General features: G+C 43.1%; 4 protein-coding genes across 7 annotated transcripts; 1 reads left to right on the top strand and 3 right to left on the bottom strand.

The window, feature by feature from the left end:
- Nucleotides 1-31,198: 31,198 nt before the first annotated feature.
- Nucleotides 31,199-33,017, bottom strand: LOC121571023 (serine/threonine-protein kinase/endoribonuclease IRE1a-like). Its single transcript, XM_041882251.1, has 4 exons — nucleotides 32,976-33,017; nucleotides 32,634-32,854; nucleotides 31,392-31,521; nucleotides 31,199-31,300 (listed from the first exon to the last, which is right to left on the bottom strand). The coding sequence occupies exons 2-4, from the start codon at nucleotides 32,708-32,710 to the stop codon at nucleotides 31,199-31,201; spliced, it is 309 nt and encodes a 102-aa protein (XP_041738185.1). The 5' UTR covers nucleotides 32,711-32,854; nucleotides 32,976-33,017.
- A 2,301-nt stretch (nucleotides 33,018-35,318) lies between these two features.
- Nucleotides 35,319-42,889, bottom strand: LOC121571181. Of its 2 annotated transcripts, none has more exons than XM_041882532.1 (7): nucleotides 42,597-42,889; nucleotides 38,810-40,810; nucleotides 38,360-38,523; nucleotides 38,054-38,274; nucleotides 37,602-37,731; nucleotides 36,281-36,378; nucleotides 35,319-36,192 (listed from the first exon to the last, which is right to left on the bottom strand). In XM_041882532.1, the coding sequence occupies exons 2-7, from the start codon at nucleotides 40,779-40,781 to the stop codon at nucleotides 36,054-36,056; spliced, it is 2,724 nt and encodes a 907-aa protein (XP_041738466.1). In that variant the 5' UTR covers nucleotides 40,782-40,810; nucleotides 42,597-42,889; the 3' UTR covers nucleotides 35,319-36,053. The 2 variants fall into 2 exon arrangements, with proteins under 2 accessions (XP_041738466.1, XP_041738465.1); XM_041882531.1 differs by having other exon boundaries at nucleotides 42,601-42,889.
- Nucleotides 42,890-43,434: 545 nt separating this feature from the next.
- zgc:113176 (uncharacterized protein LOC554708 homolog) lies at nucleotides 43,435-55,103 on the top strand. Of its 3 annotated transcripts, none has more exons than XR_006001654.2 (8): nucleotides 43,435-44,391; nucleotides 48,014-48,165; nucleotides 48,378-48,433; nucleotides 49,714-49,878; nucleotides 52,230-52,903; nucleotides 54,008-54,052; nucleotides 54,562-54,666; nucleotides 54,930-55,103. XR_006001654.2 is itself a non-coding variant. In XM_041882529.2 (8 exons), the coding sequence occupies exons 2-5, from the start codon at nucleotides 48,036-48,038 to the stop codon at nucleotides 52,823-52,825; spliced, it is 951 nt and encodes a 316-aa protein (XP_041738463.1). In that variant the 5' UTR covers nucleotides 43,435-44,391; nucleotides 48,014-48,035; the 3' UTR covers nucleotides 52,826-52,903; nucleotides 54,008-54,052; nucleotides 54,562-54,666; nucleotides 54,930-55,103. The 3 variants fall into 3 exon arrangements, 1 of the variants encoding a protein (XP_041738463.1); XM_041882529.2 differs by having other exon boundaries at nucleotides 49,710-49,878; XR_006001653.2 differs by lacking the exon at nucleotides 49,714-49,878.
- A 7,192-nt stretch (nucleotides 55,104-62,295) lies between these two features.
- Nucleotides 62,296-67,810, bottom strand: LOC121572712. Its single transcript, XM_041884734.1, has 6 exons — nucleotides 65,814-67,810; nucleotides 65,487-65,647; nucleotides 65,177-65,409; nucleotides 64,677-64,806; nucleotides 62,806-62,903; nucleotides 62,296-62,717 (listed from the first exon to the last, which is right to left on the bottom strand). Exons 1-6 carry the CDS (start codon nucleotides 67,801-67,803, stop codon nucleotides 62,579-62,581), a joined length of 2,751 nt encoding a protein of 916 aa, XP_041740668.1. The 5' UTR covers nucleotides 67,804-67,810; the 3' UTR covers nucleotides 62,296-62,578.
- Nucleotides 67,811-71,169: the final 3,359 nt, after the last annotated feature.

The raw sequence follows: 71,169 nt of genomic DNA, 5'->3' as shown, positions 1-71,169 counted from the left end.
CGGAGCAGCAGGAGGCTGCCACAAGGCAGAGTCAGAGGGCTGCCAGGTTAAGGGGGCTGACGGAGGCAGAGAAGGGACGGATTCAGTGGGCTACCAGGTCAAGGGGGCTACTGGTGTCAAAGCAGGAAGGAAAGTGTTGAGGCACGGCGTGAGGTACTGGGGTGTGTAACCAGTTCGGTCCGGCCCGTTCCTAGTCCCGGGTGCAGCCAGTAGTGTGTGTCCCGTACGGTACGGCCTGTTCCGGTCCCTCGCACTAAGTGTACGGTGGGCGTCGCCAGCCCGGTTCGACCTGATCCTGCCACCCGCACCAGTACGTGCGCTGCGTCAGCCCAGCCCGGCCTGTTCCGCCACTGCACCGGGGGATACGTGCGCGCCGCCAGCCCGGCCCGGCCTGTTCCTCTCCACGCACCAGGATACGGTGCGCGCAGCCCGCCTGTTCCGCCTCTCGCACCAGAGATACGGTGCGCGCCGCCAGCCCAGCCCGGCCTGTTCCCGCTCTCCGCACTAGGCTTAATGTGAGTCCCCAGGGTCCAGCATGCCCTGTTCCGGCTCTCCGCACTAGCCCTTATGTGCGTTCCCAGGGTCCAGCATGCCCTGTTGCTTCTCCCCGCACTAGCCCTGAGATGCGTGTCCTCAGCCCGGTACCTCCTGTTCCGGCACCACGCACCAGGCCTACGATGCGCCTCAGACGGCCAGAGTCTGCCGCCTGCCCAACGGGCCTGAACTGTCCGTCTGCCCAACGCCGTCTGAACTGCCCGTCTGCCCAACGGCGCCTGAACTGCCCGTCTGCCCAACGCCGTCTGAACTGTCCGTCTGCCAAGCGCCGCAGGAACTGCCCGTCTGTATTGAGCCTTCCGGCCAGACAGGATCAGCCAGAGCCTTCTGCCAGACAGGATCAGCCAGAGCCTTCTGCCAGACAGGATCAGCCAGGAGCCTTCTGCCAGACAGGATCAGCCAGAGCCTTCTGCCAGACAGGATCAGCCAGAGCCTTCTGCCAGCCAGGATCCGTCGGCCAGCCATGAGCAGCCAGATCCGTCGGCCAGCCATGAGCAGCCCGATCCATCCAGCCAGCCATGAGCAGCCAGATCCGTCAGCCAGCCATGAGCAGCCAGATCCTTCAGCCTGCGCCATGAGCCGTCCAGCCAGGATCCACCAGAGCCAGCCAGCCAGGATCCGCCCTTAGTCAGGTACTGTCCCTTAGCCCGGTGCTGCCCTTAGCCCGGTGCTGCCCCCTAGCCCGGTGCTGCCCCTTAGCCCGGTGCTGCCCCTTATCGGTACTGTCCCTTAGTCCGGTGCTGCCCTTAGTCCGGTGCTGCCCCTTAGTCCGGTGCCGCCCCTTAATCCAGTGGGGTTTAATTGGGGGGTGGTCATGTGGAGGAGGCTAGGGAAGCGGGTGGTGACTAAGGTGGGGTGGGGACCACGACCAGGGCCAGAACCGCCACCGTGGACAGACGCCCACCCAGACCCTCCCCGAGACTGAGTGCTGGTGCGCCCGGAGTGCGCACCTTTAGGGGGGGGTACTGTAACACTCTGGCTCCGGGACTTTGGTATTTGAGCCAGGGTGTATTGTGTTTTGTTGGGTTTTGGGTGATTTTCTATGTTTGCATTTCTGTCACGTTTATTTCTAGGTTTGGTCATTGACTCCCAATCGGAGGTAACGAGTGTCAGCTGTCGGCTCGTTATCTCTGATTGGGAGCCATATTTATACTGCATGTTTTCCTGTGGGCATTGTGGGTTATTGTTCCCTGTTTAGTCTTTGTTACTATTTGGACTTCACTTTCGTCGCTTTGATTTGTTGTTTTGTCGTGCTTTAACTTAATAAAGTACCATGTGCGTTTCACACGCTGCGCCTTGGTCTCCTTCACTCCTCGACGATCGTGACATATACAGTGTGTGCAAATGTAGTAAGTTATGGAGGTAAGGCAATAAATAGGCCATAGTGCAAAATAATTACAATTATAATTTAGTATTAACACTGGAGTGATAGATATGCAGAAGATGATGTGCAAATAGAGATACTGGGGTGCAAATGAGCAAAATAAATAACAATGTAAATAACAATATGGGGATGAGGTAGTTGGGTGGGCTAATTACAGATGGGCTGTGTACAGGTGCAGTGATCGGTAAGCTGCTCTGACAACTGATGCTTATAGATAGTGAGGGAGATAAGTGTCTCCAGCTTCAGAGATTTTTGCAGTTCGTTCCAGTCATTTGCAGCAGAGAACTGGAAGGAATAGCGACCAAAGGAGGTGTTGGCTTTGGGGATGACCAGTGAGATATACCTGCTGGAACGCATACTACGGGTGGGTGTTGCTATGGTGACCAATGAGCTAAGATAAGGCGGGGATTTGCCTAGAAGTGATTTATAGATGACCTGGAGCCAGTGGGTTTGGCGACGAATATGTAGTGAGGGCCAGCCAACGAGAGCGTACAGGTCACAATGGTGGGTAGTATATGGGGCTTTGGTGACAAAACGGATGGCACTGCGATAGACTACATCCAATTTGCTGAGTAGAGTGTTGGAAGCTATTTTGTAAATGACATCGCCGAAGTCAAGGATCGGTAGGATAGTCAGTTTTACGAGGGCATGTTTAGCAGCATGAGTGAAGGAGGCTTTGTTGCGAAAGAGGGGGATGACCGTGGCAGCTTTCCAATCTCTGGGGATCTCAGACGATATGAAAGAGAGGTTGAACAGGCTGGTAATAGGGGTTGCAACAATTTCGGCGGCTAATTTTAGAAAGAAAGGGTCCCGATTGTCTAGCCCAGCTGATTTGTAGGGGTCCAGATTTTTCAGCTCTTTCAGAACATCAGCTATCTAAATTTGGGTGAAGGAGAAGCGGGGGGGGGGCATGGGCAAGTTGCAGCGGAGGGTGCAGAGCTGGTGGCCGGGGTAGGGGTAGCCAGGTGGAAAGCATGGCCAGCCGTAGCAAAATGCTTGTTGAAATTTTAGATTATCGTAGATTTATCGGTAGTGACAGTGTTTCCTAGCCTCAGTGCAGTGGGCAGCTGGGAGGAGGTGCTCTTATTCTCCATGGACTTTACAGTGTCCCAAAACTTTTTGGAGTTAGTGCTACAGGATGCAAATTTCTGTTAGAAAAAGTTAGCCTTTGCTTTCCTAACTGATTGTGTATATTGGTTCCTGACTTCCCTGAAAAGTTGAATATCGCGGGGGCTGTTCGATGCTAATGCAGTAAGCCACAGGATGTTTTTGTGCTGGTCAAGGGCAGTCAAGTCTGGGGTGAACCAGGGGCTTTATCTGTTCTTAGTTCTGAATTTTTTGAATGGAGCATGCTTATTTAAGATGGAGAGGAAAGCACTTTTAAAGAACAACCAGGCATCCTCTACTGACGGAATGAGGTCAATATCCATCCAGGATACCCGGGACAGGTCAATTAGAAAGGCCTGCTTGCTGAAGTATTTTAGGGAGCATTTGACAGTGATGAGGGGTGGTCGTTTGACCACGGACCCATTACTGATGCAGGCAATGAGGCAGTGATCGCTGAGATCCTGGTTGAAGACAGCGGAGGTGTATTTAGAGGGTAAATTAGTCAGGATGATATCTATGAGTGTGCCCATGTTAATGGATTTAGGGTTGTACCTGGTAGGTTCCTTGATAATTTGTGTGAGATTGAGGGCATCTAGTTTAGATTGTAGGACGGCCGGGGTGTTAAGCATATCCCAGTTTAGGTCACCAAGCAATACGAACTCTAAGGATAGATGGGGGGCAATCAATTCACATATGGTGTTCAGGGCACAGCTGGGGGCTGAGGGGGGTCTGTAGCAAGCGGCAACAGTGAGAGACTTATTTCTGGAAAGGTGGATTTTTAGAAGTAGAAGCTCAAACTCCACAGTAGATTGCAACTCTGCCCCCTTTGGCAGTTCTATCTAGACGGAAAATGTTGTAGTTGGGAATGGAAAGCCAGGATTCAGACACTGCTAGAACATCAGGGTTGGTGGAGTGTGCTAACACAGTGAATAACTGAAACTTGGGAGGAGGCTACTGATGTTAACATGCAAGAAACCAAGGCTTTTGCGGTTACAGAAGTCAAGAAATGATAGCGCCTGGGGAGCTGGAGTGATACTGGGGGCTACAGGGCCTGGGTTAACCTCTACATCACCAGGGGAACAGAGGAGGAGTAGAATAAGGATACGGCTAAAGACTTTAAGAACTGGTCTTCTAGTGCGTTGGCTACAGAGAAAAAAAGGGGCAGATTTCCGGGCATTGTAGAATAGATTCAGGGCATTATGTACAGACAAGGATATGGAAGGATATGAGTACAGCGGAGGTAAACCTAAGCGTTGGGTAAAGATGAAAGAGATAGCATCACCGGAGGCACCGATTGAGCCGGTCTCCGCGTGTGTGGGGGGTGGGACAAAGGAGCTATCTGAGACAGGTTGAGCAGGACTGGGGGCTCTACATTGAAAAAGTACAGTTAGAACTAACCGAAACAGCAATAGGCAAGGCATATTGACATGGGAGAGAGGCATAAAGCAGTCACAGGTGTTATTCGAGAGAGCTAAGACAACAGCTGGTAATGGCGACGAAAGATTGAGCTGAGGCTAAACAGATAAACAGGATGGGGTACCGTATAAAGGAACAGTCCAGCATGCATCAGCTGTGTAGCTGAGTGATCATAAGGTCCAGTGAACAGCAATAGGTGAGTCCGGGAGCAGTTCAGTGGCTGCTACGCTAAGCTGGAGGCACGGCTATTGATTGCGTGTGCTAGCGGGCCAGGGCTAGCAGATGGATCTTCGTGGTCGTCGCAACGGGAAGCCTGTTGAAACCACATCAGACGATTACGTTGGCAGACCAGTCGTGATTGTTCGGCGGGGCTCCGTGTCAACACTAGGAGGTCCTGTCCGGTTGACAGAGAGGTAGATAGCTGGGAGATGGGCCTGGCTTGAGGCTAGCTCAAGGCTAACTGAGGTTAGCTTCAGGTCAGTGGTGATTAGCCAACAACGACAACAGCCATTCGGTTGCAGTTAGCTAGTTGCGATGATCCGGTGTTAATTTCCAGTGATTCCGGCAGAAAATCCGATATGCTCTGGCTCGATAGTGCGATGTGCAGACTGTGCAGACTGGCCGATAATTGTCCAGGCTAGAGTTGGCTGGTAGGTAGTGCAGGCCACGGCCACGGACAATGGTGAAGACCGCTAACGGTGGCTAATAGCAAGTAGCTAGTTAGCTGGCTAGCTGGCAAGTTTCAGCCTGAGGCTCTGGATAGAAATGTATGAAGAAATAATAGAATCCGTTCCACATTGGGTGAGGCGGGTTGCAGGAAAGTATATTTAGTTAAAGGATGGAAAGTGAGATTGAGAAATATATACGAAAAAGACAAAAAAAAAAAAAAAACTGGCTATTTACATGAGAACACTACAGAAAACACGACCGCACTGCTATGCCATCTTGGATATGAATCCTTTGGTCACAGTGGTGACCATGGCCTCATTTTACAACATGCCGACTCACAGGGGGCAACATCAAGCTAGCCTGGTAGCTCTCTGCTCTGAGACCACCACCTGGCAACCACCTGACAACCAATGGGAGTCTCCCAGGTAATCCTGTCACAGGTAGAGGAGGAAGAGCAACAAGTCATTTTGGGCCCAGCAGGTTTTTGCTCTAACACACCTGATTTAGCTGCAGAACATTGATTAGCTAAATCAGGTGTGTAAAAGCAGGGCTGGAGCAAAAGCCTGCATACCCAGTAGCTCCAGAAAGAGGCGTATTTACAACAATGTATCTGTCAGAAGGGGGAAGGGGAGGGGGGGAACGAAATAAGTGTAATGTCAACTTCAATCCATGTCACAACTCGAGCAACCCCATGAGAGCTGCTGACATTGCTCACTTCTTCAATGCCCAGCCGACTGGGCACAGACGACACATAGAAAAAGTCAAAATAGGTGAGACACCTGAGGATGAGGAAAACCATAAATACACCCCCTTATCGTGGTGAACTGGCACGCTGGTCGGGCGTTTCGCTAAAGCCCAAGGCGCCACGTCCCTTCACAATTTCATTAGCGACAAATCCCATCTGCTTTATAAAGTCATCAGATTCCTCGAAACACCTCGCCAATATTCCAAATCAGCTGGCTGGCAGCGGGCCTACACTCTCATGTGTGTACGTGTACGTGTGTGTGTGTGTACGTGTGAGAGGGTGTGTGTGTGTACGTGTGAGAGTGTGTGTGTACGTGTGAGAGGGAGTGTGTGTGTGTGTGTGTACACGCCATTGCTTCCCGGGGTTCTAATTATAATTTTTTTCCTTCTATTTTGTGTCAAAGATTTAAAAATAGCAAGCAGCCTTCTGCAGAATCAGCACTTCATGTATTCTGGCTTTGATGGTATGTTTGCTTGGAGAGGCCAGCTGCCACCTGAATGAGGAGAGAACTGAATCAGAATACCGTAGCAGGGTCTGGACTTTGGCTGTAAGACAAGAGAGTGTGTGCGTGTGTGCGTGCGTGCGTGCGTGTGTGTGGTTATGCAGCCGGTATACAAAGCTTGTATAAGAATAGACAACTATGATAATCAGTTCATTGTGAAAACAAGGAAGTCTGTGTTCCTACACAACTAGTTGGACATGTGACATTGAAAGATATGACTTTTCAAAAACAAAAATAGTCATGCAAGTTCATTCAAACAACTTTCGATAAAAAAATATAGCATATCATATATTTCAGTGTATAAGGTACATGCAGTCACAGGGCATTTTATATTTGTCCATTCGAAAAATATGAAGTAAAGGGCACCATAACAGATTAGTGACTGTAACTATCATCTATATATATAGGGCGGCAGGTAGCTTAGTGGTTAAGAGCGTTGTGCCAGTAACCGAAAGGTCGCTGGTTCTAATCCCCGAGCCGACTAGGTGAAAAATCTGTCGATGTGCCCTTGAGCAAGGCACTTAACCCTAATTGCTCCTGTAAGTCGCTCTGGATAAGAGCGTCTTCTAAATGACCAATTATTATTTAATTATTATATACATACAGATATATCAATACAGAACAAATGCATTCTTTGGTGTTTACAAACTGGAACAATATCTTTCACAGATTTCCATGCAAATCTAATATATTCATCACACTGGGGCTCCTCTATATGGGGAACGGTAAAAACAACAGCTCTCATTTTACTAGCAACCCTTAGGAGTAAGTAGGACCCAAACAGCTGGGATGATCGTATCATGGAGGTGGTTTGGGGGGGACTTTGCTATCATTGCTATTTTCTGTAAGGCATTAGGCTTGCAACTGGATTGATTTCAAGATTGTCTGCTCTTTTCAGAGCAACAACACTATTTAGATGCAACGTACTCTCCAGGCACTGACTGTGAATGGGAGGCTGAGGGAGAGTTTTCTCCATCCGTTCTATAGACCCACGCAGAGAATGGCTGGGAGCACAAAAGGGGGATGTGGTCTACGTTGTGGAAACGTTGCTAGTGAGTACTAAAGCAACTACCAAGATAAACATCACTTTTCAATGATTTAATTGACTTTCAATGAATCTCCTGAATTGCAATGAATGTAGGTTCAACCCCTGTACCTGACTATGCCAAGCTGTCGCTATGGCCTGATTGACTGTGCAGGTCCCACCCCTCTGTGCCGCCCCAGTCTCGGGTCTTGAATATGGAAGTTGGCTTAGAGGCATCTTCTGTCTCAGGTCGAATTACCCGCCCCAAGGGTGTGGTCTATGGTAGCTGTGGGAGGTTAACCAAGTGTGACGACTCCTCTAAGGGCGGGGCGTCAAGTGCCAGGTCCTCCTCCACTGTGGAGCCCAGCTCCTCGTCCTCCTCCACTTCCATCTCATGCCCCTCCTTGGACAGCGTCACAATCCCCCCCCGCCTGTCACTCAGGCAGACGCAGTTAGTCTCCACCCCTTTGCTGAGCTCAGGGGCGGCCTCCCCGCTGCTGCCATCTGCGCCAAAATCGCCGCCAGCTGTGGCCCGTTCCCACGACGACGCTCCTGAACTTCCCGTTCTGTCATCTGGTCACATTGTGAGAGAGGTCATGGTGAGAGTGCACTTATAATTAAGTTGCAACTCCCTCTAAACCTCTGGAGTGGTCAACCGTCCTTCTGAAGAGTTACTTGGTGTGCAGGTTTTTACTCAAATACATTTGTATTCGTACTCCTGCTCTGCTCTAACACAGCTGATTCAGCTAATCAAGGTTCTGATGAGCAGCTGAGGAATAGTGGAATCATAAGAATAATAGAATCAGATGTGTTCGAGCAGGGCTGTAACACAAGTTCCCCAAAGCCCATTGGTAAACTAGGTTAAGCTGTTCCTACTACAGTGCCTATACCTGAACAGTCTGAGGCAGCTAGGGGTTAGTTTTGTACAGGGTAAATGTCCAACTGATATTTGTATGTTGCAGGCAGCCATGCTTGATAGTGGTCAAAGACTCTGGCTCTTTCTCAATTTGTCTTTCTGCAATCTCCTCGCCTCCTTTCAACCGTATTGGAGGAGAAAGTCCAAGGTCCCTCCCCACAGACCTTCTCATCCAATGTCTTTTGAGAAGTAGGCGAGGGTAAAGGAATCGAGGAAAGATGACTTGAGAAAGAGCCTCTGAGTCATGACCCAACCAAACTCCTGTTGGTCCTTAAGCCACATGCTACATCCAAAACATGCATGTAGCGCTGTGTAAACGGATAACGTGTCAGTGTAAGCTTTGAAAATCATTCAAGAGAAGTGAGTGAGTCTATGTGAACGTTACGGACATTCAAAACACAACATCTTATCACTCTCTCTGAGCATCTGTAAAAGTTCATTGCTAAATCCTCACTTTCAATTGACAGAATGAAGATGACATTACAACTTTGCGTAACTAACAACCCTAACTTCTCTTTGGAGTTGGGGGGCGGTGTCAATCGACAAAGTTACTTCGATTACTTATGTGACTGAAGCCCTTCCATGGCCACAGGCTGAAAAAAGCGCGGCGGCGATGAGCCCCCCCATCCCAGCGATGGCAACAGCTTAGTTCTGCCCCCTCTCCAAAATATGCTCCCATTCCGCGGATTACTGACCCATATTTGTGGATGTTCAGTCAAAAAGGTTAAAGACAGAGTACACTTGCCCCACCCAAAATAGGAAAATAAAATTTACGCTGGCGTCCATATTTATGGGGCCCCTCCTTCCAAAAACACGCCCCAACTTTTTGAATGTCATCAGGCGAGAATCGTGCTCGCATTTCCAAAATGCCATGGCATTTGAGGAGCATCGGGTTCCTATTTGTCAGCACCAATGAGAGGCCAGTGCCGAGGGAGAGGCGGGAAAGGGGAAAGGGGTAAAGTGTAGAGGGGGAGGGGGAGGGGGGAAAGCTAATTACAGTGTTTTAGCCGCTGGCCGAGGGCGTCGTTTAACGAACAGCGAAACCCAGTTAAACAATTACATACTCCCCTTTGGGTGGCTGCGTTGTGGCGTGAGCGTGGGGCTGAGGCGGGCACGATGTGGCGGTGGGCGAAAGGAGCTCGGGTCGCTGGCTCTCACTCAGCATAATGGTGTCTCTTTCCTCTTAACCAACATCCCTATAGGGAAGAAGAAACCTTCCAGTAAGTTTTCCCCACAAAGTCACAAAATACAAATACCCAACAGACACAGAGGCTAAAAACAGAATGACATGAGGGTTTTTTTCATGTGTAAGCAGGTAAGGATGGAGTGTTCTCCTACACACAGATAAAGTCATATTCATCCAAATGCACACACACACACACGCAGAACTGTGCTCACAGGAAGTGGCTGCAGTTCCCTGTCATCCGTCTTCATTAGTGATGGCTGCACGCCTCCTGGGCTGACGCCATATGCTACTCATAGGGGACCGTGCACCGTATACCAGACATCACACACGCACACGCACACACATTTATGCGCAGACACACACACACAATCACTGGACGCAAGACAAAACCACTTCTAGGGGCACTGAAGTGTGAAACACAAACAAAAACAGAAGAATGCTAAAAATGGATGATGGCACGTTTCAATATCATGTTTCAATGGCACGTTTCAATATCATGTTTCAATGGCACGTTTCAATATCATGTTTCAGTATCATGTTTCAATATCATGTTTCAATGGCACGTTTCAATATCATGTTTCAATATCATGTTTCAATGGCACGTTTCAATGGCATGTTTCAATATCATGTTTCAATGGCAAGTTTCAATGGCACGTTTCAATATCATGTTTCAATATCATGAATGGCAACCAAACAGCTTTGTTTGATGATTCAGGGCACTGCTCATATTTTCAGGGATTGGGGTCAATTCCACTTCAAATCAATCAGTCCCTTGATTTTCTTATACAGTTAACCCTTTTTCTTTCCTCAAAAGTTGTTTATGGACAAAGACTCACCGCAACCTAAATTCTGTACACTAATTCCTCATGTTAGCATATTTGTCTTAAATAAATGCCCATTGGGATCCATGCAATGGCAAGGCATATCCTACATTTTACATAAAAAAAAAAAAAGTTATGTCATTTAGCAGACACTCTTATCCAGAGCGACTTGGCCACTTAGAGTAGAGTACATACAATCGAACCCACAACCCTGGTGTTGCAAGTGCCATGCTCTACAAACTGAACCACATGCTAAAAACACCTCACCATTACTTCAAATGTATCCCTTATACAGGCTGAGAGCCTTGCTCTCTCTGAGTTGAGGCCTTTGATGACTTGTGAGTTGTTCAGGCTGCTTTTAAATCAGTAATAAGGTGGTGGTGGTGATTATGTATGCAGAGCAGGGCCCGGACTGAGCACAGCAGGTCTTCAGCACACACCGTGCTCAGGAGGAGGTATGGAGGACTGGCTTTATACCCTCCTGACAGCTGCCCATCCATCCGTCCATTCCTTCTCACACACACACACACACACACACACACACACACACACACACACACACACACACACACACACACACACACACACACACACACACACACACACACACACACACACACACACACACACACACACACACATGCATACACACATGCAGGCAGATGCACACACACACTCTTGCATCTCATACACACATACACAGGCACACACACACAAACACACTCTTGCATAGAATCATATACACAAACACACCAGGCATGTATGCATGCAGATATGAATGTACACACTCACAAAGTCAAGTGTCTACATTGACACCGCATCCTATTTCTGCCCAAACATATCCTACAGCACAAACAGGCATCTGTAAACACACAGAGATACCTTCTCCTGATACTGTATACAAACACATTCGAAAACAAAGACAGCAGAAAGGTAGCAAGAAGTACCACCTCCACAAATAGACGTGTATCCACCTTTTACACTGACAACCAAATTAGAAAACCCCATACTGTAAGCCTATATCCCTCCTATTTTGACAAGGTGGCAGGTCTGTCACAACTGAGACACCGTCTTCATGAGACGCCGGCCCGCACCATCCTGACGTTGATCCGCAGAGGTCGGCAACAGGTTAGAGAGAGGGAGAGAGAAAAGAGAGGTAGCTCGGTTCAAACAGACCATGGTAATGATATGTCTATCTATCAGGGCATTGGACCCTGTATCTTCTTCTCCAGTGTGGTAGGCTATGAGAGTCTCGCCCCGTTTTGCCGTCGAGTCTGGCTGATGCGCCCTGACAGGCTTTCAATGTGTATTCCAGTGCTCATTCAACAGGGGATCGCTCCCAGGGGGGTTTTGGGTAGTCGAGTCAATCACAAGTCTATTTGAGTGAGTCGCAATGTTTTTTCCTCCCTTTTAACTTGTCGTTCGGGAACGACAACGCACTGCACCTCTAATGTTTTGACTCAGGGCGTGCCCCCAATCGGCACCTCTTTCGTTTTTTTTTTTCGCCCCGTCGTGTCTGTCCATCTTGACACGGCCACTCTCTCTCACTCGCTCTCTCTCTCTTCATCTCTCTCTCTTGCCATCTCTCCCTCTCTCCCCAAACTCTCTCTGTCTGCCCCATGCCGACTGTGGTGGTGGACAGAGTCATGTGGCACTTTGGGCCTAGTCTACAAATTCCCTAATAACAGCACATTCCCCTAAATGTGTTTGTAATGTGGGCAATCATTTTCAGTAATGGATGCTTGTCAGTTTTATGGTGGGGAGAATGACAGTCTCATGACAGGCGAGCCACCTAAATCCCGCCAGTGCACTTTAAATACAGCCCAACACCCCCCTCTGGTGCACGATGGACGTATTGTTGTATAATCTCAGGTCTGGCTGCTTTATCTCTTAATGACGCTATGCAGTACTTTCCCCCAGATTGAGAACAGTTGTGTTAAACTAGTTCAGGTACTAATCATATTATTAAGAATTAAGCCATTGGTATTTGAAATATTTAATGAGCAGCCCGAACGGCCCCTTTAACAGTCCTGACTTGATGCTGTAATGGGACGCATCCTTACGGGGGAAATATCTCCCCAAATTACCTTTGTTATTCATCACAGGTAGTTTTGGAACGCATCCCAAAGTTACCCTAATGCATGAGACATGGACAAATGCAGAGTTCTACAGACCATCCATCCTTCCCATATAAGTGAATGGATCTAGAAATATCCTCTGTAAATCCTAACACACATGAAACACCTGTTGATAGGAGCTAATCTGACATTCAATGATCATCAACACTGCTCTGGCCGGGCGGCAGGTAGCATAGCGGTTAGGAGCATTGGGCCAGTAACCGAAAGGTCGCTGGTTCAAACCCCCTAGTCGACTCTGTGAAAAATATTTTGATGTGCCATTGAGCAAGGCACTTAACCCTAATTGCTCCAGGGTCACCGTCAATAATGGCTGATCCCTGGCTCTGACCCCACTCTCAGGGGGAGTGGGATATGCAAAAAAACAATTTCCAATTTGCACTTGTAAATGTGTGAAATAGGACAAATGGAAGCACCCACCTATTATCTTATCTCAGCATATGGATCTGACTCATCCCTGTATTGGAGACCGTAGTTGTACTTACATTGAAATATACACAACATTTTTAACACAAATGTTATGTATTGCATAGTCAAATTGAGTAGGTGGCCAGTGGGCATGATGATGTAGCTCTGGGTTCAAAGGTTAAGTAAGTAACTACGTACAGCAGGTGAGAAGATCCCACCAGGTGACGTGAATACACAAGGAGTGGTCATAGGCTGGAATGGAGCTGGTATCAGGACAGTGGGTATGAGCTGGTATCAGGACGGTGGGTATGAGCTTGCATCAGGACGGTGGGTTGGAGGTGGTATCAGGACGGTGGGTAAGAGCTGACATTAGGACGGAGGTTTGGAGCTGGCATCAGGACGGTGGGTATGATTTGGCATCAGGACGGTGGGTATGAGCTAGCATCAGGATGGTGGGTATGAGCTGGCATCAGGACGGTGGGTATGAGCTGGCATCAGGACGGTGGGTATGAGCTGGCATCAGGACGGTGGGTATGAGCTGGCATCAGGACGGTGGGTATGAGCTGGCATCAGGACGGTGGGTATGAGCTGGCATCAGGGCGGTGGGTATGAGTGAAATGAATGAAATAAAATAAAAATGTATTTGTCACATGCGCCGAATATAACAGGTGTAGACTTTACCATGAAATGCTTATTTACAAGCCTTTAACCAACAATGCGGAGTTAAAAAGTAGGAAAAGATGAGCAAATAAGAAAGAAAATGAAATAGTAACACAATAAAAGAACAATAAGACTATATACAAGGACAGTGCTTAATTTGTAAATCAGGAGGTCCCGGAACACACAGTGAGCGCGAGAAGGGTGGTGGTTATCCGGGGGGCTCTGAGGTACCGGAATACATTGAGAAAAAAAGTGTCAAACACAACGTGGCAGCACAGCAGACAGAGTAAACAGCCAAGTAGCCTACTGTCTATAGTGGTGAAACAGACAGCTCTCTACAAGCTGCTGATTAATTCAAAGCATTTTAGACGTCACTGCAGTATGCCCACATACTGGAGTATAGCTGCGGGGCTTACACAAGTCCGAATTTCTTATAGCCTAATTTTCTAGACATCAATGTATAGTAACATTTTCAGACGACACTGCAGAACACCCGCCACATGCACACATACTCAGCTGTGGGGCTTACAAGACCTGAATGTCATATAATTTTCAAGACATCAATGTAGCAGTAGAACAAATATCACTATATCGGAACGTAACTTCAAATAAAATAAATCAATGTAGGCTACAGCAGAACACACATATGATAATATATAGGCCTCCTGCCTATGTGATAATATGAAGCACATATTCAGATTACAAACTTGTTCTGTGCTGTGAAGGTAAAGGGAAAAAAAAGTCCTACCTTAGTTTTCAAAACCTCCCACAATGACAAGTCCATTTAACTCCTGAGAGTCAACTTCTTGCTCAAGGCCATGAGCGGGCATGTGGCTGTGATGTTTAGCCTCCTTCTAAGGCTGTTCTGAAGACTGGCTGTAGCCTCTATTTTTATTTTTATTTTGAGCGTTAACCTGGGTGTCCTCTTTAGCCTTGTCTACAAGGCTTGCTGCCACTAAATGTGCCTTGGTTCGGGCATGAGAACTTGTTCTCAACTGACTTACCTGGTTAAATAAAGGTGAAATAAAAATTTTAAAAAATATATATATAATGTTCAAAAACCTTTTTTCTGAGGGCTCTTTGTTGTTGTTTGTTTATGTCTGAGGCATAGGATGTTAATTTACTGTGGATTCCACCCACTCTTTTGCTAGTTTAATCCCTCCAGTCGTTTCTAGGCCCAAGCTCCTTACCTTTTAGCATGTTGTACAGGCCAACTTTTAATTCTGCATGACAAGCCAGGGATTATATGTTTGCTTGTTCTTGAACTATAAATTGCACCTTCTCCGAGCACTTTGTCGGTGGATGCACTGCCCCCCCCCCAGCTCCCCGTCTCCCTCTCCCGCTGAGTCTGACTCGCTAGTAGGCCTACTAGCTAGTGGAGGTGCTGGTGGTGATGCTAAACTGACAGGATTAACATTGCCATCAGGAACAGTTTGCCCCTCACTCCTCTCCTCCGGCACTGACAGTTCTCTGGGTTCGATTCACCATCTTTCTCTGGATTTTTGGACTTGAAAAATGTCAAACTCGATTGCCTTTTCTTATAAAAAATGTATTTGGCTTTCCCACGATTCAAATTCAGTATGGAGACGACTAGACTAGGCTACATGACGTGATTACGTAGGGACCTCTTCACTAGCTGACCACCACTACCAAGACCTGTGTCAAGATCAATTACTTACCCCACTGGCCCTTCCCATAACCTCTATGTACAAATAAGAGAGCAGGTCTGGAATCAGTGTGGCAGGATAGGATGATTACATATAAGGATCACCGCGCTTTTACATGATGGTCTTTCTGGGGGGCGGGAGAAATAACCAGGAGGCAACTTGATTTAATGCTGATCGCTTTTATTAGAATGTCTACAGTACGAACAGTGAAATAATTAATAAATCATGCCGCGAGAGGTACCGGATCTGGGCAAAAATATGCCGGAACAAACAAAGTCAAATCTGAGAGGTGCCGGATCCTGTTCCAGCAGGATCTGACTCAAATTAACAACTGTAACAAGGAGTGGCAGTACAGAGTCAATGTGCAGAGGTACGAGGTAGTTGAGGTAATTGAGGTAATATGTACATGTAGGTAGGGGTTAAAGTGACTAGGCAATCAGGATAGATAATAACGTAGCATTAGCTTATTTATAGAGGATCTAGATACATTTTCTAACCTCTCTGGATTACAACCAAATTATGATAAATGTACTATATTACGTATTGGATCACTAAAAAATACAATTTTTACATTACCATGTAGTTTACCAATAAAATGGTCTGATGGTGATGTGGATATACTCGGAATACATATCCCAAATTAAATAAATTATCTCACTCCAAATTGTATTAATAGAAAGTTAGCAAAAATAGATAAGATCTTGCTACCATGGAAAGGTAAATACCTGTCAATTTGTGGAAAAATCACCCTGATTAACTCTTTAGTATTATCCCAGTTTACCTATTTGCTTATGGTCTTGCCTACGCCTAGCGAACATTTTTTTAAATGATATGAAAAAAACATATTCCATTTTATTTGGAACGGCAAGCCAGACAAAATTAAACGGGCCTATTTATATAATCAATATGAATTAGGAGGACAGAAATGATTACATTTTAAAGCATTAGACCTATCACTAAAAGCTTCAGTCATACAAAAACTATACTTAAATCCGAACTGGTTCTCTAGCAAACTAGTAAGATTGTCTCACCCAATGTTCAAGAAGGGACTTTTTCCCTTTATTCAGATTACAACCCCTCACTTTCAGGTATTTGAAAAGGAAATAATCTCCCAAATATCACTATTTCTAAAACAAGCCATAGAAAATTGGTTGCAATTTCAATTTAATCCTCCAGAAATGACAGAACAAATATTGCAACAAATATTGTGGTTAAACTCAAATATACTAATTGATAAAAAAACTTTATTTTTTGAGAAAATGTTTAAAAAAGGTATAATCTTCGTAAATGATATTATCGGTAGGAATGGTGGAGTTATGTCACACATGCAGCTAACAAAAACATATGGAAAAGTCTGCTCTACCCAAAATTACAACCAAATAATTGCAGCCTTACCGCAAAAATGGAAGAGGAAAGTGGAAGGGGGAAAAAGTAAGGAACTTGTCTGTCGGCCTTGCATTAAAGAACATAATTGGTTAAAGACAATTGTGATAAATAAAAAAGTTTACCAGTTTCATTTAAGGACCAAAAGATTGAAAGCCGTCCCATATAGATTGCAAAATAGTTGGGAAGAGATTTTTGACGTACCGATTCCATGGCATAGTGTTTATGAACTGATAAGCAAAACGACGACGGATTCAAAACTTAGAATTTTTCAATTTTAAATTATTATATAAAATTCTTGCTACCAATAGAATGTTATTTGAATGGGGGATACAATCTTCCCAGCTCTGCAGATTTGGCTGTGAAGAGCGAGAATCATTAGATCATTTGTTTTGGTATTGTCCATTTGTAGCTTGTTTCTGGACACAGGTCCAGGAATGGCTGAAGGATTGCAATATTTGCATGGAGCTGACCCTGCAGATAGCACTACTGGGTGATCTGAAAAGTCATAGTCAATCGATCAATAATATAATAATACTTTTAGAAAAAATGTTTATTTTCAATCCACAAACTGTAGAAACAATGAGAATAGAAAGGTTCAGAACTTTTGTAAAACATCACAGTACAGTTGAAAAATATATGGCAAATAGAAATCCAATATGGATGGTGTTAAGAGATGGATGGGAGGTGTTGAATGGAGCTGAAGGATGGGACTAATAACAACAACTAATAACAACAAGATAACTAGTGTAAGACATGCTGTGTCCATAATAAGTATGTAGGTTATATATTGTGAGCTTTTGTGAAAGAGCACAGTTAGAAAGATATGGCATATAGAAGCATACCAGATGGACATCATGAAAATGATCGGAGGAAGTTCAGTAAAAACAAACAAAATATAATTATTGACTGTGTCCATAAAATGTATATAGTATGTATAAGCATGAAGTAGAGGCCTAAGCATTGTTGTTCACTAGTTTACTCCAATTAGGGAAGGGATGGTGGGGTTGGAAAGTAATGAAGGGAAATATACAGTGGGGAAAAAAAGTATTAAATTGGGGACCAGGACGAAGGGACCAGGACGACTGATCCATGTAAAGGAAAGAATGAATGGGGCCATGTATCGTGAGATTTTGAGTGAAAACCTCCTTCCATCAGCAAGGGCATTGAAGATGAAACGTGGCTGGGTCTTTCAGCATGACAATGATCCCAAACACACTGCCCGGGCAACGAAGGAGTGGCTTCGTAAGAAGCATTTCAAGGTCCTGGAGTGGCCTAGCCAGTCTCCAGATCTCAACCCCATAGAAAATCTTTGGAGGGAGTTGAAAGTCTGTGTTGCCCAGCGACAGCCCCAAAACATCACTGCTCTAGAGGAGATCTGCATGGAGGAATGGGCCAAAATACTAGCAACAGTGTGTGAAAACCTTGTGAAGACTTACAGAAAACGTTTGACCTGTGTCATTGCCAACAAAGGGTATATAACAAAGTATTGAGAAACTTTTGTTATTGACCAAATACTTATTTTCCACCATAATTTGCAAATAAATTCATAAAAAATCCTACAATGTGATTTTCTGGATTTTTTTTCCTCATTTTGTCTGTCATAGTTGACGTGTACCTATGATGAAAATTACAGGCCTCTCTCATCTTTTTAAGTGGGAGAACTTGCACAATTGGTGGCTGACTAAATACTTTTTTTCCCCACTGTATATATTTTTAAAGGATATGTATGTATATATATATGTATGTATATGTGTATATGTATGTATGTATGTATGTATGTATGTATGTATGTGTGTGTGTATATATATACACATATATATATATATATATATATATATATATATTGACTGCGAGAATATAGCTCAGCTGGTCCTCTGTAGCTCAGCTGGTAGAGCACGGCCCTTGAAACGCCAAGGTAGTGGGTTCGATCCCTGGGACCACCCATACACAAAAATGTATGCACGCATGACTGTAAGTCGCTTTGGATAAAAGCGTCTGCTAAATGGCATATTATTATTATTATATTATTATTAAGTGATGCAGACAATTACATTGATGGAAGTTACAATCTATCTGCAATATTAAAGCTGATCTACCCCTAAAAAAAAAAAAAAAAAGTAGCAGCAGCTTATGTGAAGAGTGTGAAAGTGTGTCAATGTGTGAGTGTGTGTTTTTTGTATGTAGTGTGTGTGTGTGTGTGTGTGTGTGTATGTGTAGAGTCCAGTGAGTGTACATAGAGCCAGTGCAAGAATGTCAGTGAAATAAAATAATAATAATGGGGTCAATGCAAATAGTCTCGGTAGCCATTTGATTAACTGTTTAGCAGTCTTATGGCTTGGGGGTAGAAGCGGTTCAAGAGCCTTTTGGTCCCAGAATTGGCGCCCCGGTACTGCTTGCCGTGCGGTAGCAGAGAGAACAGTCCACGACTTGGGTGGCTGGAGTCTGACCATTTTTAGGGCCTTCCTCTGACATCGCCTTGTATAGAGGTCCTGGATGGCAGGAAGCTCGACCCCAATGATGTACTGGGCCGTACGCACTACCCTCTGTAGCGCCTTGTGGTCGGATGCCAAGCAGTTTCTATAATAAGCAGTGATGCAGCCAGACAAGATGCTCTCAATGGTGCAGCTGTATAACTTTCTGAGCATCCGAGGCCCCATGCCAAATATTTTCAGCCTCCTTAGGGGGAGGAGGCGTTGTCGTGCCCTCTTCACAACTGTCTTGGTGTGTTTGGACCATGATAGGTCCTTAGTGATGTGGACACCGAGGAACTTGAAGCGCTCGACCTGCTCCACTACAGCCCTGTTGATGTGAATGGGGGCGTTCTCGGCCCTCCGTTTCCTGGAGTCCACAATCAGCTCCTTTGTCTTGCTGACGTTGAGGGAGAGGTTGTTGTCCTGTCACCACTTTGCCAGGTCTCTGATCTCCTCCCCCTAGGCTGTCTCATCATCGTTGGTTATCAGGCCTACCACCGTTGTGTCGTCAGCAAACTTAGTGATGGTGTTGGAGTCGTGTGCAGCCATGCAGTCTTGGGTGAACAGAGATTACGGGAGGGGACGCACCCCTGTGGGGGCCCCGTGTTGAGGGTCAGCGTGGCGGATGTGTTGTTGCCTACTCTCAACACCTGGTGGCGGCCCGTCAGGAAGTCCAGGATCCAGTTGCAGAGGGAGGTGTTTAATCCCAGTTTAGTGATGATTGGAGGGCAATATGGTGTTGAACGCTGTGTGTGTGTGTGTACCTGTCGGTGCGTCTTTGGTGCTGGATGACCAGGTTCTTCTCGTGGATGGTCTGCAGCAGGGCTGTCGCCAGGGACTTGAGGTCAGACCTGGGCGTGGCCGGGAGACTGCAGCTCTGATCCTCAGATATATGGGAGAGAGAGAGAGAGAGAGAGAGAGAGAGAGAGAGAGAGAGAGAGAGAGAGAGAGAGAGAGAGAGAGAGAGAGAGAGAGAGAGAGAGAGAGAGAGAGAGAGAGAGAGAGAGAGAGAGAGAGAGAGAGAGAGAGAGAGAGAGAGAGAGAGAGAGAGAGAGCGAGAGAGAGACCAATAGATGCAAACAGATAGCAAGAAAGCAACAAAAAATAGAGGAGAAACAGTATATAGACAGGAGCGACAAACAGGGCGTTGAGGGAGAAAGAAATAAAAAAAATATGAGAGAGTGAGTGGAAGAGTGACAGAGAGATAGAAACAGCTGTCTGTACAATATATTACCTCCCTCTAGCTTTAACTGCTGCCCTACTCTGCTGGCTCTGCCGACACCTGTCAATCAAGACCTCTGATTTGTCTCTCTGCCACAACTCAGAATACAAATTAGGACGAGGCTCAGGTGTTTTGAAAGTTAGGCACCGGAGACTTAACATAACTCTAATGAAGAATGTCTGCTTAAGACAGAATGGGGATTACAGGTGCTTTTATGTCTGGAACTGGAATCCTGGTGTGGTTGAAAAACTAGGATTTGCCTTCACAAGAGCTGAAAATAACTTTTGGGTGCCCTTTGAATCGTACGACTTCTACACCACATCACCATGCTATTGTAGATTGATTTTCTCAAGTAAATAACGTAATGCAACCTGCACTACCACACTACAATACCTCCTATACAGGTCCTAGAGTAGATCCTTCAGGTCTCAGGGAAGCTGACATTATTGCAATGGGCTTGCACTCACTACTTATGTTATACTCACTGGGATTTGCATTACCTAGACAGAGGAGATCACTTAGATAGTTGCTAATTGCTGCTCTGGGATCAGTTGCTCTTACCAGCCTCCTTATCTTATTCACTACAGAGCAAGCTGCCAGTCTGAATTGGGACCTGCCATGTGGTAGCTGGATGTATCTGTAAGTGAGTGTGGTGTACCTTGTCTGGCAGAGAGGACTCCTGTTACAGCACTGCTGTTGGACTTTGCAGACACTTTAGATGTCTTCCTCCTCTCCAACACAGTCTGCAAAACAAACACAACCACCTTTATCAGCTGTCACCTCTATCAACTCTAACTCTCTTTGGGACTGTCAAGAGACACTGGCTAGAATTCATTGTAATTGCAATGCAATGTTGACACAGCGCCATTGTTTACTGCTTGCACACAAACACACCACACACACACACTTCTTCTTCTGAAGTATCTAACTATGAGGGGAGTCTACCTGATGGTAAAAAAAAGTTACTTGTTACTGCAATGCGGGTAGGATCGAATTGAGTCCACTGTCACAGACAGATTGACAGACATGATGACAGACAGAATGACAGACAGAATGACACCTCTACCTTGTATTTCATGATATTGGACTTGGAGAGAAAGTTTCATACACTGCAAGGTTGGGACTACTTCAATGTCATGCTATTCCAGCTAGGCATAGGGTGTTCTGTGTGTGTTTGTAGTTGAAGAATTGTTGTTGCTGAAAAGATGAATTGAAGGCTATTTTTGCCCTCTGTCAGGTATTTACATGAGAGGTTCAACCAAGTCCAAGAGGAGGTCACACAGAACACCCTATACCTAGCTGGAATAGCATGACCTTGAAGCAGTGCCAACCTCGCAGTGTATGAAAATGTCTCCTTTTATGGTGTACAGTAGTTACATTGTTTGTCTATGCATAGCCTACTATACATTGGGGGTCATTTCATTGTGTTTAATACAGTGTGATATGTTGCAGGTCGTTGTTTTTACCTACCTTAGTTGAATGCACTGACTGTAAGTCGCTCTGAACAGGAGTGTCTGCTAAATGAATCAACCGTAATGTCAAATGTAATACTAGCAGAGAAGAGTCCACTACCTTTGCCCCCCCTCACCTGTTCTCCATACAGAGAGCATCCACGTCAATGATGCGCGTCTCGTGGCCACCTAGGATGTTGTTCAGCTCCAGGTTAAGGTGTTCGGCCGGTGCTATGCTCCGCCTTAACGTCCTGCAGCTCGTCAGTCAGCGCCTTAACACTGTTCCCCATCTCCTCCATCTGAACACACACACACACACACACACACACAGAGAGAGAGAGAGAGAGAGAGAGAGAGAGAGAGAGAGAGAGAGAAAAGAGCAGAGAGACAGAGAGAGAGACAGACGAGGAGAGTGAGAGAGACAGAGAGAGAGAGAAAGACAAGGTTACATGCAGCGGCCTCTCCTTATCACCTTTCTAAAAGTGCTGATGAAGGAGAGGCACTGGGTCGTGTTCATCAGGGCACGATGTAGCATAGCCTATATGGAAACGGAATATGAAAAAGAGCAATCTCATTGGAAAAGTTCCCTTCCCCGCTGTAGCCTTGCCTTCTCCAGTTGGTGGACCAGGTTTTCTCTCTCATAGGCTGGGAAGTGGCGTGCCCCCACCTCCTCGTCCCCCAACCTCTATCTGGTGATGGTCATCCTCAGCATCTGTGGACCAGGAAGAGACGGGTCAAATGGAGGGAGGAACGAGGGACAGATTCACTTAAAAGTTTGAGTTAGCCTGAGAGAGAGACGCATGTTTGTGTGAGAGTGTTTATCGTGTGTGTGTATGTGTGTGTGTGTGTGTGTGCGCACATGCATGTGTGTGTATGTGCATGTGAGCGAGTGAGCATGTGTGTGTGTGTGTGTGTGTGTGTGTGTGTGTGTGTGTGTGTGTGTGTGTGTGTGTGTGTGTGGATGCCCCACCTTGTTATCCCCCTGGGCCTCGGCCAGTCTCTGATTCAAATCCTTCCCCTCCTCGGCCAGCTGTTTCCCTTGCTCCCTCGCGTCTCTCAGCAGCTGAGCCAAGTTCACCTGGGGAGAGGAGGGAGAGATACACATACAGTGCATTTGGAAAGTATTCAGACCTCTTCCCTTTTCCACATTTTGTTATGTTACAGCCTTATTCTAAAATGTATTAAATATTTTTTTCTCATCAATGACAAAAACAGATTTTTAGACATTTTTGCAAATGTAAAAAAAACTAAAAACAGAAATACCTTATTTACTTAGGTATTCATACCCTTTGCTATTGAGCTCAAGTGCATCCTGTTTCCATTTATCATCCTTGAGATGTTTCTACAACTTGATTGGAGTCCACCTGTGTTAAATTCAATTGATTGGACATGATTTGGAAAGGCACACACCTGTCTATATAAGGTCCCACAGTTGACAGTGCATGTCAGAGCATAAACCAAGCCATGAGGTCAAAGGAATTGTTCCGTAGAGCTCCAAGAAAGGATTGTGTCGAGGCACAGATCTGGGGAAGGGTAACAAAACATTTCTGCAGCATTGAAGGTCCCCAAGAACACAGTGGCCTCCATCATTCTTAAAGGGAAGAAGTTTGGAACCACCAAGACTCTTCCTAGAGCTGGCTGCCCGGCCAAACTGAGCAATCGGGGGAGAAGGGCCTTGGTCAAGAACCCGATGGTCACTCTGACAGAGCTCCAGAGTTTGTCTGTGGAGATGGGAGAACCTTCCAGAAGGACAACCATCTCTGCAGTACTCCACCAATCAGGCCTTTATGGTAGAATGGCCAGACGTAAGCCACTCCTCAGTAAAAGGCACATGTTTGGAGTTGGCCAAAAGGTACCTAAAGGACTCTCAGACCATGAGAAACAAGATTCTCTGGTCTGATGAAACCAAGATCTAACTTTTTGGCCTGAATGCTAAGCATCACATCTGGAGGAAACCTGGCACCATCCCTACGGTGAAGCATGGTGGTGGCAGCATCATGCTGTGGGGATGTATTTCAGCGGCAGGGACTGGGAGACTAGTCAGGATTGAGGGAAAGATGAACGGTGCAAAGTACAGAGAGATCCTTGATGAAAACCTGCACCAGAGACTGGGGCGAAGGTTCACCTTCCAACAGGACAACGACCCTAAGCACACAGCCAAGACAACGCAGGAGTGGCTTCGGGACAAGTCTCTGAATGTCCTTGAGTGGCCCAGCCAGAGTCCGGAGTTGAACCAGATCGAACATCTCTGGAAATACCTGAAAATAGCTGTGCAGCGACGCTCCCCATCCAACCTGACAGAGCTTGAGAGGATCTGAAGAGACATTTACATTACATTCACATTTTACTCATTTAGCAGACGCTCTTATCCAGAGCAACTTACAGTTAGTGAGTGCATACATTATTTTTTTGTCATACTGGCCCCCCATGGGAAACGAACCCACAACCCTGGCGTTGCAAACGCCATGCTCTACCAACTGAGCTACATCCCTGCCGGCCATTCCCTCCCCTACCCTGGGCCAATTGTGCGCCGCCCCATGGGTCTCCCGGTCGCGGCCGGCTACGACTGGATTTGAACCAGGATCTCTAGTGGCACTGCTAGCACTGCAATGCAGTGCCTTAGACCACTGCGCCACTCGGGAGGAACGAATGGGAGGAACTCCCCAAATACAGGTGTGTCAAGCTTGTAGCGTCATACCCAAGAAGATTTGAGTTTGTAATCGCTGCCAAAGGTGCTTCAAGAAAGTACTGAGTAAAGGGTCTGAATAACTGTATACAGTGGGGGAAAAAAGTATTTAGTCAGCCACCAATTGTGCTAGTTCTCCCACTTAAAAAGATGAGAGAGGCCTGTAATATTCATCATAGGTACACGTCAACTATGACAGACAAATTGAGGAAAAAAAATCCAGATAATCACATTGTAGGATTTTTAATGAATTTATTTGCAAATTATGGTGGAAAATAAGTATTTGGTCACCTACAAACAAGCAAGATTTCTGGCTCTCACAGACCTGTAACTTCTTCTTTAAGAGGCTCCTCTGTCCTCCACTCGTTACCTGAGGCTCCACGCAAGATCTCACCCCGTGGGGTCAAAATGATCACAAGAACGGTGAGCAAAAATCCCAGAACCACACGGGGGGACCTAGTGAATGACCTGCAGAGAGCTGGGACCAAAGTAACAAAGCCTACCATCAGTAACACACTACGCCGCCAGGGACTCAAATCCTGCAGTGCCAGACGTGTCCCCCTGCTTAAGCCAGTACATGTCCAGGCCCGTCTGAAGTTTGCTAGAGTGCATTTGGATGATCCAGAAGAGGATTGGGAGAATGTCATATGGTCAGATGAAACCAAAATAGAACTTTTTGGTAAAAACTCAACTCGTCGTGTTTGGAGGACAAAGAATGCTGAGTTGCATCCAAAGAACACCATACCTACTGTGAAGCATGGGGGTGGAAACATCATGCTTTGGGGCTGTTTTTCTGCAAAGGGACCAGGACGACTGATCCGTGTAAAGGAAAGAATGAATGGGGCCATGTATCGTGAGATTTTGAGTGAAAACCTCCTTCCATCAGCAAGGGCATTGAAGATTAAACGTGGCTGGGTCTTTCAGCATGACAATGATCCCAAACACACCGCCCGGGCAACGAAGGAGTGGCTTCGTAAGAAGCATTTCAAGGTCCTGGAGTGGCCTAGCCAGTCTCCAGATCTCAACCCCATAGAAAATCTTTGGAGGGAGTTGAAAGTCCGTGTTGCCCAGCGACAGCCCCAAAACATCACTGCTCTAGAGGAGATCTGCATGGAGGAATGGGCCAAAATACCAGCAACAGTGTGTGAAAACCTTGTGAAGACTTACAGAAAACGTTTGACCTGTGTCATTGCCAACAAAGGGTATATAACAAAGTATTGAGAAACTTTTGTTATTGACCAAATACTTATTTTCCACCATAATTTGCAAATAAATTCATTATAAATCCTACAATGTGATTTTCTGGAGAAAAAAAATCCAAATAGTTGACGTGTACCTATGATGAAAATTACAGGCCTCTCTCATCTTTTTAAGTGGGAGAACTTGCACAATTGGTGGCTGACTATTTTTTTCCTGCATTAATCAGTTTAGGCTACAACTGTGTTCAGGAAGGTGAATTGAGATTCTACTCCGCTCGCTGCTATGTTTAGGTCTAACGTCAGCTGTTGCTGGTGGGCAGGGACATCAGAGGATGGACATGTTCCCAATAAAATTATATTTTATCCTAGGTGTATTGAGAGAGGTGCTCAGGGACTCTTGTCATGTTTGTTTGAAGTAGCTTATATAAACAGTGAGCAGAGAATGAACAGTTTCTCAAAGAGAATATGAGGAGGTCCTTAAAGGTATTTGATTTACTTTTGCCTTTGGGGTTGCACTTGAGGGAAAAGGGGTCCCCTATGTGGTCAGAAATATTGCCCAGAAATTACCTAATTTGACAGAAAAGGGCGCATGAGTAAAGAAAATGAATGTTGTATGATAAGTTATATGCAGGGGTGCACATAACTGGTACGCAGGTACGCAAGCGCGACAAAAATCAGGAATGCGTAATGCCACTTGTGTTACTACGCGCCTTTGCGTACTTGACCGATCTTCTCATCTAACCTTACACATGACATGTTGCTTGTCAACTACTGTCAGGGATGTCCAAAAAGCAACAGACATTAAGCAGCTTCTTTGGCGTTTCGCCACCTACAAAGAAACGCCAACTGGAGCCAGAGCCGAAGAAAATACTTTTTTCGGAAAAGTGGCTCCAAGATGTGCAGTGGCTTGAAGCTAACGATGAGCGCACTGAAATGTGGTGCAAGATTTGCCACTCAAATCCACATCTAGCAGACAAAACAGGTGCATTTTATAAAGGCTCAAAGAATTTCAACCATCCTTTATTTGACAAACATGAAAAGAGCAAGGAGCACACGAATGTAGCGCAAGCCATTGCTAAACAAGCTAGCCGAGAATAAATGTCCAGTCGCCCACTTGCCAGATGGCGAGACAAGCTGAATGAAGAACAGCGGCAAGCTCTGTTTAATATTTTTCTCCTCGCCTTCCATAAAGCTAAACACGCACGTCCCATGTCTTCCTATTCTGAGGATGTTCCTTTACTGAAGCGGCTAGAAGTAAATGTCGGAGGTGCATATCATTCACGTGAAGAGGGCACACGGATCATGCAGAGCATCGCTCACACCATCAGCGGGGAGTTACGAGCCAAGTTGCAGTCTGCTGAATTTTGGGGGCTGCTTTTTGATGGATCTGAGGACATCACAAAAACTGAGCAGGAAATCGTTTACAGTGTGTCTGTGTCCAGCAACGGAGAGTTTACTTCGGACTTTATTGGACTGATTGAATTGGGTGCTGACCGAACCGCACAGGCCATAACAGACGGACTTGTGAGACTTTTCCAGGACACAGGCTTGGATGACTGGACAACAAAGTTGGTCGCTGTGTGCACAGACTGCTGCTGTCAACGTGGGTATCTACAACGGCGTTGTGCCAAAACTCCGGCAACTTGCTGCGGTTGGAGACTCCCTTGTGCACATTCTGTGCACCGCACACACACTGGAGAATTGCGCGAAATCAGCTGATCGCAACGTTCCTTACTGTGAGACATTTAATCGCTCTGTGGTCAAGCTGATGCTGTTTTATTTACAAAAAGGTGGAGCAAAAAAAACTGCTGCACTGAATAAGCTATGTGAAGAAAATGGGATCTCCTTTGTGAAACTGGGTAAGTTTCATAATATCAGATGGTCTGCATGGAGGCATGAAACACTGTTAAAAATATCAAGACTATTGACAGCCATTAAAATGCAACTGGTTACGAGTGATAAAAGTGACTTGCAGCATATCTGCACAGAGCGTTTTCAGTGCTTTCTGTCAAACATGCTTGACATTTGCAACATTTTGAACACCACATCCATTAGGTTTCAGAAGGAAAAGCTGACCATTGGAGAATGTAAGGATGAACTCATGGTGGCCATTGGACAGTTCACACTTCTGCTTGATGGTGAAAGCCATAGGGCACACACTGTTTCCAATGCTGATGCTGACAGAGACAATACTCAGGGGGTTAATTGAAGAGTTTGAAATCAGATATGACTCCCTCAAGTCATGTGATCATTTCTTAGTATTTGATCCTTCAACATGGCCTCAGGAAATGCAAGACCTCCACAGTTTTGGAAACACAACAGTTTGCAGCATTCTCAAGAAATATGAGGCCACCTTGCAACTTGACAAAGATACCACTGTGACAGAATGGATGCGCTTAAAGCAGGCAGGAAAACGCCTGGGAGCCTCTTCTGTGTATGACTTGGTCCAAATAGTAAGTACAAGTAACCCAGATGCTTATTCCAACATCAACAAGGTGGTTAAGCTGTCTCTTACACTGCCTTTAAGCAGTGCAGCTTGTGAGAGGGGATTCTCACATCTCAACATTATAAAAACCAAGTACAGATCTTGTCTGTCAAATGCTCGTCTCTCAGCACTGATGCACATTCACCTGTCAAAGCAGACCACAGAGACATTTGACCCAAAGCCTGCTGTTGACCTGTGGATGGAGACAGCTAATCGGAGGCTCAACCAAGGACAGGGAGGTGCATCTGCAGCATCTTCATCATCTACCATGCAGGAAGCTGAAGCAGAGGACAGTGGTGGTGGCACTGAGGAGGACAGTGGTGGCAGCACTGAGGAGGACAGTGATGGCAGCACTGAGGAGGACAGTGGTGGTGGCACTGAGGAGGACAGTGGTGGCAGCACTGAGGAGGACAGTGATGGCAGCACTGAGGAGGACAGTGGTGGCGGCACTGAGGAGGACAGTGAAGAAGACTGCACTTATTAAGACCACGCTACATATATGGTGAGTACCAAACACCATCTGCTGGTACTCACCTGAGTAACTCACTGAAAAAGTTATGTGCACCCCTGGTTATATGAACCATACAGGCAACTCTCAAGCCTAAATTAAGGTGAGGGCTTCTTGTGGGCTGTCTACATTCTTTGCCCCCAGGTCCCCCACAATATGTTCAGGCAGCCCCCTCAAGATTTATATGGAGCCTGAATAGTTAATTGTGTTGAACTGCAGGGAGACCAAACATTGACCACTGGAATATCAAGTAAAATCATAGATTTCAGACAGACAGAGAGACAGACTATTCATTCAATTTCTTTATAGGAATTAATCAATAGTATTACAAGCTTTTAATAAACAACCATGGCTGTTACGTTAGAGCAACAGTGTAATTGAGGAATACTTAAAATGTTCTGCCATGATTAGTCTGCTATGTGAAAAGGCAAAAAAAGAACAACAAGGGTAGAGTGTTCTGTTAACCAAACCGTTGCAGCGTGTCATTTACCCAAAATAACCATACAATTTCAATAGGCGGGATTACATTGTGAATTATGCAACATTTGAACAGTAAATAACAGTAATTTTTGAAGAAAGCATCTAATGGCTCCAGAGTCAAGCATTCTTTTACATGCACCTATATCATAGAGTTGTGACCAAATACCGTAATAGGCAACAGTTAACAGTATTCCTCCATAAAATCTCCCACTCAGAAAGCATGACAATCACTTGGCCTGCTTACAACTGCAAGCTAAAATAGAATAATGAGAAGCAAACCCTTTTTATACACTGCTGGCCTACAGTGCCTTGCAAAAGTATTCATCCCCCTTGACGTTTTTCCTATTTTGTTGCATTACAACCTGTAATTTAAATGGATTTTTATTTGGATTTCATGTAATGGACATACACAAAATAGTCCAAATTGGTGAAGTAAAATGAAAACCAAAAATTATAATAAATAACAGAAAAGGGGTGCGTGCATATCTATTCACCCCCTTTGCTATGAAGCCCCTAAATAAGATCTGATGCAACCAATTACCTTCAGAAGTCACATAATTAGTTAAATAAAGTCCACCTGTGTGCGCAATCTAAGTGTCACATGATCTGTCACATGATCTCAGTATATATACACCTGTTCTGAAAGGCCCCAGAGTCTGCAACACCACTAAGCAAGGGGCACCACCAAGCAAGGGGCACCATGAAGACCAAGGACCTCTCCAAACAGGTCATGGACAAAGTTGTGGAGAAGTACAGATCAGGGTTGGGTTATAAAAATATATTTAAAACTTTGAACATCCCACGGAGCACCATTAAATCCATTATTAAAAAATGGAAAGAATATGGCACCACAAGAAACCTGCCAAGAGAGGGCCGCCCACCAAAACTCACAGACCAGGCAAGGAGGGCATTAATCAGAGAGGCAACAAAGAGACCAAAGATAACCCTGAAGGAGCTGCAAAGCTCCACAGCGGAGATTGGAGTATCTGTCAATAGGACCACTTTAAGCCGTACACTCCACAGAGCTGGGCTTTATAGAAGAGTGGCCAGAAAAAAACCATTGCTTAAAGAAAAAAATAAGCAAACACATTTGGTGTTCGCCAAAAGGCATGTGGGAGAGTCCCCAAACATATGGAAGAAGGTACTCTGGTCAGATGAGACTAAAATGTAGCTTTTTGGCCATCAAGGAAAACGCTATGTCTGGCGCAAACCCAACACCTCTCATCACCCGAGAACACCATCCCCACAGTGATGGCAGCATCATGCTGTGGGGATGTTTTTCATCGGCAGGGACTTGGAAACTGGTCAGAATTGAAGGAATGATGGATGGCGCTATATACAGAGAAATTCTTGAGGGAAACCTGTTTCAGTCTTCCAGAGATTTGAGACTGGGACGGAGGTTCACCTTCCAGCAGGACAATGACCCTAAGCATACTGCTAAAGCAACACTCGAGTGGTTTAAGGGGAAACATTTAAATGTCTTGGAATGGCCTAGTCAAAGAGAATCTGTGGTATGACTTAAAGATTGCTGTACACCAGCGGAACCCATCCAACTTGAAGGATCTGGAGCAGTTTTGTCTTGAAGAATATATAAATATATCGAAATGAAAAAAGTTTGTTTACACAGCCAGCCCAATTCTGATATTTTTTGTCTTTTTTGACCAATCAGATCAGCTCTATTGCCAATAATTGGGCAAAAGATCAGAATTGGACTGTGTGTAAACACATACATGTCAGCATCATGAGCTTAGTTCCTCTGCATTAAAAGATTTATCAGATCAGGTCTTATTGTATTCCAGTTCTGTTTCTTGGCAAACTTGTAAACACATCCAAAGAGATCAGGAAACGTTGTCACCAGTTCTTTGCAAACACAGCAGGCCAGATCTGCATCCTTATCCGCAACCTTAGTGTTGCAGAACGACAGAAAATACAAAAGCCATTGTCTATGATAAGTCAGTGAAGATGCTCAGTGTTGGGCACAGTTTCAACATACTGTATCGTCAATTACAGAGGCAGATTTTATTAACAGAAATACAATATCTATTCAATTCCTCAATTGATTGAAATGTAAAGCAATTTGAAATTTACTAACAGTAATTGTTGTATTTTGACTTACTAGTGTGCATCTAGCTTGCGTATGAAGCGCAGTAACTCCAATGTGCTGTCAGTGTAGGCCTTCCTTTTACCATCCATCTTCTGGATCAACACATGGGGCAGCTGTGAAGACAAAGATTTGCTGTATACGTCAATATTGCATTACACTCATAAATGTGCTGGTAAGTAGTGAATAAAATGTTGTCTGGCTAACCTTGGATTTCCACTGATAGAAGGATCTCTTCTCAACACCTTGGTCCAGAGCTTGAACGAGCTCTGGGTCAGCATTAAGATGGTTCTCTGCCTCATCCTGATTCCCAATTTTGATAAAGTAATCCAATCTCCTGATCAAACAACAGTGTACATTAATACATTTGTAACTAGTTATAGGGGGAGATATGTCCATGTTCGAATTGTCCTCTCATTCTCCTGCTCCTCCTAGGGTTCATCAGTTTAAGAATGGCACTGCCTCATAATTCTTCCCATCACTGGTTGTCAAACCTTTCCCACCCCCCATCAAGTGATGCAAATAGGTGTAAGTCTCTGGCAAAAGTGTCCTCCTGAGTGGCGCAGTGGTCTAAGGCACTGCATCGCAGTGCTAGCTGTGCCACTAGAGATCCTGGTTCGAATCCAGGCTCTGTCGTAGCCGGCCGCGACCGGGAGACCCATGGGGCAGCGCACAATTGGCCCAGCATCGTCCAGGGTAGGGGAGGGAATGGCCGGCAGGAATGTAGCTCAGTTGGTAGAGCATGGCATTTGCAACACCAGGGTTGTGGGTTTGATTCCAGTATAAAAAATAAAAATGTATGCACTCACTAACTGTAAGTCACTCTGGATAAGAGCGTCTGCTAAATGACTAAAATGTAAAGTGTCTATGTAAGGTAAGAATTTCAAGCCATGGATGATGCCAATCTTGCATGATGGGCGGCAGGTAGCTTAGTGGTTAAGAGCGTTGTGCCAGTAACCGAAAGGTCGCTGGTTCTAATCCCCGAGCCGACTAGGTGAAAAATCTGTCGATGTGCCCTTGAGCAAGGCACTTAGCCCTAATTGCTCCTGTAAGTCGCTCTGGATAAGAGCGTCTGCTAAATGACTAATAATAATAATAATAATAATAATAATCATATGAAGTCCACAAAAGTTTTCGAAAGCTAACTCCCTTTACACTTGCTTTTTGAGTTGTTAAACATATTACATTGCTTTAATGCCTTAATACATCTGAAGAATATGAATAATTTATTGTAATTATGCATGTACAGTATTATAATTGTGTTATAACTGTGTCACTGTGTCAATCGTGTAAATGTAACTAGAATTTCTCCCTATGTTTAGCTTTAGTTTGTGTGTTGAGTGCAATGTATGAAATGTGGTTTATTATTATTATTTTCATTATTACCTATTATACAGGGTGCCATACTAATAAAACAACTTTTCAAGTGAGAAATATACGGATTTTCACCTGTGTGGTTCCCAGAAGAGGGGATGATCCAGGGTCTCCTCCACTGTAGGTCTCTTCTCAGGGTCTTCAGTGATCATCCACTCAATCAGGTCTTTTGCCACCTCACCTGACACATGTTGTAGTGTGTAAGTCCCCTTGATTATGTTTCCATTATGTTCAAGTTCATCACCAAGTGGATCTTCAAAGGGGTGGTGTCCACCAGAAGGAGTGTAGTAGACCACCTGAAATTACAATAATAATTCAGTCCATCGCTCCCCACCCATATTCTAAACAGTGATACACCCTGATGCCATCTGAACAGAACAGTCTTAAATACAAACCTTATTCTTAAAATGAATTTACCTCTCATTACTTAGAGGAGAAATGTCCTCTCTCAGCCCGAAGCTCACAGTGCCCACTGTACTGATGAGGAAGAGACAGCAATAAATGTACTTCCTGAAAGCCAACCTAGACTGATATCTGGTACATTTAGTGTTTTAGCCATATGCTGACAGCCTTACTCAATGCAAATGCATCCCATGCAAACACAATTAGTTATCTTAACTGCTACTTCACTGTTGTGGAGTGGCCAGCGAAGAGTCCAGATCTGAGTCACATCTAAAACCTCTGGCGAAAGCTGTCTTTATTTTCTCAATTAAAATAGTAAACTTAAGTTTACAAAAATTCAATTGGTTCTGTAATGTTGAAAATCCAATAACAAGGTGTGGAGTCCAAACGTTTTTTTTATTTATTATTATTTTAGAGGAAATAGGGAATTATTTAAGAAAATTGCAAGAGTGCCAATATATTTGACCAAAACTGTAAGTATAGTTTTCAATTAAATCAAAATGTAATGGGAGTTATATAACATGAGGATATTTGAATAAAACTATACTTATTAACTAAAGCTTTAACTTTGACAACTGTGGTGCATACCATATAAAGGTGTGGTGGCTTTACCTGACTAAAGTCTCTTCCAAAGATTGCATAACTTAATATTTAAACCGGTTGTTAATGCAGTTTATGGCATTGAAGACTAGAAGTTACCATTGGTGCTGGTCAAATATTTGATAGATTAAGTTGAAATACATACATTTTTATTAGAAACAGTGAAACGCTTACTGACCATTCTTGTGTGGAAAAGCCGACTAATTTGTGTGATTGTGTCAAATGCAAAATTAGGAATTGTTTCCACTTGCATAACCATCCAGGATATCATGAGGTGGGAAGAGTCACAGCAACAATGAACATCTGAAATACAAAAACATGCCAAAAGACATCCGAATGATGAGATCCTGATGGGAAACAATTGCAGCCAACACTTTCTGTGGGATACCAGTCATTTGCCATAATCTTTATCTTGAAAAGAGCAACATTCTGTGCACTGTACAGCTTTAAAAAAAATAAACCTTATTCCTCAAAAAGTAAGTAACTCTTGGAGTTCTAGAGGAGAAATCTCCACTTTCAGGCTATAGCTCATAGTACCTGCTCTACTAATGAGGAAGAGACAATATAAGTTATTCCTGTAATGCTTTAGATCTGCTGACATCCGTTACACCAGTGGCGTTATTCAGGGAAGGCATAGAGCATTCTAGGTGATGTGAAACTGCTGTAATAGAAGTCATGTTGTGCTGCAAAGAGCTGAGACATGAGAAACCAACAGAGGTAAATGAGGTCAAAACCTATACTTTTTACTGCAGCGCTGTGGGTAATTGATGAAAGCAGAAGTAGTTGTCAACACTGGAAGAATTACTGCAGCAGGGACTTCAGTGCAGTGCTGAGCCATGTCCGTCCCATTGTCTCAGACTGGAGCCAAAAGAAAGTCTTCATTTTCATAGGACCCAGCAGCAGGCCTGGTGGAAAGCATAGATTAGATGTGCACCACCTCAGCAGCCAGGAGATGGCACTAAAGAACAGGGCTGCGATCTCACTTTCTCTTATGGCTTGAATTTGTCTGAATAGATTCTTAGGGATGACGCAAACAACAAACAGTAATATCTCTCAATATAACTCCTGTGGTGTTGGGCCACTCCACTGAAGTTTGGGCCATTGAAGCGGTCTGCCAAGAAGTTAAAGATGAGGTCCGGGACCTTATGAACTTATTCGAAACATATTGTACAAATTGGAATTCGTATCATATCATCCAAATTGCACAGAAATAAATTGCAGGACGTAACATATAATACGAAATGGGTGGCGTAGTACACAATTGTGCACATTTTTCAGGGACTCGTTTTGGCTCGTGAACCCTACTTTCAAAACTATTGGCTGAAATGATACATCATTTTAAAAAGTGTGCTGGAGGCAGGGGAATTAGAATGGAAGGGTGTGTATACTTAAAACAGACTAGACCTCTTGGTTTCAAAGAGGAACAGAAGACAAATGCTGTCTGTGCTTGGGTATTGAAGAGCTATAGCAAGCACAAAGGTGTGGCGTTTAGGTTTACAGACACCATGCAGGAGCGACAACCCAGCGTCACCTAACCTGAGTCAGAATTCCTGACGACTCTCTGAGGTCTGTTTTCTTGTGGTTGATCTGGTACTGGATATGTGGCTGATTGTGGCTTTATACCAGGAAGGAGGTCTATATTTATCTGGGGCTGCTGGTGTTACTGCTGCTGCGATCTGTAATCTCTGTCAGCTGTTGCAGGTGGGCGGGGATCTACGAGTGGGTAAAAAAAAAATACACTTCTATTTAGCTATTTGATACCTTTAATTATATTGAGACTTGCGGGAATCTTTTATTGTGCTGTTCGATTCATAGAAAACTGTTGATTCTCAGTTCTATCCACAATAGGGAGTCAGAGCTCCTCGATTGATACATCACTGAATAGAGAGAGCAATACAGCTGTTTCAATGCACACTCGGCAGACTTCATTTTCATATCAAGCAAAACACAGATATAAAAATAACGATAGAATGTAAATACTTTGATCCAGACATCCCTAAAAAATCTCACAGATAATTTATATTATTACAATTCCTGTAAACCTTCAAATAACAACAACCATGAATTTATGTTGTCTACCAGCTGTGTTGAAATGTAAAACTAAAAGTAGACAACACTGGACAAAACCAACTAGATACCTTTAATAAAGACAGTATAAAAAAACTACTGTAGTGAACAATAAAGTTGAAAAGTAATTGCTATCATATCAATGCTTTGTGTAATAAGTAAACTGAAACAAGTAAACAAATAGCCTTATGAGGATTTCACAAGGTTATCTTTTACATTCAAATCCCCCATGATAGGTATGCTATAATCATGTATAATCGTCTTGATTTGTAAAAATCATATGGATATTAGATCTATCAGTGAAAATATAGAATATAAAATGTCCTTGAGACAGTTGAGATCACTGGCTCTACCTATAAAGAGTCAAAAGTATGACAATAGTTCATATTTCATCAGTCCAAATTACATATAGTTTACATTTCAGAATCATGAGCTTAGATCTCTCTGAAACATGTTTTTCAGACCAGGCCTTGAATTCCAGCCCTGTTTCTTGGCTAACATGTAAACGCATCCAAAGAGATCAGGGAACATCTTCATCAGGTCAACAGATTCTAAATCCTCAGCGCTGCAGAAGGAGAAACAAACACTCAGCCACCTTCAATGGTAAGAGACTGAAAACTTTGAGTACTGGGAAAAACATGAGTCTTACTTACTAGTGCTCATGTAGGTTGCGTATGAAGCATAGTAACCCCAACATGTTCTCAGGATAGGGCTTTTTGCCCTCCATCTTATTCATCAAATCAGACGGCAACTGTGAACACAAAACAACAAGGTGTGGAAAGCGTCCCACAGTGTCGAGTTGGATGGATGTCCTTTGGGTAGCGGACCATTCTTGATACACATAGGAAACTGTTGAGCATGAAAAACCCAGCAGCGTTGCAGTTCTTGACATAAATCGTTGTCTGGCACCTACTAAAATACCCTGTTCAAAGACACTTAAATATTTTGTCTTGCCCATTCACCCTCTGAATGCACACATACACAATCCATGTCTCAATTGTCTCAAGGCTTAAAAATCCTTCTTTAACCTGTCTCCTCCCCTTCATCTACACTGTTTGAATTGGATTTAACAAGTGACATCAATAAGGGATCATAGCTTTGACCTGGATTCACCTGGTCAGTCTATGTAATGCAGGTGTTCATAATGTTTTTTTACACTCAGTGTACATGTACAGGTAAGTACACTGAAGTAAAATATAAACGCAACATGTAAAGCTTTGGTCCCATGTTTCACGAGCTGAAATAAAAGATCCCAGAAATGTTTGATACACACAAAAACCTTATTTCTCTATAATTTTGTGCAGAAATGTGTTTACATACCTGTTAGTCAGCATTTCTCCTTTGCCAAGATAATCCATCCACCTGACAGGTGTGGCATCGCAAGAAGATGACTAAACAGCATGATCATTACACAGGTGCACCTTGTGCTGGGGACAATAAGAGGCCCCTCTAAGATGTGCAGTTTTGTCACACAACACAATGACACAGATGTCTCAAGTTGAGGGAGTGTGCAATTGGTATTCTGACTGCAGGAATGTCCACCAGAGCTGTTGCCAGAGAATGTAATGTTAATTTCTCTACCATAAGCCGCCTCCAACATTGTTTTAGAGAATTTGGCAATATGTCCAACAGGCCTCAAAACCGCAGACCACGTGTATGGCGTCGTGTGGGCGAGCGGTTTGCTGAGTGCCCCATGATGGCGGTGGAGTAATGGTATGGGCAGGCATAAGCTACGGACAACGAATACAAATCCATTTGAATTTGAATGCACAAAAATACTGTGACAAGAGCCTGAGGCCCATTTTTTTTGTGTATTCCCAGTCATGTGAAATCCATAGGTTAGGGCCTAATGAATTTATTTCAGTTGATTGATTTCCTCATATGAAATGTAACTCAGTAAAATCAATAAAATTGTTGAATGTTGCATTTATATTTTTGTTCAGTATCAATTTAATAAAATGACATCTGGTTCACCTTGGATCTCCACTGACAGAAGGTTATCTCCATAGCACTTTGTTCCAGAGCTTCTAGAAGCTGTGGGTCAGCATCACGATACTTCCCGACCTCCTTCTCATTCCCAATTCTTCTCAAGTACTCAACTCTCCTGAAAGACAACAATGTACAGTAGAAAATGTCTAGTCAATATATACATGTAGCACATTTTATATACTTGGGCATTGGCTCTTCTTGTGCTCAAGCTAAAGCATCCTAACAAGCATCTTAACAAGTTATCCATTTTTATCTGTGTGATAAGTTATCTCATGGATGGTCAGTATTTGCAGCCATAGCTCCATCTAGAAATGTAAGAGTGGCTATATTTCTCCAGCTGCATCCCTCAGCTGTTTACCAAAAAAAGGGCCGGATGAATCCCAGATTGCCCATTTAACTCAAACTTTTGATTGACTAGTATTAGCAGTTCTTCTTACTTCTCCTCATCCCAGAAGTAGGGGTGATCCAAGGTCTCCTCCACAGTAGATCTCTTTTTGGGGTCTTTGTTGATCATCCACTCAATGAGGTCCTTTGCAACGTCATCTACAACGTGATCCAGATTGTACTTCCCATCTAGAATGTTGCCCTCACATCGAGGACCTCTGCCAAAGGGGTGGTGTCCACCAGAGAGGATGTAATATGTCAGCATCCCAACCACCTGAAAATGACAGTAAGCGTTTGACCAATTAGAAGAAAAACATTATGGAAACCAAGATATGGTTACCTATTTTCATTACACAAACCTGAATATCAGTGCTCCGCTTATATCTGATATCGCTGTCTTCATCCAAAGTTTCCCTGGCCATCCAGCATTTTGTTCCGGCACTTCTTGTGTTTACAGTTGTTTGTCCCGGGGTCCATTGTCGACTTATACCAAAATCAGCTAATCTTGCCCTGCCGGTAACATCTGTTGAGAAAACCATGTTAACAGTTTAATAATGACGTGTGGTTTAAAAATATCACCATTATCATTATTGTTAAATTATAGAATGACATTGTTGTATCATATTATATTTTATTCCAATGATCAGTGATGTTTAAAACGGACATTGAATTCAAAATAGTGTCCATATGACAACATATTATCCTCAATGCTTTTCCCATTACTCCCTGACTGTTGCTCATTGGTTTGTGTCTTCTGCTGTCTCTGCAAACAGTAGATTAAGTCAAGACATAATAAAATGTGGTCTTACCTATCAAAACATTCTGGGGTTTGATATCCCTGTGGAGTATGTTGGTGTCTTTACTGTGAAGCACTCCTAGACTAGAGAGAATGTCATGTACAATTTCCTTCAGAACATGAGGGTTGTCCTTTGGTAAGTGGTCTTTGATGTATTCATCCAAGGTGTATTCGCAGAGCTGAAGAACAAGGTAGCCAAAGATTGTATCCTCTGCAAAGTCAACATATCTTACAGTGTATGGATTATCAAGTTTAGGAAGACGTAAGAATTCCTCCTCATTCTTGAGAACTTGATAGTTGGACCTGATCATTCTCTTTATGGCTACTTCAGTGCCATCATCCCTCAGGCCCAAGAAGACCTCAGTTCCATCACTTCCCTTTGCTATGTAGAATTCCGAATCATCTACAATAGTGAGGTTTCCTACCCTATAAACTTTACTTTCATCCATGTTGGCAAGCTTCTCTAACTGTGTCTCCCACCGCTTGCTGACTTTGTGCCATTTGCGCTGTAATGGTGGCGTGTCAGTGGTGGGGTGGAACGGCTCCACACTTGAACTTCCAGCAAGGCCAGATTCCTCAACAGGAGTATATGAAGTATTGAAGGCTAAACATGTATTATTTTCTTGTGTGCCTGTCTCTTCTTTTGGTGTGTCTTGGTTTTCTGCCTCTCCCCTCTTCTTCTTCTTCTTCTTCTTCTTCTTCTTCTTGGTTTCTGACAAATTACTGTCTTTTGAATCTTCACTTGCTGAGTTGGAGACTGAATATTGTCTCTTTAAGGACTTGTTTAGATCTCTCAGTTTTTCTTTCAGGTTTTCATCCCTTCCCCAGCTAAGTAGTTCTTCAGGTACCGGAGTCAGTCCCAGACAGATGATGTAACCAGGAACACAACTAAATGTGTAAAGATCTGCTAGCAAGGCATAGGCATACATCTTCAATTCAGAGGGATAACCCTCCCTCTGTGTGCATGGGACAATGTGCTTGCATATTTTCTCAAGGTCAGACTTGCTCCAACGATCCTTGTTTTTTGTCTTCTGTGTGATGCCGTAGAGTGTAACAACGATCAATGGCACAAGATAATCTTCTGTTTTACAGGAAAGCAGTTTCACTAACTCAGGAATTAGGGCAAGTGACACCTCATTAGGTATTTCCTTCATGGCGCAAACAACTCTATATAAGGATTTCAATGCACCTGCCCTAAATTTCTGAGGAATTGTAGACAGACGTCTGCCTACATCTTCAACATAGGAAACTAGTTTATTGGAGTCGTTCAACCATTTAATGGCTTTCTGGAAGTATTCGTCTTCATTTGGACCTTCAATGTTAAAGCACATGTCAATCATAGTGAGGTGGGTTTGGGGGTTCTCCTCTAGTAAGTGAAGTCCGTAGAGTTGGAAAACATCTGTCGGGGATGTTTGTTTTATTGCTTGTACAACATTTAAAAAAAGCTTGATTTTGGAAAAGAACTCACTCTCTTTAGCAATGTTTTCAATTATTGTGTCCAATTTCTGATCAATTGCAGGATAGACGCCTTGATTTAGCCACATTAACGCTCCAGATTTGAGCAGCTCTTTTACAATATCCTCTCTCTCATGTGCTAACTGAACCGGAGAGAACGGTTGTTCTACCAGACCATTTGGATCTGCCTTTGCTTCCAGTAATGTTGTCACTATATTAACTGGAACTTTGTGAAGTCCAGCATAATGCAGTGGTGCTAAAGATATCTTTGATGGTTTGTTGGGGTTAGCACCTTTTCCCAGAAGAAATGTACAAATCTCCTGATTTGCAAATGCAACAGCAGCAATTAAAGGGGTTACTTCATCTTTTAACTCAACACAAGGGTACAACGCATTGATGTCCTTGCCTCTAATCAATTTCTTCAGCCTCTCCAGATTATCATTAATAATACACTTTATAATAGGATCGGTTGGCTCTGAGATAACCAGTTTGGCCAGGAGTTCTTGAAAATCAATCTTGTGTTCCATCATTCCTGACGATTTTATCTACGCAGGGACATCTGAGGAAGAAAAACAAGGTGGTGAGTGTAGTTTTCAACTTTTCAATTAAATAAAACAAATAATTATGGGACTTATAGTAGGCCAAAATGTTGATTACTTTATATCTAATCTATACTTATACTGAACGAAAATAAACGCAACATGCAACAATTTTAAATGGGCCTCAGGTTCTCGATACGATATCTCTGTGCATTCAAATTGCCATCGATAAAATGCAATTGTGTTTGTTGTCCGTAGCTTATGCTTGCCCATACCATAACCACACAGCCACCATTTTTTATTTATTTAACCAGGCAAGTCAGTTAAGAACAAATTCTTATTTACAATGACGGCCTACACACGACGCTGGGCCAATTGTGCGCCGCCCTATGGGACTCCCAATCACGGCCGGTTGTGATACAGCCTGGAATCAAACCAGGGGGTCTGTAGTGACGCCTTAAGCACTGAGATGCAGTGCCTTAGACCACTGCGCCACCCGGGAGCCATGGGGCACTCTGTTCACAAAGTTGACATCAGTAAACTGCTCGCCCACACGACGACATACACGTGGTCTGCGGTTGTGAAACCTTATGGTAATTAACATTACATTCTCTGGCAACAGCTCTGGTGGACATTCCTGCAGTGAGCATGCCAATTGCACGCTCCCTCAAAACTTGAGACATCTGTGGCATTGTGTTGTGTGACAAAACTGCACATTTTACAGTTACCTTTTATTGTCCCCAGCACAAGATGGATGGGTTATCTTGGCAAAGGAGAAATGCTCACTAACAGCGATGTAAACAAATTTGTGCACATCATTTGAGAGAAATACGCTTTTTGTGCGTATGGAACAATTCTGGGATATTTGATTTCAGCTCATGAAACATGGGACCAACACTTTACATGTTGCATTTCTATTTTTGTTCAGCGTACACGTTGCTTGATTCATTTATGGCATCCTAAAAGGTTCTTTATAAATTGGGTGGTTTGAGCCATGAATTTTGATTGGTTGACATCCGTGGTATATCAGACCATATACCACGGGTATGACAAAACATTTATTTGTACTACTCTAATTACATTTGTAACCAGTTTATAATAGCAATAAGGCGCCTTTGGGGTTTGTGGTATATTGGCCATATACCACAACGCCTCGGGCCTTATTGCTTGAATATAGAACCCTTTTGTAGGCTATATATATATATTTTAATCTAAGAGTGTACTGTACAGTACAATCGGGTGGAGTTTATTAGGAGAACAATACATAAATAATAGAACTCCTGTACTCTTTTCTGAAATAGTGTACAACAGTGGACGCGTCATAATACCCATACAAACACGGAAATGGTTCTAATGTGTTTGCCGCCATTTATTTTTCATTATGAATTTTCCAAAAAAATCAAATTAATTGTGTTTGGTGTAAGCTAACATTGGCGTGACGTTTTGATAGCCGTGAATTCGCCTCAATTTACTCAAAAATGTGCTACGTTAATTATTATCTTGTCCGAGAGACATTTGTGCGGTTTTCAAAATGTCACGCAAGGGTAAGCCTACACGAAACTCAGACCTTATTATGAAGTAGTTTTAAAATTCCGTTTGTTATGGCTGGACTATGGTACTCAATAAAACATGCAGTTTGACAGCTCTGGTGCATATCAACTAAAGTACTATTGAGAGACTTTTGGAAAAGCTCATTTTAATAGTTTCAAATGCGGAGGATTTGTTGTCCCCACTAACATAACTCGGAAAAACAACATTCACTGGACTGTGCCAATAGTCTCACAAATCTATTTAAAAAGTACATACATACCCCTTAGAGTTCTAAGGGGAGAAAAGCCGAAGCTCACAGTGCCGCTCTACTGATGCGGAAGAAACATCGGCCGTGTTCGAGAGCATCAAAACGACTGCAGTCGACTGACTCATCTACAAATCACCTTGCATCATAAGTAACAACTCATTCTTATTTGCTAAACAGTCAGTCATCACAATTGACCCAGGATACATTGCGGTTTTGACTCTTGAACACATCCACGGCTAGAAGGTTCATTTGACAAAAGCTGGATCCCTTTTAGCCATCACCCTCGAACACGGCCATTAACTGTTCTTCTTCATATCTGAGAGGAAGCACAGATAGAACAATGAGGCAGATATTTCACCGGATGTATAAATGTGAAGCATCCGCTTGGCGTTTCCACTCACTACCAAATATGGAAGAAGAAGCCCAGAAGCCCAGTGGCCGGCAGTGGGAGAAGACTGAGCAAGTTGGGTTTTGGCCGACATTATGCAAATATTCTCATAGATTATTTTATTTATTTATCTCAGTACAGTTTCCTGTTCCCAAACCTATAATATGTTATGAACAAGGTGGACTACGTTTTGTAGACTTTAACCTTTGCCAAAGTCGCGTTGTTTAGAAGGAACGCAAAGGCAAATTGGGTTATTGCACATCAGCACTCACAGAGTAGGCGTTCCCTAACGGAAATATGCAGATGCTGCTAGAATGGGCTAATAGGATCCCGGTTGCTCGTGCTTGGCCCTGCCCACCTCCTTGCTTGTTCTGCCCACTACGACTCATTTGTTCCCATTGGAAAGTACAGGCTGTGGTCTATCTTGGTTTAGTTATAAACATCTTTGGCGGAAGAGGCGAAGCCAAAAAGCAGAGTTTGTGCTTTTACTACTCGGGAGGAGAATAAAAAAAAGATTGAGAAAATGGCAAATTCGTCCACTGAACACTGCAAGACCATACTGTACAGGTCTCTTGTCCAACCTATGCGAAGCATTGACGAGAAAATACATTTTCAATATTTTCGTGTGTCGGTTGCCGGATTTGACGACTTGCTTCAGCGGCTTTCCCCTCACATCTCACACGAGAGAACTCACAGCATGCCCATAAGTTCTGCAGAAAGGCTGTCTGTGACCTTTCGGTTTCTGGCGAGTGGCAGCACACAGCAAAGTATCGTTGCGAGTTATAAACTAGGAAATCTCGCCCGTTTGTGGCGACGTCATGGAAGTGTGGAACATGTGACTACAGGGTTGGTGGATTTTGAGGGGTAGTGGCAAGAGAAGATTGGGGAGACAAATTGATTTAGGGAAGAGTGGGGAAATAAATAGGCTGCCTTCCGATAACAAGCATCCAGAAGTGTTCACACTTTCATTTCACCTCATGCATTTAAAAGCATTGGATTGGTGCAAGCATAATGGGGAGACATTCCACCACAGCACAAGACCACTGGACTACCCCAGGCAGTGTTTTCTTTCCTAACCCTCTGTATTATTTGAATATTGTGAAAAAAATAATAAACAATTCACCACCTAAAACACTGCTGATGAGGCAGAATCAGACAACAGTGTAAAATCATGTTAAATGACAGTACTATAACGTCATTTTATCAACACATAAGTTATACAGTGTTATGGTTGAATGTTTTTAGCTGATTTACATCTAATGACAATGCTTTCTTTTCAAATTACAGAACTGGATTGGTAACTGTGGGCGTTCACTTAACACCTCCTGCAACACCCGGTGCGGGCAAAGCTGCTGGTTATAAGCGCAGTGTGTCTGACTATAACTTGTTTTGTGCAGAGGTGCTGAAGGGGAAAGGTATGTGTTCTCAGATGAATGTGTATTCCAACATAAAACAAATGTAGTCCTACATTCTGATGTGAAATGTTGAGAATTACTCTACTACTTTCTCCTCTCAGTCCCATAATGCGTCTTCCCACAGTAATCAATTTTTAGTCAGAAAAATAGGATATATTCCTAATTTCAAATATGACTGTTTCCTGCTGGAATATTTTTTAGAAGTTTTTTTAAAAAGGTAAGAGTATTGTTAAAAATACACTAATAATAATAATAATAATAATTCATTTTAATTTGGCGTACGCCTTTCAGGACACTCAAGGACATCTTACATTAAAAGTAGGCCTAGATAAAATGAAGTGCGATACATAGTCATAAAGCATCAATCAACAGCAATATAAAATCTAAACAATATAAAATCAAAGGACCAGACAAAACAGGACAGATAAAAAGAGGAGGGGGGTTGGGGAGAGGATACAAACCCGGTTTAGGGTAAGGGTTTGGTTTAAGGTTGTAGGGTTGGGAATAGGAGCTTAAGGCCCGGGCACCCATGGTGGAGAGGTGGAATGGGGGGAGACAAGACCACCAGCAGAGGAGAAGCAGAGGGAGCGGGAGGGGGCATACACTGGGAGAAGATCAGAGATGTAGGTGGGTGCCAGGTTGTGGAAGGCTTTGTAGGTGAGGAGAAGTGTTTTAAAGTTAATACAGGATTGCACAGGGAGCCAGTGTAGATTGATGAGGATTGGTTTGATGTGTTCAGTTGATCTGGTGTGGATTCTGGCAGCAGAGTTCAGAACCAGTTGGAGTCTATTGATGAGTTTGGTGGGGATCTGGTGAGGAGTGTGTTACAGTAGTCCAGTCGGGAAGTAACAAAGGCATGGATGAGGGTTTGGTGCTGGAGTGTGACAGTGAGGGGCGGAGTCTGGAGATATTGCGGACGTGGAAGAATGCTGTCCGGGTGCAGGTTTTTATGTGTGGTTCGAAAGAGAGGGAACTATCCAGGGACTTTGGACTTGTGTTTACAGAGGGACCGGAAAGCCATCTATAGTGATGCTTGGAGAGAGTGGATTTGGAGCCAATGAGCAAAACCTCTGTCTTGTTGCTGTTGAGTTTGAGGAGGTTCATGCTCATCCAGCTCTGGATGTCGTGAAGGCAGCTGATGAGGGAGGGGAGGGGAGGGGTGGGTTTGGTGGAGCAGTAGAGCTGAATGTCATCAGCATAGCAGTGGAAGTCGACTTTGTGATGTCGCATGATCTTTCCCAGGGGTAGGAGGTATATGGATTCCTCTGACAATAAACATTCATGGTTGAGGAAGGTTTTTGCAAATTAATGATTTACAGGAATGAGGTCCATGGTTTGAATCATAAGTGAAATATATTCAGAAATCTATTACTTAAAACTATGCGGTTCACTACAAATCACTTATCACTCCATAATCATTCAGCAGCTGTGAGATGGATGTCTATGTAAGTAGGAATGACAGTGTATCTAGTCACAGTACATCAAGCTGCCCTCAATCCTATATAACTAGTACACAGTAATAAATGCAGTATCAACATTGTTCTGAAACATGTTGGCTGGAGTTGTGCTCTTATGTAACAACCAATACCGCTAGACTGTAAGTACATAGCAGTTACATAAGAGTTATTATGTAAATACAAAGTGATACCATGTTTCCTAATTGGTTTCCAAGTGAACAGTAAGAAAGCATTTTTATCCAGCCCGGCACCATCACACCTGAATTGACTGGCCAACGAATCACAAAGCCCTTGATACAGCCTAATGCAATCAGTTGTATCTGATGTGCCTGAGATAGATTTCAAATAGATAGCAGATTTATGTTCTGAAGCACCAATATCTTTCAGCACCAATATTAGAGAGACACATCTCTATAATCACCATTGGAGCGCTACGGAATAATATCACACAATCTTCAGCGCTAATGCTCATACAATGATCCTATCACCAATATATACTTATTAGTTTTCAATTTAAAATAGAAACAGCAATGCATATAAAGGTCATAGGTTAGGGAGACGTGCCCAGGGAGAAGGAGAGCTGATCCTGGCTGGAGGTCATACTTTTGCCATCCTTAAGATTAAACTACCAGGCTGCCATTACTGGAAATTTGGTCTAAGGCACCTTCACCTCTCTTGTCCTCTGAAGGCACACCAACCTTTACAAATAATGGGAATCTTCTGGCCACTAGGAAACACTGGCAATTTATAGGGAAAACCCCACCCACCAATAAGGAGACGCACCTGGGCGCAATCACAGTTAGGTGACGCATGTCACACCAATAAAACAGTTGACTTGGGTATTCCGTAATGTTTAATTAGAGACCAATTTAAAAGTAAATTGTTTTATTATGCGTGTACTCTTCATTACATAAAGCAATTTATTTTCCAACATATTTAGAGGTTAAACTACGCATGACTATCACATGACTAAGTCGCTTAAAAGTGTCTGCTTAATGGCGTATATTATTAGATAATATTATATGTGGACTATAATGTCTTTATAATATTGATACAGTCATGGGTCATGTGTGTTATTGTGTGTTTATAACCTACTGTATCTGGCCTGTTAGTCAGTTGAATATCTGTTTAAATAGTGAAACAACATGGTGTGCTCGCCTTAGCTCTGTCACGGTAGAACTGTATCCAGTGGCGCTGGAGCAAGAGCACCCAATGTCTTGTACCACCGCATCTGTACAATCAACCGGAGATTCGTGCCAGTTTTTATCAGTTTTTGTGTGCTATTTGGGGGGACTGCATCGCTAAAAGCAACGTCTCCTATGGAGCGGAGCCTGGTGCAAGGGATGGTGAGGAGGACATTGTTAGAGGAGTGCAGTGAGCAGGTCAGAATGTAGGGGTGCAGGAGGTCAGTAAGGTATGTTGGCGCCAGTCCATTGAGTGCTTTGTAGGTGAGCATGAGTAGTTTGAAGGTGATCCTGGATTGTAAGTAAGCCAATAGCTCACGATACTTTCACCACGAAAATATCCTCTGTTATAGTTGACATCAGTATACAATATTGTCATCTCAGGTGACCTGACAACCTTCAGTGGCAGGTGGGGGAGTTTAGGTGAGATGGAGAGGAGGAAATTCCAGAAGATGACTGAGGAGCTCAGGGAGTCAAGGGATAAAGGACAGATGACTGAAGACGTTAGGGCAAGAAGAGTTGATGACCACATAAAGTCATTTAAAGCCCAGGTCAGAGTAACAGACGTTAGGATGGCAGTCTAACACTATATTTTAGCCCATACTTTTTAGCATCTAATTTGTAGTTTATAAGTGTTTCATATGTAGTTTATTGGACCCTTGTTAGGTATCACTTACATTTGATTTCAGCAACCCTCCAGTCGTTTGAACCAGCGACCTTGCAGCTATTGGCTCTTACTTAAAAGCTGCTAATTAGTCCCTGATAAGTGTGGGCTTAAATAAGGTGTTTCTGTTTTAGAACCTCACATAGGGTAAGATAAGAAGTATGAAAGAAGAGAATATGTCAATATAGGTTCAGAGATGACTTAAACAGAATGATTGTGTTACAGAAATGTAATTAGTCATTTGTTTTCAGTATAAAAAGTGTACAATTGACTATTTCTTATAAAATAAATGTAATGTTTGGTTCCTCCTTATGTAGTTCAATAAATGTTCTTATGTAAATGGAGGCTGCTGTCCTCATCCTGAAGAAACATGGAGGACAAAAGGAGGTGCAGCACCTGGCCACTAGTGGAGCGCAACAGGTTGTCATGCCAACTGGAGTTGTCAGAGAAGGTGACCTTTCCTTTGCAGGTAAAGTACTATTGTCAAACAGATTAAAAGACAGACAATGTGGTTGCTGTATTTCTTGTTTTCCTAATATTTTTTTTCTCCATAAATACCTATAATAATAATAATAATAATAATAATAATAATAATAATAATAATAATTTAGGTGGGTGCTTATACTTGTCCTATATTATGTCAAGTGTCAGTCTGCACCATGTTCTTTTAATTGTTCACAGGTGTAAACACAACTGGACCACAGGATGTTGGGAGAAGCCGAGCAGATCTAGTTCAGGTGGGTAAAGACCTCTTCAATTCTAAATGTAGTATGTTCAAAGTGATTTCCTTTCTCACAATAGCAAATAAGCAGATACATTTAGTCACATCAATATATTACAGATACAGTACATTCAGAAAGTATTCAGACCCCTTGACCTTTTCCACATTTTGTTACGTTACAGCCTTATTCTACAATGGATTAATATCTTCAGCAATCTACACACAATACCCCATAATGACAAAGTGAAAACAGTTTAGTGGACATTTTTGCAAATGTATTAAAAATGAAAAACAGAAATACCTTATTTACATAAGGATTCAGACCCTTTGCTATGAGACTCGAAATTGACCTCAGGTGCATCCTGTTTCCATTGATCATCCTTGAGATGTTTCTACAACTTGATTGGAGTCCACTTGTGGTAAATTCAATTGATTGGACATGATTTGGAAAAGCACACACTTGTCTATATAAGGTCCCACAATTGACAGTGCTATGTCAGAGCAAAAACCAAGCCATGAGGTCGAAGGAATTGTCTGTAGAGCTCCGAGACATGATTGTGTTAAGGCACAATTCTGGGGAAGAGTACCAAAAAATGTCTGCAACGTTGAAGGTCCCCAAGAACACAGTGGCATCCATCAAGTCTCTGAATGTCCTTGAGTGGCCCAGCCAGAGCTGGACTTGAATCCGATCGGACATCTCTGGAGAGACTTGAAAATAGCTGTGCTGCAACGCTCCCCATCCAACCTGACAGCACTTGAGAGGATCTGCAGAGAAGATTGGGAGAAACTCCCCAAATACAGGTGTGCCAAGCTTGTAGCGTCATACCCAAGAAGACTCAATGCTGTAATCGCTGCCAAAGGTGCTTCAACAAAGTACTGAGTAAAGGGTCTGAATACTTATGTAAATGTCATATTTCATTTTTTTATTTGTAATAAATTAGCAAACATTTCTAAAAATGTGCTTTGTCATTATGGGGTATTGTGTGTAGATTGATGAGGGAAAAAAACTATTTAATCAATTTTAGAATAAGGCTGTAACGTGACAAAATGTGGAAAAAGTCAAGGGTTTTGAATACTTTCCGAAGGCACTGTACATTTAGTCACATCAATATATTACAGATACATTTAGTCACATCAATAGATTACAGATACATTTAGTCACATCAATAGATTACAGACAAAATGTAATTTTGTTGTTTAGTGTTAACTGTAATGTAGTATGTAACGTTTTATGTTTAATATATACAGTATGTATGTATGTTATCCATGCCAAGCTCTCTGGGTCTTCCCAGTTAGATGAATGTGGTGGAAAAGGTGAGTTCCCCTACCACTCTTTTGAGGAGGGGACCATCGTCATTAGATGTCTGGGGCATGAGTTAACCATTAAGCGACCGTCATCTTTTGGAAACAAACAGCTGGAAAACATACTGACAAAGGCAGGGGACTTCAAATTTGAAATTAGTAGGTGTAAATTAATTATATCTTTGTCTCATTCTATCGTTTTGTTATTCAATTTTCCAATGAAATTATTACTTGAGATAAGCCCCTGAAATGACTATAGAATAACTGTATGCAAGAGGTTTTATTGTGTGAAAAAGAACTAAGGGAAGCACTGTACAATAATAGATGTTTGTAGATAGAATCAAATCAAATCAAATTTTATTGGTCACATGCGCCGAATACAACAGGTGCAGACATTACAGTGAAATGCTTACTTACAGCCCTTAACCAACAGTGCATTTATTTTAAACAAAAAAAGTAAGAATAAAACAACAACAAAAAAAAGTGTTGAGAAAAAATGAGCAGAAGTAAAATAAAGTGACAGTAGGGAGGCTATATATACAGTAAAATAAAGTGACAGTAGGGAGGCTATATATACAGGGGGTACCGTTGCAGAGTCAATGTGCGGGGGCACCGGCTAGTTGAGGTAGTTGAGGTAATATGTACATGTGGGTAGAGTTAAAGTGACTATGCATAAATACTTAACAGAGTAGCAGCAGCGTAAAAAGGATGGGGTGGGGGGGCAGTGCAAATAGTCCGGGTAGCCATGATTAGCTGTTCAGGAGTCTTATGGCTTGGGGGTAGAAGCTGTTGAGAAGTCTTTTGGACCTAGACTTGGCACTCCGGTACCGCTTGCTGTGCGGTAGCAGAGAGAACAGTCTATGACTAGGGTGGCTGGAGTCTTTGACAATTTTGAGGGCCTTCCTCTGACACCGCCTGGTATAGAGGTCCTGGATGGCAGGGAGCTTTGCCCCAGTGATGTACTGGGCCGTACGCACTACCCTCTGTAGTGCCTTGCGGTCAGAGGCCAAGCAGTTGCCATACCAGGCGGTGATGCAACCAGTCAGGATGCTCTCGATGGTGCAGCTGTAGAATTTTTTGAGGATCTGAGGACCCATGCCAAATCTTTTTAGTCTCCTGAGGGGGAATAGGCTTTGTCGTGCCCTCTTCACGACTGTCTTGGTGTGTTTGGACCATGATAGTTCGTTGGTGATGTGGACACCAAGGAACTTGAAGCTCTCAACCTGTTCCACTACAGCCCCGTCGATGAGAATGGGGCGTGCTCAGTCCTCTTTTTTTTCCTGTAGTCCACAATCATCTCCTTTGTCTTGGTCACGTTGAGGGAGAGGTTGTTGTCCTGGCACCACACGGCCAGGTCTCTGACCTCCTCCCTATAGGCTGTCTCATCGTTGTCGGTGATCAGGCCTACCACTGTTGTGTCGTCGGCAAACTTAATGATGGTGTTGGAGTCGTGCCTGGCCATGCAGTCATGGGTGAACAGAGAGTACAGGAGGGGGACTGAGCACGCACCCCTGAGGGGCCCCCGTGTTGAGGATCAGTGTGGCAGATGTGTTGTTACCTACCCTTACCACCTGGGGCGGCCCGTCAGGAAGTCCAGGATCCAGTTGCAGAGGGAGGTGTTTAGTCCCAGGATCCTTAGCTTAGTGATGAGCTTAGAGGGCACTATGGTGTTGAATGCTGAGCTGTAGTCAATGAATAGCATTCTCACGTAGGTGTTCCTCTTGTCCAGGTGGGAAAGGGCAGTGTGGAGTGCGATAGAGATTGCATCATCTGTGGATCTGTTGGGGCGGTATGCAAATTGGAGTGGGTCTAGGGTTTCTGGGATTATGCTGTTGATGTGAGCCATGACCAGTCTTTCAAAGCACTTCATGGCTACAGACGTCAGTGCTACGGGTCGGTAGTCATTTAGGCAGGTTATCTTAGAGTTCTTGGGCACGGGGACTATGGTGGTCTGCTTGAAACATGTTGGTATTACAGACTCAGTCAGGGACATGTTGAAAATGTCAGTGAAGACACTTGCCAGTTGGTCAGCACATACTCGGAGTACACGTCCTGGTAATCCGTCTGGCCCTGCGGCCTTGTGAATGTTGACCTGCTTAAAAGTCTTACTCACATCGGCTACGGAGAGCGTGATCACATAGTCATCCGGAACAGCTGGTGCTCTCGTGCATGCTTCAGTGTTGCTTGCCTCGAAGCGAGCATAGAAGTGGTTTAGCTCGTCTGGTAGGCTTGTGTCACTGGGCAGCTCGCGGCTGTGCTTCCCTTTGTAGTCTGTAATAGTTTTCAAGCCCTGCCAGTGAGTTGCTCTTTCGGTAAAGGGGTTAATGTCTCTCTCCCTCTCTGATCTTGTGTAGAATAATGCCTTATTAATGGCAGTAATGTCCTGTAATTTATGGTTTTGCCTTGTTATTCAATATTCACCTTTGATATTCATCTTTCAGATTTTTATTGATAGCCTATTAGTGTAACTTAACAATAGTATTTTTGCACATTGCTCCATTCCCCCCCAGACGTGGCAAGGGCCAGCCGGGCCCCAGTGGACCTCCAGTCCCCTCCAGATATGGCGAAGGCAAGCCGGGCCCCAATGGACCTCCAATCCCCTCCAGATATGGCGAAGGCAACCCGGGCCCCAATGGACCTCCAATCCCCTCCAGATATGGCAAAGGCAAGCCGGGCCCCAATGGACCTCCAGTCCCCTCCAGATATGGCGAAGGCAAGCCGGGCCCTAATGGACCTCCAATCCCCTCCAGATATGGCGAAGGCAAGCCGGGCCCCAATGGACCTCCAGTCCCCTCCAGATATGGCGAAGGCAAGCCGGGCCCCAATGGACCTCCAGTCCCCTCCAGATATGGCGAAGGCAAGCCGGGCCCTAATGGACCTCCAATCCCCTCCAGATATGGCGAAGGCAAGCCGGGCCCCAATGGACCTCCAGTCCCCTCCAGATATGGCGAAGGCAAGCCGGGCCCTAATGGACCTCCAATCCCCTCCAGATATGGCGAAGGCAAGCCGGGCCCTAATGGACCTCCAATCCCCTCCAGATATGGCGAAGACAAGCCGGGCCCCAGTGGACCTCCAGTTCCCCAGTGGACCTCCAGTTCCCCACTGACATTGCGAGGGGCAGCCAGGCCTCAGCGGACCTCCGGGCCCCGCCAGACCCCTTGTTGCATCAACACCTGATCAGCCGGTGGGTCTACATTCTCCCTAATCATTTGATGTTCATTTTCAAAAGTCTGTCCAAAATATGCTTCTGCAACCACATTACAACTAGCGAAGACCCTGAAGCAACAACAAAAACAGGGTTGTTGACACCAAAATGTTCAGTTTAGACCAATCATATTTCAGCTACATTACTGTAGCGGAGACGTTGAGGGGGCTGAGCTACAACGTATACTGAACAAAAATATAAACGCAACATGTAAAGTGTTGGTCCCATGTTTCATGAGCTGAAATGAAAGATCCCAGAAATTTTCCATACGCACAAAAAAGTTATTTATCTAAAATTTTGTGCACAAATTTGTTTACATCCCTGTTAGTGAGCATTTCTCCTTTGCCAAGATAATCCATCCACCTGACAGGTGTGGCATATCAAGAAGTTGATTAAACAGCATGATCATTACACAGGAGCACCTTGTGTCGGGGACAATAAAAGGTAACTCTAAAATGTGCAGTTTTGTCACACAACACAATGTCACAGATGTCTCAAGTTTTGAGGGAGCGTGCAATTGGCATGCTGACTGCAGGAATGTCCAACAGAGCTATTGCCAGAGAATTCCATGTTCATTTTCATTCATAAGCCACTTCGGTCATTTTAGAGAATTTGGCAGTATGTCCAACTGGCCTCACTACCGCAGACCACGTGTAACCACGCCAGCCCAGGACCTCCACATCCGGCTTCTTCACCTGTGGGATCATCTGAGACCAGCCACCCGGACAGCTGATGAAACAAGAGTATTTATGTCTGTAATAAAGCCCTTTTGTGGGCAAAAACTCATTCTGATTGGCTGGGCCTGGCTCCCCAGTGGGTGGGCCTATGCCCTCCCAGGCCCACCCATGGCTGCACCCCTGCCCAGTCATGTGAAATCCTTAGATTAGGGCCTAATTCATTTATTTCAATTGACTGATTTCCTTATATGAACTGTAACTCAGTAAAATCGTTGAAATTGTTGCATGTTGTGTTTATATTGTAGTTCAGTATAGTAGCGCCTACCTGTCTGTGAATGCAGGGAAAGGCTATGGGCCATATAACTGATATGATGTATAATTAGCAATTTCACTTTCTTTGTTTCAGAACTTTGTGGTTTCCTCTGGGTATCCTGCCTTGGAGACTTTTCTGGTGGGTCCACTTCTCTTCACTCCACTGATAACCAAAAGGCCATACAGTATATTTCCTCATCATCCTTGCTGGTTCAGCTAGTAGTCCACTGCACCTGTCACTCGTATAAACAACCCTGAACCCATTTCAGAGCTTTGTATTCAAGACCAAACCTTGACTGAAGTAGCCCACAGTGTCCGAATCTCCAAGTGGAACGCAATTTGCACTTGAAGTCCATTTGCGTGTAAAGATTTTGCTAATGTCAAGCTGAACGCATTCCTAGCTGTATTTTGTCTAACCTAGGAATTGATATGTTCCTTTTTAGCTATGTTGTCCTTTACGACATCTTTCAGCAGTATATATTTCTTTATTGGCCCTTCTTTTACCAAGCAAGTTGACTGAGAACACAAACTGAATTACAGCAACAAACTGGGGACCATTTGCATGCATAGGAAGGTGAGGGGTAGAATGGGCCAAAATGAAATCAAGATGTCTTCAAGATGTCTTCTCTTGTGTTTTTTGTGGGGTAGGGGCTGCCTGTCTTGCCTGGACCCACCGGGCCCCAAGGTCCTGCAGTTGCTGGCTCAGTGGGACCCATAACTGACACTCTTGCCCAGGCCATGCTGCTGTCAGATGTGAGTCCTAAAAATGTGGTTGTTTGCTTTGTTTTTAATGGTGAGGATTGAGTCAAAAAAATATGTTGAAATTAAGTGTCCAGTATATTGAAATGAAATGCTTCCATCTCATGAGGATAAGTAATCTACCTGCTGTTTATGTGAGACAGAAAGATGAATGAAAGTAAAATGAATTGTTTTGTTTATGTGTTATGCGTGTGATAGTATTTAACTGCATGGCAGTACATCTTAGTATTTTAGTAATACATACATGTGTGTTACAGATATCCCCAGACACGCTGGTGACATTGGACATCTCCCAACTTTATGAACATCTACTTTCTCCCCTTTTTACTTGCCTCCTACTTTTTTGCAGTAATGCTGCAATCAGTTGGTTGCATGTATGTATACATCCTATTCATAACATTGTGAATAAAGATAATACCATTTTTAAACAATCTGCCCATTCTTTGTTTTTGTTGGCATGTAAGTATTCTTATTGCTCATACCTACTGAGCCATATGTTTAAAAGTGTCAGCCCTGTCATCCATGGTCCAGATAGAATGAAATGTACTGTAAACGTCTTAGCTGAATCCATTCTGGAAGCAGTAGGCATAGCACTAATGAATACTACCTTTACTCTGGTCACTGTCCTTATTGTCATTACTTATAGGGCTGTGAAAACAATGAAAATGTCACATATTTAGGGATGCAAAAACCAGATATGAACCATGTGTTGATCTATTGCGATGGATGTAGCATCTTCCTTTCCCAATCCATTGGCAAATGACTTTAAACTGCATGTTTGTCACATGATGATTTAGGATGTTAATTTATGGGCTGTAGATGAGGACCTACAATATCTGACATGTCACCAGATAAAGCAAAGGGTGTGGTGGAGTGGGCTTCAGGGATCCAATGCCTCCATGTAGGTAAGTAAGGTTGGATGGGGAGCGTCGCTGCACAGCTATTTTCAGGTCTCTCCAGAGATGATTGATCGGGTTAAAGTCCGAGCTCTGGCTGGGCCACTCAAGGACATTCAGAGACTTGTCCCGAAGCGACTCATGCATTGTCTTGGCTGTGTGCTTAGGGTCGTTGTCCTGTTGGAAGGTGAATCTTCACCCCAGTCTGAGGTCCTGAGCGCTCTGGAGCAGGTTTTCATCAGGGATCTCTCTGTACTTTGCTCCATTTATCTTTGCCTTGATCCTTACTAGTCTCCCAGTCCCTGCCGCTGAAAAACATCCCCTCAGCATGATGCTGCCACCACCATGCTTCACCGTAGAGATGTTCCAGGTTTCCTTTAGACGTGACGCTTGGCATTCAGGCCAAAGAGTTAAATCTTGGTTTCATCAGACCAGATAATCTTGTTTCACATGGTCTGAGATTCTTTAGCTGCCTTTTGGCAAACTCCAAGCGGGCTGTCAGGTGCCTTTTACTGAGGAGTGGCTTCCGTCTGGCCACTCTACCATAAAGGCCTGATTGGTGGAGTGCTGCAAAGATGGTTGTCCTTCTGGAAGGTTCTCCCATCTCCACAGAGGAACTCTAGAGCTCTGTTAGAGTGACCATCGGGTTCTTGGTCACCTCCCTGACCAAGGCCCTTCTCCCCCGATTGCTCAGTTTGGCCGGGCGGCCAGCTCTAGGAAGAGTCTTGGTGGTTCCAAACTTCTTCCATTTAAGAATGATGGAGGTCACTGTGTTCTTGGGGACCTTCAATGCTGCAGAATGTTTTTGGTACCTTTCCCCAGATCTGTGTCGGAGCTCTACGGACAATTCCTTCAACTTCATGGCTTGGTTTTTACTCTGACATGCACTGTCAACTGTGGGACCTTATATAGACAGGTGTGTGCCTTTCCAAATCATATCCAATCAATTTAATTTATCACAGGTGGAAACATCAAGTTGTAGAAACATCTCAAGGATGATCAATGGAAACAGGATGCACCCAAGCTCAATTTCGAGTTTCATAGCAAAGGGTCTGAATATTTATGTAAATATGGTATTTCAGTTTTTTATTTTTAATGAATTTGCAAAAATGTCTAAAAATCTGTTTTTGCTTTGTTGTTATGGGGTATTGTGTGTAGATTCGTGATTAAAAAAGACATTTCATCAATTTTAGAATAAGGCTGTAACGTAACAAAATGTGGAAAAAGTAAAGGGGTCTGAATACGTTCCGAAGGCACTGTATATATATCCTGCATATTTTCTCATCAGGCCACAGAGGAACCTCCGGTCTAGCTGAAGGTTCCCTCCAAACTGTTCTTCAATCCGTTATCTGCAGTCTGTGGAGTGCAGTCTGGAAGTGACTGCTGGTGGAGGACCATCGATGGAGGATGCTGTTCTTCCTCTCCATCGTCTTGAGTTTTCTGGAATCAGAAAGGTTCTAAATACTTTGACTCTCAAGGGTCACACTGACATTCCTGCCACAATCCCTAATGTGTCCACTGTTGTTCCTAAAACATAACAACATTGATAGATGTAACAACAAATTCTAATCAATACTGAAATTATATGCTTAGAGAATTGATACAATGGTCTACCTGTTAGAGACTGTGACATTTCTGCCATTCCCTTTCTGCCTCTTTTGCAACTTCTGTTGCTCGGGAAAGCCCCTGTATCAGAGTCGAATAAAACAAAAAAAAATGGAAATGTTCAGAACATCTCTAGAGTCAACCAGCATCAAGTAAATTAATAACGATTCTAAGTGTACTAACGTTGCCTCTGGCGCATCTTTTTCCCATGGTGGAGAAGGGCATCAGTCAGGAGGTCAATACGATGGGACGGCGTCATCTCTTTGGTGACCTTCCCAAAGCGCCTCAGATACGTCCACAGTCTCTCCATCTGCTTCCCATCTGCCAGTCCAGCACCTTCCACATATCTTGTGTTGAATTTCATCTAGAAATATAAAATCATGTCATTCCATAGTGAAAGGGTTATTTGTTTAAACCTTATAAAATATGAATAAATAACTACTGACAATATTAATGATCATATTCAAATACCTGACATGGCAAGTCATGTCCGTAAGCATGGAAAACTGGCACAATAGATTTGATCCCATGCTTCAATTCAGGAAAGTTTCTTTAAAAAGTTATGGACAAAATGTAAAAACAAAAAATTGGGTGGAAACTGCTATTCAAATGTTAAAGTAAATGAGATCTTGAATAAAAAAGGTGAATTACTTGCATGTGGTTGCATCTTGCATGCAATGTCCTCCACAGTGGCGGCTCCTGAAAAAATTCTCAGGAGGGGCAATTTTTCTGATGATTTAGGTGACCTACACACATTTTAAAAAAGATATGTCCAGCAACAACATGAAGACAGGGGCAGCATATAAGTCAATACCAGAAGCATTTATTGACTGATCTGGGGAGATGGATTCCAGTTTCTGTGACAGATTATAAATAATCTCTGATGCCTTTGTTATATTAGCTTTTGGTTGAATGTACTGTCGTAGTAAATATATAATGTTATAGCTTGGTCTGACTAAAATCTTGTGCATGACCCATTTTGTGTTGGGCGTTTGTTTTCAATCAATGCTGTTCCTATCCTATAACAATGGACAAAAGAGTCCTATCTTGTCAGCCTTGTCAGCAGGTGGCCAAGGACAACACCCACGCCATAGGTCTCTCAGTTCTTCCAACTCACGAGTTCTTGCTCTGAGGACACACACACACACACACACACACACACACACACATCATCACTGATAACACACACACATCATCACTGTTAAACACACACACACACACACACAAAAATCCCCTCTCTTTAGGCTGAACATTTGAAGACAGAGAACCCGACTCAGAGCCAATGCAACAGTGGAGGGGACCTCGCCCAACTCATCAGGACCAATCAGAAGATCAGAACTACTAGATTCAACCTACATCATTTATTGTATAAAATGTCTGCACACAATGTTTTCGGGGCTCTCTTCAGATAGCTCCCTAAGAGTTTGACGAACGAGTCCGTGCACGCGATTCCAGATATCTTTACCTCTGAATAAACTGCCTTTATTATACCATATCCACCCTGTCCAAAGTCTCTACTTGGTCTCAGTTCTCCAGTAAACTTGTGATTATCAACAGTACACAACGGTAACAAACAATTGGGGGAACTCACGGGGCAGATAGTAAGGTCGCAGTGACACAGAAAGCAGTTCAATGTCGGGGGTACAGAGTCGCTCTCTTACCAGGATCGATTTTCCCTGTGACTGTGTCAGATCGCGGTCCGCTCTGACCAGGGTGAAGCCGGCCGGCTCCACTTCTCTGTCCGGGACTCTGTCATCCAGCCAAGTCTCCCAGCTGTATTGGATTCCGCTGCCAGCAGCGTTTTCATTATTTAGTCCGTTCGTAGCGGGTATGTACACGATCAACAAGATCAGTCCAAAACCCACCACTGGAAATCCATGGTTGGCAGAATGTTTGTAAACTAAGTGTACAAATTAAAAACATAAAATAACGCCACTAAGTGTACAAATTAAAAACATAAGATAACGCCACACTGCAGGTCGCAACAGAGACGCTGCTAGCCGCTATTTTCTTAGTTACGTTCATGGTTACGTCACGTATGACGAAAGCGCGTAAGTGCAAGCCCACAGACACCCATAGAGATTGTATTGAAAGCTTTGAAATTTGAAAAAAATAGATTTTACATGGGAGTCTATGACAGACTTCTGGGCGATTTTCAACATGACTGAAATCGCCCCAAAAACGGGCGGGGCCATTTGAAGCACGACTTTAGCCTGATTTGACATTTAGTGGCAGTCAGATCAGATTAGAACACTGATAACTACTGTTGCCGTGATATAATTGATTAGAAAAAAAATCCCTTCCTTTTCCCGTTTGGCAGTGCGTCGCCCATATCGCCCTATTGAACACACCGCCCCTGGTCCTCCATGAAGATGAGATTGATGTTCTTGTCTCTCATCCCCTCCTCTCGCAGCAGGTACACGGCATTTGACAAACTACAGAGGAGATACATCGTTATTTGCGTACTAAATTAACCAAACATTGAAAAAAATACTGACAAAAACAACAACTCATTATCACTGCAGCCTACCTTTCACCCTTTTTCATGTCCAATAAGTGAAGCGTTTGCTCATGCTTGCAGGAAACCCCCAACACGCCTGTTTCGTCCAATTTCGTTGTTTTGGGTTTGGACCCGATGGTGTTGCCCACTTGAAATCCCTGGCAACCCTACCATTTTTTAAAATATCAAGTACAGTACAGGGATAACGTACTGAGCTGTTGCCTGAAGCAGATCACACACAGTTGTGCCAGGGTCAGTGCCTAAATGGATGTTGCATGAGACAACCAATAATATTACATTCAACATTCACAATACCAACATACCGTCTCCAACGTTAAAACCACTGAGTCAAACAGATGAAGTGGAGGGACAACTGCATCATTTAAATATGAATTAGTGGCGAGGTTTGATATGAGTTCAAATAATTCTAGATTTTGTTCACGTTGTGCATAAGGTAACAATGGAAGTTATCCTTAAAATGCAGTGCATATTACATTCAGGCATAATGTTATTACTTTACCCGTTGGTGATAATATCACCTGAATCGATCCACCTGAATCGATCCACATGAGCTTGGTTTGCAAAGTACTTTTCCTCATGTTTTGGTGGCTCATAACTTGATCCAGAATACTTTTTCCTAGGCAAACCAAAAGCCCATCTGCTGCTACCTCCACTGTTCCATTGTTCTGTTAAGAGATGTAAAATATACTTGGATACAACTTAGTTTTTGGACCCCAGGAAGAGTATCTGCTGCTTTGTAACAGATCATGGGGATCCCGATAAACAAATAAAATGAAAGACGTCTGCTAGTCTGTACAGTTGTTTGACAAAAATGTAACAGATGTTTCTAATATATAATTTCTGTTTATAAAAGAGGGACGTATTAAGTTCCGACATAGCATGTCGACCACATTCACCTGAATGGTGTGATTTCCACCTTTTAATGGGGTGATTGTAGTCTAGTCGGGTGGGATAAGGGACCACTCAGCGTCACAGATGACAGTAGGTCTACTAGCCTGTGTTAGAATTCCTGGTGACTCTGAGGTCTGTTTTTCATTGTGGTTGATCTGGTGCTGGACGTGTGGCTGATTGTGGCTTTATACCAGAAAGAGAATTATGTTTTGTTCCTGCTGCATGCTACAGTTTGTTTACTCCCCATCAGCAGCTGTTGCAGGTTGGCAGGAATGTCTGTGTGTGTCGAAAAAAATGACAGTTCTATATTGCTCTTTGTTAGCCTTTATTATATTGAGAGACGTGCGGGAACATTGTATTGTGGTGTTCGATTAACAGAAAACTTTTGATGATCAACACTACATTTGTAACCTTCACAGTTCTATCCACAAGAGGGCGTCACAGCTCCTGAATTCATATATCGCTGAGAAATACAATTATGTTTCAATGCACTCTTGGGTAGACTTCATTTTCATATCAAGCAAAACACAGATATAAAAAAACAATAGGCTGTCAATACTTTGATCCAGATATCCCTAATACATCTCATACAGATAATTGATAATTTTACAAATCCTGTATACCTTAAATACAACACATCTGCCACGCTGATCCTCAACACGGGGGCCCCTCAGGGGTGCGTGCCCAGTCCCCTCCTGTACTCCCTGTTCACCCATGACTGCATGGCCAGGCACGACTCCAACACCATCATTAAGTTTGCCGACGACACAACAGTGGTAGGCCTGATCACAGACAACGATGAGACAGCCTATAGGGAGGTGGTCAGAGACCTGGCCGTGTGTTGCCAGGATAACAACCTCTCCCTCAACGTGATCAAGACAAAGGAGATGATTGTGGACTACAGGAAAAAAAAGAGGACTGAGCACGCCCCCATTCTCATTGACGGTGCTGTAGTGGAACAGGTTGAGAGCTTCAAGTTCCTTGGTGTCCACATCACCAACAACTATCATGGTCCAAACACACCAAGACAGTCGTGAAGAGGGCACGACAAAACCTATTCCCCCTCAGGAGACTGAAAAGATTTGGCATGGGTCCTCAGATCCTCAAAAAGTTATACAGCTGCACCATCGAGAGCATCCTGACTGGTTGCATCACCGCCTGGTATGTCAACTGCTCGGCCTCCGACCGCAAGGCACTACAGAGGGTAGTGCGTACGGCCCAGTACATCACTGGGGCCAAGCTTCCTGCCATCCAGGACCTGTATACCAGGCGGTGTCAGAGGAAGGCCCTAAAAATTGTCAAATACTCAAGCCACCCTAGTCATAGACTGTTCTCTCTGCTACCGCACGGCAAGCGGTACCGGAGAGCCAAGTCTAGGTCCAAAAGGCTTCTCAACAGCTTCTACCCCTAAGCCATAAGACTCCTGAACAGCTAATCATGGCTACCCCCCCACCTCCTCTTTTACGCTGCTGCTACTGTTTATTATCTACCCACATGTACATATTACCTCAATTACCTTGACTAGCCAGTGCCCCTGCACATTGACTCTGTACCGGTACCCCCCTGTATATAGCCTCCCTACTGTTATTTTATTTTACTGCTGCTCTTTGGTTATTTGCTTTAATTTTTTTACTTAACACATTTTGATTTTACTTTTTCTTTAAAAAACTGCATTGTTGGTTAAGGGCTTGTAAGTAAGCATTTCACTGTAATGTCTACACCTGTTGTATTCGGTGCATGTGGCAAATAACATTTGATTTGATTTGAAAATATTAATTGCTACCTTATATCAAAGCTTTGTGTGTACAGTATTTTCATATGAACTCCCATAATATGCAGTTCATAACCATGTAAGATCTTGATTTGTAAAAATATTATGGATATTAGATCTATCAGTGAAAATATAGAATATAAAATGTCCTACAAAGAGTCAAAAGTATGACAATAGTTCATTTTTCATCAGTCCAAATTACATATAGTTTACATTTCAGAATCATGAGCTTAGATCTCTCTGAAACATGTTTTTCAGACCAGGCCTTGAATTCCAGCCCTGTTTCTTGGCTAACATGTAGACGCATCCAAAGAGATCAGGGAACATCTTCATCAGGTCAACAGATTCTAAATCCTCAGCGCTGCAGAAGGAGAAACAAACACTCAGCCACCTTCAATGGTAAGAGACTGAAAACTTTGAGTACTGGGAAAAACATTAGTCTTACTTACTAGTGCTCATGTAGGTTGCGTATGAAGCGTAGTAACCCCAACATGTTCTCAGGGTAGGGCTTTTTGCCATCCATCTTTTTCATCAAATCAGACAGAAACTGTGAACATAAAACAATATCTGTAAATTATGCAGCCTCTATGTATGTGAGCCTTCTACAAGCTCAGCCAGGGGATAGGGTACTCCCACTCTATTGCGTTAGTGTATACATGTTTTAATATACATGTACAGGTATGTACAGTGGGGGAAAAAAGTATTTAATCAGCCACCAATTGTGCATGTTCTCCCACTTAAAAAGATGAGAGAGGCCTGTAATTTTCATCATAGGTACACATCAACTATGACAGACAAATTGAGAAAAAAAATCCAGAAAATCACATTGTAGGATTTTTAATGAATTTATTTGCAAATTATGGTGGAAAATAAGTATTTGGTCACCTACAAACAAGCAAGATTTCTGGCTCTCACAGACCTGTAACTTCTTCTTTAAGAGGCTCCTCTGTCCTCCACTCGTTACCTGTATTAATGGCACCTGTTTGAACTTGTTATCAGTATAAAAGACACCTGTCCACAACCTCAAACAGTCACACTCCAAACTCCACTATGGCCAAGACCAAAGAGCTGTCAAAGGACACCAGAAACAAAATTGTAGACCTGCACCAGGCTGGGAAGACTGAATCTGCAATAGGTAAGCAGCTTGGTTTGAAGAAATCAACTGTGGGAGCAATTATTAGGAAATGGAAGACATACAAGACCACTGATAATCTCCCTCGATCTGGGGATCCACGCAAGATCTCACCCCGTGGGGTCAAAATGATCACAAGAACGGTGAGCAAAAATCCCAGAACCACACGGGGGGACCTAGTGAATGACCTGCAGAGAGCTGGGACCAAAGTAACAAAGCCTACCATCAGTAACACACTACGCCGCCAGGGACTCAAATCCTGCAGTGCCAGACGTGTCCCCCTGCTTAAGCCAGTACATGTCCAGGCGCGTCTGAAGTTTGCTAGAGTGCATTTGGATGATCCAGAAGAGTATTGGGAGAATGTCATATGGTCAGATGAAACCAAAATATAATTTTTTTGGTAAAAACTCAACTCGTCGTGTTTGGAGGACAAAGAATGCTGAGTTGCATCCAAAGAACACCATACCTACTGTGAAGCATGGGGGTGGAAACATCATGCTTTGGGGCTGTTTTTCTGCAAAGGGACCAGGACGACTGATCCGTGTAAAGGAAAGAATGAATGGGGCCATGTATCGTGAGATTTTGAGTGAAAACCTCCTTCCATCAGCAAGGGCATTGAAGATGAAACGTGGCTGGGTCTTACAGCATGACAATGATCCCAAACGCACCGCCCGGGCAACGAAGGAGTGGCTTCGTAAGAAGCATTTCAAGGTCCTGGAGTGGCCTAGCCAGTCCCCAGATCTCAACCCCATAGAAAATCTTTGGAGGGAGTTGAAAGTCCGTGTTGCCCAGCGACAGCCCCAAAACATCACTGCTCTAGAGGAGATCTGCATGAAGGAATGGGCCAAAATACCAGCAACAGTGTGTGAAAACCTTGTGAAGACTTACAGAAAATGTTTGACCTGTGTCATTGCCAAAAAAAAGGGTATATAACAAAGTATTGAGAAACTTTTGTTATTGACCAAATACTTATTTTCCACCATAATTTGCAAATAAATTCATTAAAAATCCTACAATGTGATTTTCTTGATTTTTTTTTTCTCATTTTGTCTGTCATAGTTGACGTGTACCTATGATGAAAATTACAGGCCTCTCTCATCTTTTTAAGTGGGAGAACTTGCACAATTGGTGGCTGACTAAATACTTTTTTTCCCCACTGTATATTAAATAAAATGACATCTGGTTCACCTTGGATCTCCACTGACAGAAGGTTTTTGCCATAGCTCTTTGTTTCAGATCTTCTAGAAGCTCTGGGTCAGCATCACGATACTTCCCGACCTCCTCCTCATTCCCAACTGTTCTCAAGTACTCAACTCTCCTGAAAGACATCAATGTGCAGTAGAAAATGTCTAGTCATACATACATGTACTTTGTGTACTCATAGTTTAATGCATATACTTCAGCATTGTCTCATCTTTTGCCCAAGATAAAGCATCCTATACATCTGAATAATATTAACTATGTTCATTATGCATGTACAGTATTATCATTGTGTTATAATTGTGTCACTGTTAATGGAATCCTGATCCAAAACTGTTTGTCCTTATCTTCCAATGTTTAGCTTTAGTTTGTGTGTTGAGTGCAATGTATGAAATGTGGTTTATTATTATTATTTTCATTATTACCTATTATACAGGGTGCCATACTAATAAAACAACTTTTCAAGTGACAACTATACGGATTTTCACCTGTGTGGTTTCCAGAAGAGGGGATGATCCAGGGTCTCCTCCACTGTAGGTCTCTTCTCAGGGTCTTCAGTGATCATCCACTCAATGAGATCTTTTGCCACCTCATCTGACACATGTTCTAGTGTGTAAGTCCCCTTGATTATGTTTCGATTATGTTCAAGTTCATCACCAAGTGGATCTTCAAAGGGGTGGTGTCCACCAGAAAGAATGTAGTAGACCAACATCCCGGCCACCTGAAATTACAATAATCATTCAGTCCATCGCTCGACAAACAGGACATTTTCTGTATTTTATCTTCATGTTACTCAACCTGTATATCAGAGCTCCGCTTATATCCAGAGCCTATTTTGTCTAACGTCTCCTTGGCCATCCAGCATTTTGTTCCTGCAGGGATTGTGTATAGAGTTGTTTGATCCACTGTCAATCTGCGACTTATGCCAAAATCTGCCAATTTTGCATTTCCTTTAATATCTGTTAAGGAGAAACAATATCACAATAGCATGCTTTTCATAAGTATAGGTACTAGAAAATGACTTTAAGATACTGCATATGGACTTTTAATACATAATAATAAAAACATAAATTAGATTTAGTGGGAGTGAAAGGCTTAACTGTGCAATACTATAGAATCTCTCACCTATCAAAACATTCTGAGGTTTGATATCCCGATGAAGGACTTTGGTAGTTGGACAATGAAGGACTCTTAAACTGCAGAGCACCTCTTGAGTGATTTTAATCAGGGCATGAGTGTCGTCCTTTGACAGGTATGTATTAATGTATTCATCCAGGGTGTATTCACAGAGCTGAAGAGCAAGATAACCAAAAAAACGGTCTTCCGCAAAGTCCATGTATCTCACAATACAAGTACTGTCAAGCGCTGGAAGACGTAAAAATCCTTCTTCATTCTTGAGAATTTCATAGTTGGACCTGATCATTCTCTTTATGGCTACTTCAGTGCCATCATCCCTCAGGCCCAAGAAGACCTCAGTTCCATCACTTCCCTTTGCTATGCGGAAGGAATTTCCTTCATCTACTAGAGTGAGGTTTCCTACCCTATAAACTTTACTTTCATCCATGTTGGCAAGCTTCTCTAACTGTGTCTCCCACCGCTTGCTGACTTTGTGCCATTTGCGCTGTAATGGTGGCGTGTCAGTGGTGGGGTGGAACGGCTCCACACTTGAACTTCCAGCAAGGCCAGATTCCTCAACAGGAGTAGATGAAGTATTGAAGGCTAAACATGTATTATTTTCTTGTGTGCCTGTCTCTTCTTTTGGTGTGTCTTGGTTTTCTGCCTCTCCCCTCTTCTTCTTCTTCTTCTTCTTCTTCTTCTTCTTGGTTTCTGACAAATTACTGTCTTTTGAATCTTCACTTGCTGAGTTGGAGACTGAATATTGTCTGTTTAAGGACTTGTTTAGATCTCTCAGTTTTTCTTTCAGGTTTTCATCCCTTCCCCAGCTAAGTAGTTCTTCAGGTACCGGAGTCAGTCCCAGACAGATGATGTAACCAGGAACACAACTAAATGTGTAAAGATCTGCTAGCAAGGCATAGGCATACATCTTCAATTCAGAGGGATAATCCTCCCTCTGTGTGCATGGGACAATGTGCTTGCATATTTTCTCAAGGTCAGACTTGCTCCAACGATCCTTGTTTTTTGTCTTCTGTGTGATGCCGTAGAGTATAACAACGATCAATGGCATGAGATCATCTGTTTTACAGGAAAGCAGTTTCACTAACTCAGGAATTAGGATAAGTGCCACCTCATTAGGTATTTCCTTCATGGCACAAACAACATTATCTAAGGATTTCAATGCACCTGCCTTACATTTCAGAGGAATTGTAGACAGACGTCTGCTTACATCTTCAGCATAGTGATCTAGTTTATTTGAGTTGTTCAACCATTTAATGGCTTTCTGGAAGTATTCGTCTTCATTTGGACCTTCAATGTTAAAGCACATGTCAATCATAGTGAGGTGGGTTTGGGGGTTCTCCTCTAGTAAGTGAAGTCCGTAGAGTTGGAAAACATCTGTCGGCGCTGTTTGTTTTATTGCTTGTACAAAATCCAAAAAAAGCTTGATTTTGGAAAAGAACTCACTCTCTTTAGCAAAGTTTTGAATTATTGTGTCCAATTTCTGATCAATTGCAGGATAGATGCCATGATTTAGCCACATTAACGCTCCAGATTTGAGCAACTCCTTCACAATATCTTCACTCGTATGTGCTAATTGAAGTGGAGAGAACTTTTGTTTAACAGGTAGTCCTATGTCTTCTAGTCCATTTGGATCTGCATTTGCTTCCAGTAATGTTGTCACTATATTCACTGGAACTTTGTGAAGTCCAGCATAATGCAGTGGTGCTAAATATATATTTGATGGTTTGTTGGGGTTAGCACCTTTTCCCAGAAGAAATGTACAAATCTCCTGATTTGCAAATGCAACAGCAGCAATTAAAGGGGTTACTTCATCTTTTAACTCAACACAAGGGTACAACGCATTGATGTCCTTGCCTCTAATCAATTTCTTCAGCCTCTCCAGATTATCATTAATAATACACTTTATAATAGGATCGGTTGGCTCTGAGATAACCAGTTTGGCCAGGAGTTCTTGAAAATCAATCTTGTGTTCCATCATTCCTGACGATTTTATCTATGCAGGGACATCTGAGGAAGAAAAACAAGGTGTTGAGTGTAGTTTTCAACTTTTCAATTAAATAAAACAAATAATGATGGGACTTATAGTAGGCCAAAATGTTGATTACTTTATATCTAATCTATACTTTTACTGAACGAAAATAAACGCAACATGCAACAATTTTAAATGGGCCTCAGGATCTCGTTACGATATCTCTGTGCATTCAAATTGCCATCGATAAAACGCAATTGTGTTTGTTGTCCATAGCTTATGCTTGTCGATACTAATTTGTACACAAAATTTGAAAGAAATACGATTTTGTGCGTATGGAACATTCCTGGGATCTTTTATTTCAGCTCATGAAACATGGGACCAACACTTTACATGTTGTGTTTATATTTTTGTTCAGTGTAGAGAAGAAAAAGTTGACCAAAAGTGGTTTTATTGCTTGATTCATATATGGCATCCTAAAATTAAGCAATAAGGCCAGAGAGGGTGTGGTATATGGCCAATATACCACGGCTAAGGGCTGTTCTTACGCACGACTCAACGCAGAGTGCCTGGATACAGCCCTTAGCCGTGGCAAATTGGCCATATACCACAAACCCCTGAGGTGCCTTATTGGTATTATAAGCTGGTTACCAACGTAATTAGAGCAGTAAAAAGAAATGGGTTTTAACCACCTAGTTTATAAGGTTCGAGCCCTGAATGTTGATTGGCTGACAGCCGTGGTAAAAAAAAATACAAAAACAAAAAAAGAATACATTATTTTAAAAGGTAACCGCCGCACCGAAACTTTTATTTTGAAAGTTTACCGGTGCACCGCTTATTGTTGCTGATTTAGAACATGCAGTGCGTCTGCAGTGGTAAAATGGCTAGCTACATTCGGACTCTGAGGGTTTTCGCGCTGAAACTATTCACATTTCTATTTTAAACACTGGTATGTGTTACTGTTCATTAACATTATTGGACTGGTTTTGATGTCATGTTCTGAGTTAATTAAATGGCTTATTCTCTTGAATTGATAATAAATGTTTTCTCAGTTAATATAGCTGTGTAATGACTTTCTTTAATACCATAATTGAGACAGAGTCTATTTTGCAAGTGAAGCCTGCCCAAGAAGGCAGCTGCAATACAACATTACAAAATGTAATCATCAACTGTCCATAATATTGGGTTGCGACTCAATTGTCATTGTCAAATTTGGGTCCCCAGGAAAAACCAGTTGAGAACCACTGCTGTACAGTACAATCGGGTGGAGTTCATTAGGAGAATAATACATAAATAATAAAAGCTCCTGTACTCTTTTCTCAGATAGTCTACCACAGTGGACGTGTCACAATACCCTTAAAATCACGGAAATGGTTCTAATTGCTTTTCAGCCATTCAAAACAATCAAATTAATTGTGTGTTTGGTGTAGGATTACCTTGGCGGGACGTTCTGATAGCCGTGTATTCGCCTCAATTTACTCAAAAAAATGTGCTATGCTAATTATTTATAAAAGTTACCTTGTCCGAGAGAGATCTGCGTGGTTATCAAAGTGCCATGTCAGGGTAAGCCTACACGAAACACAGACCTTATATGAAGTAGTTCTAAAACCCCAGATGGAAAAACTAATGGTGAAAAAACGATTGGAACAATTTCCGGCTTTTATGATTCATACTGTGGCACTCAGTAAAACTTGCAGTGACAGCTCTGGTGCATACCAACTAAAGGTGTGGTGGTTTACCTGACTAAAGTACTGTTGACAGACTTTTGGAAAAGCTCATTTTAATAGTTTCAAATTAGGAGGATTTGTTGTCTCCACTAACATAACTTGGAAAGAGCAACATTCACTGGACTGTATCAATAAAAATCTATTCAAAAAGTACATACCCCTTAGAGTTCTTAAGAGGAGAAAAGCCGAAGCTCACAGTGTCTGCTCTACTGATGCGGAAGAATATAGATAGAAGAAACATTGGCCGTGTTGGAGAGCATCAAAACGACTGCAGGAGACTGTCGACTGACTGATCTACAAATCACCTTGCATCATAAGTAACGACTCATTTTTATTTGTTAAACAGTCAGTCAGTCACAATTTACCCATAATACATTGCGGTTTTGACTCTCGAACACACACTACTAGTCAAAAGTTTGGACACACCTACTCATTCAAGGGTTTTTCTTTATTTTTACTATTTTTTGACTTTGTTGAATAATAGTGAAGACATCAAAACTAGGGGGGTGTACCCCCCTACCTTGTCACAACACAACTGATTGGCTCAAATGCATTAAGAAGGAAATAAATTAGATTAGTAGATGGATTATTTTAAATATGTTATTGGACCATAAACACATATGGCTCATTAACCTTTACGGACCAAATAATGATGATCCACAATTCTTTGACAATATATATAATAAATTATCAAGCCTGCAAGCAACTCAAGACAATATTATTATGGTGGGGGATTATAATACTGTTTTAAATAGCTCAATGGACCGTAAAGGAAATCACACCACAAACAATCACCCACATGCTCTTAAGGAAATTGTGAATGTCATGGATACATTAGAACTAGTAGATATATGGAGGCTTAAATATACTGATCTAGTGAGATATACATGGCGGAGACTGAATCAAGCTAGTCGTCTTCACTTCTTTCTTATCTCATTCTCGTTGGCACCAAAAGTAAAAAAAAGTGTTGATAGGGGACAGAATGCGGTCGGACCATCATATAATAGGCATATACATTACTCTTACTGAATTTCCACGTGGGCGAGGATATTGGAAATTTTATCAAAGCCTATTGGATGATAATTTATTCATAATTAGAACAAAGGAATTTATAACTGACTTTTTCCAACATAACATAGGTACAGCGAATCCCCTTATTGTATGGGACACCTTTAAATGTGCCTTTAGAGGCCATGCAATTCAGTACACATCTCGAAAACAAAAGCAAATTTAGGTCAAAAGAGTTTATACTAAGAAAGGAAATAGAAAATCTAACAGAACAGATAGATGGCAATAAAAACTGTAACATAGAGGCTCAGAATAAATTAGAGGAAAAACTTATTCAAGAAAGATCAAGTGTAATATATTATAAAAATAAAGCAAACTGGATGGAATATGGGTAAAAATGCACAAAATTCTTTTTTAATCTTCAACATAGGAATGCTACCAAAAAGAACTTAATGAAACTGTTTACAATTGACGGAGTCACCCATAATTCACCAAATGATATTTTGAAGGAAGAAACAAAGTACTTTAAGCATATGTTTTCTTTTCAGTCGCCTCCATCTTGTCACACCCTGGCTCTGGGACTCTATATGTTGAGCCAGGGTGTGTTCATTCTAGGTGTTGTATTTCTATGTTGGGAGTT

The sequence above is a fragment of the Coregonus clupeaformis genome, chromosome 8 (genome assembly GCF_020615455.1).
Source record: "Coregonus clupeaformis isolate EN_2021a chromosome 8, ASM2061545v1, whole genome shotgun sequence".
NCBI classification, from domain to species: Eukaryota; Metazoa; Chordata; class Actinopteri; order Salmoniformes; family Salmonidae; genus Coregonus; species Coregonus clupeaformis.
This window is presented reverse-complemented; position numbering and strand designations above follow the sequence as displayed.

Bases quoted from the DNA above. Each gene is read 5' to 3' on its own strand.
- LOC121571023 (XM_041882251.1), bottom strand. From the start codon at position 32,710: ATGATCACTGAAGACCCTGAGAAGAGACCTACAGTGGAGGAGACCCTG. The intron at 31,522-32,633 runs GTGAAAATCCGT...TTGTTTGATCAG, and splicing joins CTCTTCTGGGAACCACACAG to GAGATTGGATTACTTTATCA. The intron at 31,301-31,391 runs GTTAGCCAGACA...TTGTCTTCACAG, and splicing joins TCTATCAGTGGAAATCCAAG to CTGCCCCATGTGTTGATCCA.
- LOC121571181 (XM_041882532.1), bottom strand. From the start codon at position 40,781: ATGATGGAACACAAGATTGATTTTCAAGAACTCCTGGCCAAACTGGTT. The intron at 38,275-38,359 runs GTTTGTGTAATG...TGTCATTTTCAG, and splicing joins AGCGGAGCACTGATATTCAG to GTGGTTGGGATGCTGACATA. The intron at 36,379-37,601 runs GTGAACCAGATG...TTGTGTTCACAG, and splicing joins TCTGTCAGTGGAGATCCAAG to TTGCCGTCTGATTTGATGAA.
- zgc:113176 (XM_041882529.2), top strand. From the start codon at position 48,036: ATGGAGGCTGCTGTCCTCATCCTGAAGAAACATGGAGGACAAAAGGAG. The intron at 48,434-49,709 runs GTGGGTAAAGAC...GGGTCTTCCCAG, and splicing joins GCCGAGCAGATCTAGTTCAG to TTAGATGAATGTGGTGGAAA. The intron at 49,879-52,229 runs GTAGGTGTAAAT...ATTCCCCCCCAG, and splicing joins GGACTTCAAATTTGAAATTA to ACGTGGCAAGGGCCAGCCGG.
- LOC121572712 (XM_041884734.1), bottom strand. From the start codon at position 67,803: ATGATGGAACACAAGATTGATTTTCAAGAACTCCTGGCCAAACTGGTT. The intron at 64,807-65,176 runs GTGAAAATCCGT...GATGTCTTTCAG, and splicing joins CTCTTCTGGAAACCACACAG to GAGAGTTGAGTACTTGAGAA. The intron at 62,718-62,805 runs GTAAGTAAGACT...CTCCTTCTGCAG, and splicing joins CGCAACCTACATGAGCACTA to CGCTGAGGATTTAGAATCTG.